The sequence below is a fragment of the Xyrauchen texanus genome, chromosome 16 (genome assembly GCF_025860055.1).
Source record: "Xyrauchen texanus isolate HMW12.3.18 chromosome 16, RBS_HiC_50CHRs, whole genome shotgun sequence".
In the NCBI taxonomy this organism is placed as follows: Eukaryota; Metazoa; Chordata; class Actinopteri; order Cypriniformes; family Catostomidae; genus Xyrauchen; species Xyrauchen texanus.
Genome location: NC_068291.1, coordinates 41782757 through 41854845, shown reverse-complemented (window position 1 = coordinate 41854845; position 72089 = coordinate 41782757). Strand labels below are relative to the sequence as shown.

Below are 72089 nucleotides of genomic sequence, written 5' to 3'. Positions count from 1 at the left end.
AAAGAGTATAATGCATTATAACACAATAAGCATCCAATTTTATTCACAGAAGTTGTATTGTAATACACAGTATTAGGTAACGTAAAAGTGCTGTCAACAAAAGCAGCATAGTGTCAACAGTCATAAGGCTTGACATGATCATATACCATTATAAGTGGTCTTGACTTTCTTTAAGTTAAGTTACAAAAGCAATGTCTTCTTATATACAGTCATAACATGAACTTGTAAGAAAAAGCTACAGGGTTAAAACGTATGTAATGTCTTTTTATATTTTAAATCCACGTAAAAATATCTTATGGATGTTACTTTAATTAAAGCATACCTATAATACTTCAGAACAAAAATGTGATGTTGGTCATGTTATGTTGCATTATATTCGAAGATAAAACAAATTATGAATAGGTAAGCAATACAATGCATTATAATTGTGGTCATAATTATTTATGAGAAGTTAAAACATGTTATATGAGACTTTACAAAAGAATTATAATTCATTTAGAATGCCTTTGCAATGCATTATACATATGGGCTTCATAGACATTGTTACCCATTTTTTGAAGATATTTGCATACATAATTTTGTACAGTCTTGCTCCAAACGTTTAGTTGTAACTACATTTTCACATTGCCTGTGCAAAACTTGCCATCACAATGCATGTTGCTAAGGTGATCTGAGTGTTTCTAGCATGTTGCCTTGCAATGGTAATAGTGATAGTGATGCTTGCCTTAGACAAACACCACTATTAATAGTAATACTATGAACTTTAATGAATAAACTCTATGATAAATGGTTTGTATGCACAAGTGTAGATTTAATGACCAAATACTCCACAGATGTAAGATGATTGATCGATTGATCACTAGGTCATTGAACAGCACCTGCCTATCTTACTAATCATGGATCACTTACATGCTCTGACATTTATAATGCATTGGCAAATCAGCATCTGCCAAGAAATGTAAACACATGCATGCTATTTTGCATGCCACATTATCATGTTTAATAGTACAACATCCTCAATGCTCAATGTTCTGCATAAATTTGCTTGAGTATGACATTTTTAATTCAGAATGGTTGAATATGCATTACATATTAAATGTGCCTGAGTGGTTGTTAGCGCATTTGCTATTTGTTTTGTGTCCCTCCTTCAATGCAAGTCTATGGGACTTTTTTCCAACCATTTCAACATCTTCTGGACAAAAATGCCAGATGGCTTATAAAAGTAATAGCACACTTCTCCTCAACAATCTCTGGACAATTTGAGGTATAATTCATCTCCTTAGCATAAACAGTGCAACGGGTAAGGGGTTTGTTCAAACTAACCATAAGTATGAGCAATAGTAATAGTGATGCTTGCTTTAGCAATCATAATAATTGTCCTGAGGCTTATTATAATCATCCAGTATATACAGATTCCTACCAAATTCACAAAGGTTTAATGGTCGCACTAAAAGTGTGCCATATGCAAATGGCCTTGATCTGGAAATGATACTGCAAATGTCATTCACCGTGCATGTGCTGCGCAGAAATACGGAATGTTCCCATGGCAACCAAGCGACAATATCTGCTGTGCTTCACACTCTTTGTCTGTCCCCAGGCGCACATAAGTGGGTATTCAAAAGGCCAATGGGAATCCTCAAGTAACCTTCCTGTGACATCACATGCTCCTTATTCACAAGAGCAGATATAAATGCTGAACAGAGCAGATGGGCATCAGCAAAATCATTTTCAGTTTGTCAGGTAAACTAAAAAGCTTCCTGTGTTATTATCTGAATTTTTATTCATCGACCATTTTATTTATTATGACTGAATCAACCTGATACATTGGGTTACACCAATCAAAGTATTTTAAGGAACAGTTCGACCCCTTCCCCCCAAAAAGGACAATTCTGACATAATTTACTCACTCTCATGTTGTTCCAAACCTGTATGGGGTTATTTCATATGTTGAAATCAAAAGGGGAAATTTTGTGACTGTCTAACAAGCTCCAAAAAATTAAAAAATTAAAACACCACAAAAGTAGTTCATACAACTCATGCGCTATATTCCAAGTCTTCTGAAGCCATACATTAGGTCAGTGTGAGGAACAGACTGAAATTTGTATTTGTATTCACTGATAATCTTCCCTTCCATGGCTGAGGCCATGGTTCTCAGCAGGAAACCGATGGAGTGCGTACTCCAGGTAGGGAAGAAGGTATTGCCCCAAGTGAAGGAGCTCAAGTACCTCGGGTCTTGTTCACGAGTGAGGGGACAATGGAGCAGAAGGTTGGCCGGAGAATCGGGGCAGCATGGGCGGTATTGCACTCGCGGTATTGCACTCGCTCTATCGCACCATTGTCACGAAAGGAGAGCTGAGCCGGAAGGCAAAGCTCTCAATCTACCGGTCAATTTTTGTTCCTACCCTCACCTGTGGTCATGAAGGCTGGGTCATGACCGAAAGAACTAGGTCGCGAGTACAAGTGGCCGAAATGGGCTTCCTCAGAAGGGTGGCGGGCTTCTCCCTTAGAGATAGGGTGAGGAGCTCAGTCATCCGTGAGGAGCTCGGAGTAGAGCCGCTGCTCCTTTGCGTCGAAAGGAGTCAGTTGAGGTGGTTTGGGCATCTGGTAAGGATGCCCCCTGGCTGCCTCCCTAGGGAGGTATTTCAGGCACGTCCAGCTGGGAGGAGGCCTCTGGGAAGGCCCAGGATTAGGTGGAGAGATTACATCTCCACACTGGCCTGGGAACGCCTCGGGGTCCCCCAGTCAGAGCTGGTTAATGTGGCTCAGGATAGGGAACTTTGGGGCCCCCTGCTGGAGTAGCTGCCCCCACGACTCGACTTCGGATAAGCGGTTGAAGATGGATGGATGGATGATAATCTTCCCCTCTGTCAAAGCTCTGCAATCTAATTTATGTTCGTGTTGTGATAAAAAAAAAAAGGCACCTCAACATGTCGCACCAGGTTAGATGTCTTTGATGCCAAAACACCATTGGTTCTCGTTATTAATTTCTGGAAAAATAATTATAAATTTTGAACTGAAGTGGAGGAGGCTTAAAATTCTGTTCCTCACACAAAGCATAATGTAAGGCATAACATTATAGCTTTGGAACGACATGGGTGTGAGTAAATAATGACAGAAGCGGAGGGCAAACTATCCCTTTAAAGGAACAACTGTTCCTTTTTTCATTTAAAGTGCATCTTTTAATTTACCCGGCTAAAAGAAAAGTTTGAAAATATACCTTGAGGTCTTTAATTATAAGCTTAATGAATGGTGTTCTATCATCACCACGGCAACACATGATGAGTTACATTCACAGTGAAACCATCCACAGTTTTCTTGAGCAACCCCTGGGCAGCGCCATGATGATTGTAATTGCCTGTTTTCTGCATCCAATCTCGAGACGCCAAGTAAAAACGGCCAAAACGAGCGATCCAGAGGAGAACAACTACCATTTAAGTGTTACTTGGAGTAAAAATGAATTTCAGGCTCAACTTGTGCAGTTATTGGCTGTCATAACCCAGAATAATTAATGATATCAACATAATTAACTTCAGACCATCGCTTCATGTCATATACACACTCAGGTGAGGCACTGTCTTCAAAGCACTGACAATTTTTACAAATGTAATACCTTAAACATTACATGCTATGAATGTATGCCAATGAGAGTGAAAACACCGGAAATTGAAAACAGTCGAATCGTGGAACACTTCCGCGTTCAGGAAAAAGGTGGATAGCCTACATAAAATGGTGACAATTAAAGTTAAAACTTGATGAGAATCAATAAGACTACAAAATGTTAATGTATCTGTGATCAATTCTATTGTTATATGGCCTTCTTGTGTACTAGAGATAGAATTAATACATGTCCAAACATGCCCATTCAGGCTCAGTCTAGCAGAAAAAGAAAAAATTGTAGTTTGTGGCCAAAGGCAATATTGAAAAATAATAACATATATATACTGTATATATATATATATATATATATATATATATATATATATATATATAGGGGGTAAATTCCAGGGGGATGTGGGTTGGTGGGGAGGTAACCTATATATATATATACTACATATACAGTATATACCACATATATATATATAACAAAATGTACATATTTTTACTCAAAATTTACTCAAAGATATTTGACAACAACAAGGTTAATTGTAGATTTTGGAACAGACTTTTGGCTTTAATTGGCTAATCAGATGCAGTAATCAGTCAAAGCAAAAATTCAATGGCCAGGCCAATATGCAGTCCATCACTAAAAAATGTAATACATAGAAAATATGTTAATAGAAACTCGCTCATATACTCAATGAAATGTGTTAATAAACTACATGAAATGAACCAAAACATCTCTTCTAAATCTCCTCAGTATCACCAGCATGAATGTGACAACCAAATTAAACAAACAAACAAACAAACAAAATAGACCAATATTTTCTATATCCAATGTCCCAGCATTAGAACATCACATTGTCATTATCTTATGTTACTCGGTTCTTATTTTAGTGCAAGTCCAATTTACAAGCTAAACATCTATCACAAGCTCTCACCTTGCCAGATCTTCCCATTCAGCTGCCTCCAGGCAGGTAAAACAAGGTGCATTTCCCATTAACACTGTGTGACTGCCAAAACTCCCATGCTATACAGAGTACTCTCTACTAGGCACAGCTACAATACTCTTACTCACAAGAAGACTGGGAAGTAAATGGAAAATGGTTATGTTTCTTGGCATACACCCGGGCAAGTTGATTGGCTGAAGGAGGCCGGCAGAGATGTCCATCACCGTGACAACGCTCTGCTGGCAGCGGCTGCTGCCGGAGAGGAATATACGGCTAGAAATAGATTTGTGCTCACTCCAAAGCAGCACAATCCCAGAACAGAAGAAGGGAGGAAAGCCAGAGGGAATGTGAGATCATGAGACATGAGAAAGCAAGGGCATTCGCTTAGAATATCACACCTGCAAGTAATGTCCATAGCAAATGGTTTGGGATGAGTTATGTGCGGAATATCCCCATGCATGAGCAATAGTAATAGGAATGGTTGCCCAAGAAAATTCCACTAATTAAAACAGGGCTTTGCTCAAATAAATAGTTTTCAGATTGGTTTAGTAATTGGCTACACCTACATTTCAATTATCATCTTTATTTGTGTCACAAACAGCGAGTCAGCTGTGATTTAATGGTTATGGTCAAAACTTTAAAAGGTCAACTCAGTCTTAAACGGCCATGAGACAAATGAACGGCCTCTTGAAGTGTCATGAAACCAGACCGACAGTTTCTGTGCATCTAAAATGGACAGAAATCAGACCAGAAATCAGGTGAACAAAACAGAAATCTTTACCCATAACTTACGCCTTAAAACCTAACTGATAGTGTTTTAAAAGCAAATTTGACATGAAAAGCACATTTAAAAAAGCACCCACATCATATCTTATCGCTTCTCTGGCATTTTCACTTCACTTTTTCTTTTGTTTCGAGCATCCTTAGTAGGGCTCGACGCTCAGTCTCCGAGTCCAAAGTCCAACACTCTACAATGTAAGCCATACTGAAGGTGGAATAAGTATAATGTAGGTGGGCCTGTAATATAAGTTTGGGGCAGACTGAAAACAAAAATTTGGCCCCAGAGAAAATGTGTCGACTGTTTGGGGTGTAGTGGCAATGTGTTTCTCCTTCTGCATATCGCGGTTCCATTTCGGGCCCCTTTCGGCATATCGTGGCACCGTTTATCGGGGGCCCACTTTGGCATATCACGGCCCCGTTTTGTGCCAGGCCCACCACCGTTTCTGCGGATGGCCAATCCACCCCTGATACAAGTTTTAAAATGAACCATTTTTCAAATGATGTGTTAGAGTAAAAGTGTTTTGATAGAATAACATAGAAAAATAAATGTTTAAAGTCATAAACAGCCACAGTACCAATTCATTGTGTAAAAGTGAATTAAGCACACAGTTGTTGTAGCGCCTGCAGTCCTAATTTCACCAGTAAACTGCAGTCTCTCTTATAGCTAAAAACACCCCATGACATCACAAAGAGGTTGATAAACCTTGTCCAATCAAATGCTTTCTAGAATGAGAATGCACCCTCCCCCTACAACTATTTAGCACATCTGGCTGTGTTCTAACTGGCGCTAATCATGCTTTCGCAGGGCACTTCAAATTGAGCACAATCCATCCTGAAGGGTCGTTCTAAAAATTATTTCCAGTCAAATAACTTAAAAATGAGTGCGATGAAAACATTCACATCAGCTTGACGTCTTATCCATTCTTCAGTAAAAGAAGAAGCTCATCGGTCACTTGACGAGAACACAAGACCCCGCCTCAGTGACTGAATGATTTTTTCAAACAGAACAGATGTGTTTTTTCAGTCTTTGAAGCCATTAACTCATCAGGGAGTCCCGACAGTCAAGTGATTAACACCTCCAGCTGAGAGACGCTAATGTGCGCTCTGTCTCCTGCCTGGCCGGTGATTATGTTAATGAAGCTAACACAAAAAAATCGTCTGAACACCAATAATCGATTAGCTAGCAAGACTGACTAGCTAGCACTAATGTCCAGTGCTAGTTTTAACGCTATTTCCCCTTGCCAGTGCTCTTTTACTCCTTCATGTTCATTGAAGGCAAATCTGAATGATGTTCCATTTTAGCTTGTTAGCTAGCGATATAGCTAACGATAGCTAGTGAACTCGCTAACTATAGACTAGCTCGCTAGCTGGCTGCTGACTAGTTTTGATTTGCTCACTGTTGACATGCATTGCATTGGCTGGCGAGAAGTATCATGGCTACCTTGATATTTTAATTACAATTAAAAAACAGTTGCCAGCAATTATTGTTTTTTGCAACCAGTAGAATCGACCATAACATCCTCATCTTATCTTACTCCATATTTCCTTGCAGGAATGCAGAAAATTCGCTCAATGCTAGATGAAGCCGTTCTATCTGACATCTGCAGCTCACGTGCATGAAATTTGGGGGTCTAGTTGATACAGGAAATCAACAGCCTAATAAAGAGGTTGACTGGCACAAAGTATTTTATGTATTTTGAAAATACCAAACTTACATGTATTTAAATACAATTTAATGTAGACGTTTTAGCTCTTTTGTAGTATTTATAGTATCTTATTTATGTTGATTTGTTGCAAATACTGTAGTTATGATCTGTGTCCCCTTCGGTCAAGTTGAAGCCTGTTAACACTATCTCGGTTCTCCTTGTGCATGCACAACTGAAGAACAGATGTCTATGCATTTCTGTGGAGAAATATGTTTATTATATGATTCACCTAGAATCAGTTTTAATCAACTTTATTTGAGCTGTGTTATTGCATGATCTAAATTTAGATCTAAAAAGAGTCAATTCAATTAAAATAATTAAGTAGAAACAACTAGATTTAAACTAAAAAACTAAAATATGAGTTTTGTCTACTTGCATATAGTTACCTTAACTTATAGTTAAGTTCATTCTATATGAACACTGAGTTTATGCAACAAACTACAAATACTTTTCCAAAACATGGCAAAACAGTGCCTTAATTTCCCCAAGTGCACATGTTGAGAACCAGTGGTGGAGCTAGGGGCCACCATGGTCCGAAGCCTGGCCACCCCATTGGCCACCCCACTCGCAATTGCTGTTTTAGTAATTTTTTGCCACAATTTAGTTCTTTAGAGGTGAAATCATCAAAAATGTTTAGACCTACCTAAACGGCCGTACCTTATTCTCGGCTCCTTGCTGCAAAAACCTGACTGACAGACGCATGCCCACTTCCCTTTATACCCATATGCCCGGGGGCAGGACATGCAAATTCTGTCTGCCAATTTATCATTGGCCTTTCCTCAAGTTCAGAGGTACATGAGGCTCTCAAGAATGACCCCTTACTTAACTGTAACACATGTTCCCTGATAAAAGCGGAACGAGATACTGCGCTGATTTAGCGCTTTGGGAGCTTCTTTAGGAGTGACACGGCAATGAATTTGACTAGAATCTATAGCCTCTGCTGGTGACATCATCAGGATGCACCTGTAGCAGGGCTATAAATAGATGCGTCACAGGTGCATCATCAGGTATTTTGTCTGAAGAGCAGTCCTGGGGCATCCTCAGTGCGGTAATGAAGCGCAGCATCTCGTTCTGCTTTTATCAGGGAACAGGGGTTATAGTTAAGTAACCCGAGACATTCCCTATCAAAAAGCTATACTTTGATGCTGCGCTGATTTAGCCCCACACACACACCACCACACACACCCCCACAGTCCGACGATATAAAATTGCTACCCGAACATTTCTGTGCCACCACAGACTGATAGCTTGCCCCTGCCTGGCCACCCCTCTGAAAAACTCCTGGCTCAAAATGCAACAAATCGATGAGAAATGGGATTTTCATCTTATAGGTGGACCATTCTGTTGCCAATTCAGAATTTTCCCCGTGCAGAGTGAGTTAAAAAGACTGCGATGTTCATAAACAGTGCAGGACTATTCTTAGCAGCGCTGCCCTGAATAACTCTGATAGGGAGTTTCTGATATGGGAGCAGCACACACGTGTGTCTCAACACAGCATGTGATGCTCTCCGATTCGAATATTTCCATATTTCAAACAGATACACACAGTTCTATTCAAATGAACATGACCCTGAATGCATTTCATATCCTTTACATTGCACACGTATACATACATTTTAACTTAAAGGTCACTTAACTAAGTTAGTTTAAGGAATGTTCTGGATTCAAAACAAGTTAAGATCAATTAGCAACATTTGTGGAATAATGTTGATTACTGCAAAGCTAATTTCAACTCACCCCCTCTTTTATAAAAAAAAAAAAGCAGTAACAGAAAGGCACTTATAATGGAAGTGAATGGGGCTAAAATACATACTGTTACAAAAGTATAGTCACAAGACGTAAACATTATACCCATTAACATGACTTTAGTGTAAAAAAACAACGTTTACTAACCAACTGTGTAAAGTTATATCCAATATGACCACTTCTTTGTCATGACAACAAAAACCTGTAATATCGGTATTGGCTGTAACTTTACACAGAGAAGGTTAGTACACGATTTTATCACATTGAATTATGTTAACACACATATTGTTTATATCTTGTGGCTATACTTTAGACAAATTATGTATCTTAGCATTTATAGACTGGCCCCATTCACTTCCATTGTAAGTGCCTTACTATATCAGCCTATTTTAATTAACGAGAAGAGGGTCAGAAGTTAGTTTTTGTGGTATTTAACATTGATGCCACAAATGCAGTTGATCGAATTTAACTTGTATTGAAGCCGGAACATTGCTTTAAGTAAGCCTATTTTTTCAGCTGAATTTACAATGCATTTGTATGACACATTTACATATTTTAGACACTCTTATCGAAAAGTGCATTAAAGGTATACATTTTATTAGCTTGTGTATTTCCTTGGATCTAACAAATAGCTCCATGCTCTGCCAGTTGAGCTACATGAACAAATTAAGGGTTACACTTGATATTACAGTGTCCTTGTTACAGTGTAATTACACACGTAAGTACTGAGTAATATTAATTAACAACATGTTCTAGTAACACTTTATTTTACATTGTCCTAGTTACACATATTTTATGTATCAACTATAGTAATAACAGTCAATTATGCTAATGCCACTGTCTGTTCTAATACTCGATTCTGATTGGCTGGAATGCGTGCGGTTCAAATCGTTGAATGCACAAGTTGTTCCGTTCAGTTTTAATAACTGTTCAATATTAATGCGCTGTTTGTAAACATAGCAACATAACATTACAGAGCAAGTGAGCTATAGCAACGGAAAACATTTCCTAACCACTTTCAACAACATAGCAAATATAATGGACTTCAGTTTGTTTTTTGAGGGTGAGAGAAGGAAATCAGGACCTATTAAATGTGTCTGTTGTCTGGCAAGGCAATGCAAGACGTTTTAAACTGTAATTTGTTGTTTATGTTATGTGCATAACACATCTGTGTTCACACATCTCTGACTCAAATGCTGAAGGAGAAGCGCTGTTTGTTTACAAAATGCAAGCAGCATTTTACGATGAAGTGCTACCTTTCATGGACAAATTGCAATTTCATTCTTAATTCAGTCAATTCAGACAAATGGATGAGCAAGCTTTGATCCGGAGACTTTCAAAGAGATATGGGCTGCTACAGACTTAGCGCTGTGTGACAGGCCATCGGGAAGTCCATGGGCAACCTGGTCATTCTGGAGCGGCATATATGTCTGACCCTCACAGAGATGAGTGACAGAGAGAAAATATCTCAAACCAAACCAAATTGCCCTCATTGTCCCATTACACGGACGTGTGGCGAGCCCTAACGGACATTTCAGAATGGGTGCAAAAAACGATCGAACGTGGTTATACGATCCAATTTGCGAGCCGGCCACCCGGTTTCAACGGCATTCTGTCTTCCACGGTTTTGTTTCGAAGACGAGCCAGTGTACACATTCCCAAAAATTCCCAAAATACACAATTTCATCTTGAAAAACGTGATAGAGCTGCCAAAATGTCAAGCACAAAAGGGGTTTCACAGCCGTTATTTTCTTGTTTCAAAGAAAGACGGGAGGCTTCAGCCAATCCTGGATCTGAGATATTTAAATCTCGCACTTATAAAGCGCCCATTCAAAATGGTTACTCAGAAATGGATCTTATCACATTTACGCCCACACGATTGTTTTATGTCGATAAATCTGAAGAATGCGTACTTTCATATCCAAATACAGTGTCTGTCTCAGTTCAAACTGGGGAGAACACTTCCTCTAAAGCTGTTTCAGAAAGCATTGGGATTTATGGCGGCAACATCAGCCAGGAACGGATGCAATGGCAGACAAATGGTCGACAAAACACAAATATTCGTTTCCCCCCGTATGCCTGATTCACTTTGTCATATGCAAAGTCCGAGAGGACAAGGAAACGGTTCTATTAGTTGCGCTGAAATGGCCTGACCAGCCATGGTTTCTGGAAATTATAGAGATGCTGTACACAGCTCACCATGGGAAATACTACTGAGGAAGGATATCCTCTAGGCACAATCTGGCATTCCCATCCCCAGCTGTGGAACCTGCATATGTGGCCCCTGAATGGGGTAAACCACGTATGCCAGAACTGATGCGTTCAGTCATAACCGTCCACGAGACGCCTCTATGCACTAAAATGGAAGGTGTTCACTGATTGATGTCTCTCACATAGCAAGAACCCAGTAAACTGCCCCATACATGAAATTCTAATATTTTTTCAAGAGTGATTAGATGCAGGACTCACCCTGTCAATACTCAAAGTGTATGTGGAAACTATATCTGCATGTCACGCACATGAAACCAGTGCCTATATAGGCAAGCATGATTTAATCATAAAGATCCTTAAAGGAGCAGGACAATTAAACCCAACTCAGCCGGCTACAGTCCCAACTTGGAACTTAACTTTAGTCCAAAAAGCTCCCCCCTTCGAGCCTTTGGACTCTGTTGATTTGCGCATGCTCTCCACTAAGACCGCACTACTGCTGGCTCTTGCCTCAGTAAAACAGGTAGGTGACCTGCATGCACTATCAGTTGACAATTCATGTCTGGAGTTTGGTCCCGGTCTTTCAAGAGCCACTGTCAAACCCAGGAAAGGCTATGTACCCAAGGTCCTGACCACGCCCTTCATGGCGCAGGTGGTTCACATTCAGGCCTTCTTCCCTCCTCCATTTAATTTGGATGAGGAACAATCAATGCATTTGTTAGACTACAAGCATACGTTGAGCGTACTTGCCAGTTCAGACTGTCTGATCAGCTCTTTATATGCTATGGAGGATGCACAAAATGAATGTCCATCTCCAAGCAAAGGCTCTCTCACTGGATTGTTGATGCAATTACACTGGTTTATGAGTTGCAGGGTCAGACTTGCCCAGTTGGTGTTAAAGCACACTCAACTAGAGACATGGCCTCCTCATGGGCATGGATGAATGGTGTGATTCATGAATGAACTTGCTATTCATTGGCCATATATATATATATATATATATATATATATATATATATATATATATATATATATACTTATGCCCTTCCCTTTGGGCTCCCCGTCATTTACACAAGGATCACTCACTGCGGCATGCTCATGTCGGACGCCGTCCCACAAGACTGCGCTGCCATGTTTCCTCTCTGGGAAGTTATGTGGTGTAGTGCGGCATGATGGAATTCCGTTCCCCATATTCGTAACTGTGCAATGTCAAGTGTACTGAGTCATAAGGGAACATCACGTTACATGCGTAACCTCGGTTCCCTGAGATGAATTGAATGAGACATTGCGTATGTAGCCGCACTACAAGAGTTCTTGAGGCACGAGCGATGCGCTCCTTGTTCTCAGTCAGAAATTCTGAGGAAATGGTGTCTGTGCACCTGTTTTTATAGCAGACAGTTTCGTGCCAAAACAGGCAAGGCTCAAACACCATAGCCAATATTAGAATTTTGCAGTTAATGTAGGGAGGTTTCAAACAAATGCACTTCAAGTGTATGAATGAGATGACGAAATGAGACATGCGTAACTACGAAATGTCTCATTTCGTCATCTCAAGGAACGGAGGTTACGTACGTGACTGAGATGTTTTTGCTGATGCTGTTTTGCACTTACCAGAACCATTCGCTGCCCTAGACAGTGTTGCCAACTTTTCAGACCTCTTTAACGACTTTTATTCAAAAAAGTGCCTAGCGACAACTCTAGTGACTTTTTGGACAAACATTAGCGACCTTCCTTAGAAGAAAGTAACCAATACTGCCCCGCGAGTGTTTGGTCTTGCTTTCCTGCCTGGACTCGGAGGCACACCTCTCTCTGCGTCTGCTCTGTTCAGTGAGACTGACAGAGAGAGTGGGTAGCAGCGAGAGAAGCAACAGTTGACGCACGGCAGCTGACATAGATGTGAATGTGCAAACGGCATTGTCAATGACATTATTGTTGACAATTATTTTATTCCTTTCATGCACTTAATCACAAGAGATTTTTAGACAGTTGTTCATTCCTGTTTCTGAACTCTCTGACACATTCAGACACAAAGAATGGAAGTTAATCCCTGAGTTCAAGGGGTGGCTGAAGCCATATGTGGGCAATGGAGTGATCTGGAATTAGATCAGAATCACAAAAAAACACAGTATTTTTTGTAAATATGCAGATAGTATTTTTTGTAAACATGCACAGTTTTTTCAAAGAATGCACATAGCTGGTTTTGTATATATATGCACATAGTATTTTTGTAAATATGCACATAGTGGTTTGTTTTGGCTGTGTGCTGTTAGAGAAAAAAAATAAGAAAGTTTCTGTCGTTTCTAACTGTCTCTCTGAGTGATTGATAGATATATAGGAAATTAATAGGGTATTACAGTATGTACGGTAAGCACAAAGAAGCAAGCACATGTAAAAGGCGGACACTATGCAAAATGCAAAAGACACGCGATGGCGTCACGAATATGCTAATTAGCGTATGACGTCATCTAGCGACTTTTCGAGCAGGCTTTATAATTAAACTATTGAAAGTAGTTGGCAACACTGGGAACAGAAAATACTGCCCAGTGAATGAATAGGCCTATGCCGACGAATTTGGCTTGGTCATACCATTCCTGTAGAGGTCTAGAATCAAGACCTGATTGAATGATTCCCATATAGGCTTGTATTGACAATGGCAGTAACAAGTAAACAGAAGGCTAAAAGACTCAACTTTTTGTCCTCATTGTGCTACTGTTTCTGTCTCCGCTCCGCACTTATTATATGAAAGTTGCTTCAAACTACATGATACTGTTATCTAAACATGCATGTGACTGGTCGTACACCCGACAAACGTCCCTGTAGTTACAAACACAGGAATTGCTGAAGCTTCCTCATTCTGACACTATTTACGGAAAACAAATCTAGCCGCTTTCAGATGTGCGAATCTACTACGGAGGAGGCTTGAGATCATGAATATTAAGTACGTAACTTGACGTTCTTCCAGTCGGCCTAAATGATGATTGGCTGAACGGCAGACGTTGGCAAATGGGTGGTCCTATTGTGAGGGTTTGGCTTATAAATATTAACTCGATTGTTCAAAATTTGTTTTCGCAAAACACGCAGAAAAAAGTTACATTTGAGAGAAATGCAATTCAATTCTTCAAAAATTTAAATAATACAAATGTTTATTTTTCTCCTTTAACAAACATAATCCTTTCCTACATTGACAAACAGTTGTGATGTTCAAATAAATAAAGAATACTAACTAGATTAGTCCTATTTTATTTTTTGCAGTGCATAAAGGGGGGGAAATGAAAGAGATACAATACTATTATTCCCACAAGGTATACATTAAAACAATAGAAATATCTATTTGTCCTCTTCATCAAAAGGTACTTTTGAGATTACATGAATTATTTATGGATCATAAATACCGACTATATTGTTCCTTTTTTAATATTTAGCAAAGCATACAAATAAAACAGTTCCTTACAAAGGAGATACAATACAATTATTGCTTTAATTAAAATAAAATCAATGTGACAGTCAAATTATTATTTTACACATATTTACACACTTACAATGGTTACATTTAAATAAAATAATACAAATAACAACCTAAAATTAGATACGCTTTAAAATATTTAAGTTATCCTTGTTCGCTACACGAAGGTTAACGGCAACAATCTTGTGACCTAATTAATATTCATGAGGTACACCTTCGCCGTAGTAGGATTCGTGGATTGAACTGCATCGTCACATCCGGTTCTGTTGTGAACGTCTGTAGATCCATGTGCAATTCGCTTATTAATATCAATCCATGCAAGGATATATCGACTGCCACTGTCATATATCTGCCGAAGATTTTGACAGTGTAAGGTGTTTAGAAGCTCTGTACATAATATTGTGAAATGATCTGAGAACGTTTCTTAACAAGTATGTTTTGCGTTTTTAGGACATTGATTATGTCATTGGGGAGTCTAAAAAGGTACTTTATTCCCTCTAAGTTCTCCATCAAACAGATATCCAGTATGTTATCATGTATGTAAAGTGTGTTATAATGTTTATTATTTCATTTCAGGCTGGGCTTGTTGCCCTCCTTGCAGTAGCAGAGCATGCTGGGGAGTTTGAGAAAATTATACAGCTCTCACAAAGGTATAGCATAGATCGTTTAGCATAGTGGATCACATATTAATTAAAGCAAATGCAACATTAATTGGCTTTAATATCTTGAAGGTTCTCTGGATTTGTCATCCCATGTCTTGGAGTTCATCCTGTCCAAGGACAAGACCCAGCACAACCCAGAGGAGCTTTACTTGAGGTCTGAAAAATGTGTAAATAATGATGAAATTCTGTTATTTTATCTACTATCTCACACTGACATTTCTATGTTTTCAACCCCAAAGGATTTAGACGCTGCCTTACCACTGATTGAAAAATACAAAGAACACATTGTGGCTGTTGGTGAGGTTAGACATATATTGTACTTATGGCTTATAAATAGACAATAGAGTTATATTGTCTGTGGCTGTTGATTATTGAAATTATTTGGGTCACTTCACCTAATTATCTGATCATTTGCAAGCAACAATAAGTACCAATGTTTCACAACTGTTAATGCAATAAACACGGTGTAACAGTTTTTGGCAATATTCAAATTGTAAACTCACATATAAGCAGTGTTGGGTGTAATCTGATTATTAGTTACTGTAATCGAATTACATTTTAAGTCAAAAGTAGAGTAACATGTTGCATTTTAAATTCTTGTAATAATTTTACTAACTTTCAGTCAATTGAATCAAGTTTTTAAATACATTTTAAAGAGAATTACTACAGATTGTACTTAATGTACATACAGTGGCAAGAAAAAGTATGTGAACCCTTTGGAATGAGCTGGTTTTCTGTAGTAATTGTTAAAAAAATGTGATCTTGACAACATTAAAGTCACAAGTGTAGACAAACACTATGTGCTTAAGCTAACAACACACGGCAAGTTTCACGCCTTTACTGAAGCAAAGTCACAGTGCTTTGGAAAAAGTAAGTGAACCCTTGGATTTATTAACTGGAAGATCCTCCTTTGGGAGCAATTACCTCAACCAAGCATTTCCTGCACAAAGTTCAGAAGGATTTCTTAACCATTCTTCCTTACAGAACTGCTTCAGATCAGCCATATTCTTAGGATGATGGTGTGAAAGGCTCTCTTGAGGTCATTTCACATCATCTTTATTGGGTTATTATCTGGGCTCTGACTGGGACACTCCAAAAGGGTGATTTTACATTTTTTTGAAGCAATTCTGTAGTGGACTTGTCCTGCTGCATCACCCAAATTCTACCGAGCTTAAGGTAGAGCACAGTCACACTGACATTATCCTGTAGGCTATCTTGATAAAATTGTCCCTCGATGATGGCAAGTGGTCCAGTCCCTGAAGCAACAAAGCAACCCCAAATCATGTTGCTCCCTCCACTGTACTTCACCGCTGGGATGATGTTTTCATGTTGGTATGTGGTACCCATTTTTACGCCATACGTAATGCTGCATGTTCTTCCCAAACAATTCAACCTTAGTTTCATCAGTCCACAAAACATTTTCCCAGTAGCATTGTGGAGTGTCAAGGTGGTCTTTGGAAAACTTCAGGTGCACAGCAATGATTTTTTGGAAATCAGTGGCTTCCTTCATGGTGTCCTGCCATGAACACCATACCTGTTTAATGTTTTCCATATTGTAGACTCATAAACAGAGATATTAAACAGTTCCAGTGATTCCTTCAAGTCTTCAGCTGTCACTCAAGGGTTCTTTTCTACCTCATTTCGCATTCTGCGGTGTGCCCTTTGAGTCATCTTGGCAGGGTGGACACTTCTAGGGAGAGTACCCACTGTCCTAAATCGTCTCCATTTATAGACAATTTGTGTAACTGTGGACAGATGAATATCTACGGTCTTCAAGATAACATTGCAACCCTTTTCAGCTTTATGAAAAGCAACAATTCTTGATCATAGGTCTTCTGAGATCTGTTTGTTTGCACGGCGTTGTCCACGTCAGCAGATGCTTCTTTTGAATAGCAAACTCAACATGTTTGAGTGCTTTTTATAAGTCAAAGTAGCTCTAACCCACACCTCCAATCTCATTTCATTGTTGGGATGCCAGGTTTGCCAACTCCTGACTCTAATTAGATTTTGACTGCGTCATTAGCCAAGGGGTCCGCATACTTTTTCCCAGCCTACTCTGTATTTGAATGATGTATTTAATATGTACACGAGCAATAATATAATGTTTGTGTTATTAGTTTAAACAGATTGTTTTTTCATTATTTGTAACGTAAATGAAGATCAAACCACATGTACAAAGACAAATGTATACATAAATTCAAGCAATTTCATATGGTTCACTAACTTTTTCTTGCCACTGTATTACTATCTTTTAATTCATTACTTTTAAGTACATTACTTCCATTATACATATTTTTCAAATAATATTATTTATGTAAAATACATTGAAAACATTGTTCAAATGTTAACCTTTGTGACCTTTGAAGAGTCACTAATTGTAAAAAGTAACTGTAATTGTAAGGGAAAAACATGGTGTTTTGTGTATTAAATGTGTGCGACAATGAACGATGAGGAAATATAGACATTATTTAAAATTAGTTGTGTAAAAAACTAACTTTTGTGAAGTGTTTTAGAAAGTAACTTAAAAGTAACAATTCTAATGTGATTACTTGTTTGGTGAAGTAATCAGTAAAGTAGTCTGATTATATTTTTAGAGAAGTAGTTAGAAATATGTAATGGATTACTTTTGTGATTAACTTACCCAAATACTGCAAATAGGTTGGCCTGGACTTCACCCCACGCGTAGTCAACAGTGACGCTGGCAAAGACAGTCAGAGAAAAGTGCTCATTCGACAGGCAGAACTCGCAAAACGGTTGAATCTCCCCCTGTAAGTCTCGTTCTTTTGCCTTTGTGTTTTAGAGTTTTCATTTTAGTTGACATAAAGAATGATGTTATGATATTTCACAATTGATCTGTCTATTAGAAATGTGCACTCAAGATCTGCTGGGAGACCAACCATCCATCTTTTGAAGGAGATCGGTATGCATGCCAAAACATGCATTTATTCAAAAATGTGTTGCTTTCATGATTATGTCATCTCACTCTCTGTCAATGTCTGTTGGTCAATCAGGTGTAGAGAATGCTCTTCTGCATGCATTTGATGGAAAACCCTCAGTTGCAATGGAGGGTGTTAAAGCTGGCTATTATTTTTCAATACCGCCATCCATTATAAGAAGCGATCAGGTAAATATACTATTTTTATACATTTAGCAACATTTGAACTGTGCGATCAGTTTTGCATTATTTTTGCATGCTTTGCTCTGCTAATTTGTGTTTATATTAAGCAATTGAGTATTCATGAGAGTTGTGTAATAACTATATCTATAACTATATAACTGTTCTCATTTGTCACGCATCACATGTACAAGAAGCAGAAGCTCGTGAAGCAGATTCCTCTGGAGAGCTTGTGCCTAGAGACGGATTCTCCCGCACTGGGACCTGAAAAGCAGGTACGGTGACATTTTGTGTTCAACTTAATTTACGTTTACTTCCTGGTTTGGTGTTGTTTGATAGTTTTTGACGTACACGTACATCTGTCTTTCACTCCAGGTGAGGAATGTACCACAGAATATCCGTATTAGTGCAGAATATATTGCCAAAGTCAAAGGAATCCACTTGGAGAGGGTCATAGAGGTCACCACACAAAATGCCATGCGCCTCTTCCCCAAATTAAAGACATTTATCAAAGCTTGACTCTGTATGAAATGCGTCTCAAGTTGTTTTGTTGTGAAAAATCATCACCTTTTTTCAAAAGATATTGCAAATTTTCCATTGTGTGGCTTAAATTTCTATATTTTGATGTAAGATTATTTTGGTTCTATAAACACTTTTTGGTTTTATGATGTACCGTTGCAAAGGTCATATTTACCAGAACAATAAAAGCAGAAGAAAAGTCTTATGAGACGTGAAAACCAAAATAAATTGATGTGGAATTAAATGAATTGGTTGTTTATCTTTGACATATCTGGTATCATTGCTGTAAAATTTTATTAAACCGAGACAGAAATTGTGATTAAGGCAGTAGGTGGAAATATATTTTCAGTAATAAACTGTTTTCAATCTGTAGAAATAAATGAACCCAATGCTGTTCTGTAACATAATAAATGCAGAATTGAATTGTACCAGTAGATGGCAGGAAATGAAAACAATTTGAGACTGGACTGCTGCTCAGAGTGGTGATTTACATAAAGTCTCAATGTTTTTTTTTATTATAATTATTAAAAATATATTCTTATTTTAAATCTTCACTTTGCTGCTAATTTGTACAATCGTTGTGTTTCCCTGTGTTATTATTCCGGTGTAAATAATTTCCCGAACACAATGACGGAGATGTCACGTGGCACCTGTTACTTTTCTCAGCGTTGGTTGAGATAGACCAATCACAGTCTTTTTTAATTACGTTTAGAGATAATGACAAATAAAACAAAAACCGTAATTTAATATGGATTTCAGAGAAAGATTTCCAGTTGTATATCATGCGCTAATCTTTGGAATAAATTATTAAAATATTTACGCTTAGTAACAATTAAAATGTCACCAAAGCAGGGATAAAAAACACTTGTGGGTCCTTTCCTCATTTATTCAGACATGCCATTTATCAGTACACGTGTCAATTATATTTATAACATCATCAATTCGGATACAATTAAACTGGAAATGCACATAGGACGATAGTAATCCTAACAGCCAGGCTGTATAAAGGTATGTGATAATTGTAACACGTTGTAATTAGGGCAGTCAATCCATTAACATTTTTAATCAAATTAATTATATGGTGTCCCAATTAATTAATCCTATATACAAATATGTTCCTGTTACATGTCTCATTTCTGGACTGCTCTGGTATTTTCGTTGTGCTGTGTATCAGTCAGTGTTGGTCATGTTTGGGTTGTCTAATTTCATGTTTATATCCACATTCTTAATTCACATATTAGGCCTACTGTATATCACCCGTAACAACCGATTGAGTAGCAAGTTCTCCCCTCTCAGGGATTCTTAAATGTATTATATTCAGCCAATAATCAAATCTTGAACTCGGTGACTAAATCTTTGATCCTGGTTTTGAAAACATTAATTACAAAGGGTCCAAAGTTGACAACATGATTAAATGGGTGCCTGAAAACCCACAATTTGCTCCACAGAAATCTTAAAAACACAGGACGGCAAAGGTTAATGTGATGAATTAATTAATTAATAACTGTAAAGTGTTTAAATGGGGTTACATAAGGCGTAAATCATATCTTGTAAATTATAAACGTGATACAATTTTGGGGGAATAATAATACACAATAATATGTAAAACATAATAAACAGGATATCAAATATATTTCACTTCGGACACTGTTTTTTTGTTGTTTTTTTTTTTTTTAAAGCCATGATAGTAAAAACGCCTATTTTACATTTTTGTGTTTGGGCCAGTGAAATGTTTGGCAGGGCAAGTAAAAATCTGAAGCACTGGCCTGACCGGGCCAGTAGAAAAAATCCTTAGTGTTGAGCCCTGAAAGGAAAGTGTTATATTTAGATTTGTTTATACATTTTATATATATATATATATAATGTATTTAATATTTGCGCAAGGCATTTAAGCTGTATAAAAGCATCTCCTATACTGATATAAGCTTGAAATTCAAGTAATGAAGGTACTGTCTGGTTACCTTTTAAGGTGCACTAAGATCATTGTCATGTCACACACAGAGCAATCAGTGCTATTGTTTACACTCTTCTAATGTTTGTGGTGCAGAACTATTTTTACTGCTTGCGTTACTTTTGACATTGACCAGTTCACTACACAGCCACACATGGACGTGTTTATTGCTGTTTAGTATGTGACAGTGTAAAAGACACAAATGTCATTCTGCAATATCATTACAACACTTCCCCTAGTTCAGTGCAGGGTTGTGTATTTTGCTGGGCTGCATTCTGTAGCTTAACACTATTAGATCCAGATAGAAAGCCGATAAGATCACGTTTAGACCCTTTTAATGTTTGCTGTATTTCTAAAGGGCAATAATATATTATATTCCATGTCTGGTGAACGACAAAGCAACGTACAGTTTGTGATATGTCATGGACCAAAATAAGCATCCAACACACCAGCTGGCCACAATAACCATGTAAAGCTTGCTAATGCCTTCCATACTGTGCATAGACATTCAAATTCTCTCATAATTTACCATCTCAGATGTGTATGAACTTTATTTCTTTTGCAGAACTCAAAAAAATATTTTTAGAAGGATATTTCAGCTCTGTAGGTCCATAATGTAAGTGAATGGTGACCAGAACTTTGAAGCTCCAAAAATAATTTAAAGGCAGCATAAAAGTAATCCATAAGACACCAGTGGTTAAAATCATATATTTAGAAGTGAATCAAGTGATATTATATGTGTGGGTGAGAAACAGATCAATATTCATGTCCTTTTTTCCTATAAATCTCCACTTTCACTTTTTGGAATGTGACTGAAAGTTGAGATATGATTTTAACCACTGGTGTCTTATGGATTACCTTTATGCTGCCTTTAAGTGATTTTTGGAGCTTGAAAGATCTGGTCACCATTCACTTGCATTGTATGGACCTACAGAGCTGAAATATTCTCCTAAAAATCCTCATTTGTGTTCTGCAGAAAAAATGCTGGCATGAGAGTGGGTAAATGATTTACATTTTTGGGCGAACTACCCCTTTAAGACAAAATAAAGCATATAAAATAGTACTGAGAAATGAAATATCAATGTGCACAGATAGCCAGGAATAATCTTGGTTTTGTTCTTTTTCATACAAGCATTTTGTTCTTAAAGGGATAGTTCACCCAAAAATACAAATTCTGTCATTTACTCACCCTCATGTTTTTTTTTTTCATCCATGGTACACAAAATGAGATGTCAGACATTATGACAGCTTCAACTGCCATTTAATTTCAATGCAGCTTTTTCCATACAATAAAATAATATAGTTGACCAAAGCTAACATGTCCTTTAATGTTCTACTCAAGAAACTTTCATATAAGTTTGGAGCAACATGAGGGTGAGCAAATGACCATTTTTATTTTTGGGTGAACAATCAACAAGAATTATTGTGCTGTTCAGACATTTGGCACACGAAACGTTCATACCAATATCACAGATTAATTTATTCATTACGGTTCACATAACATTGTTATAGTGCATGAGAGATTCAAATTAGACAAACTGAAAAGACTTAATGTGGTAGTAGCTGATGCTATTATAAAAACTGCATGTTTATAGATACAATATAGATACATGTTTCTCAGCTGGTTTTGCTTTAAGACCCACATTTTACATTGGACGTCAAATTCGAACCAAAAATGATGTAAACATACAGAAAATGCCAAATCAAACACTGAAATCAATTTGCATTGATAACTGTATTTGGCCCATAAATATGCAAAATCATTAACATGACATTGGTGCAAAAAGAAAATTGTCAATTGCCAATCTAGTACATGGAAAAAATACTGGGCTAGTTAGATGTTGTATTAGCCATATTACTAAACAACACATTTATTTGTGCCAATATACCATAAGAGTTTGATTGGATGCACGATTTTGGACGTCAACAACAAAAGATATTGGTAGCATTTCCTCCTTCCTTGTAAAAGTTGGTAAGCCTATTCATTTTGCAATCCCAACGATGCACATTTATACGGTTATTTGCATTTTATTATTTGCATTTAGCAATGCATCTTCCATACTGTTCGTGGCCATAACAGAACAGACCTGCAACCCATCAGCTGATCATTTCGTTTTTTATTCCTCATTAAGAATATTAGAAAAATAAAGTGTCTCTGCAATAACAATCCTGGAATATTTCAGCAAAAATAGGCAATTATAAAATTACGTAAACAAAAACTGCATTACCGAGATAAAATGAGCCCCACGTATTGCACAGACACTGTGTGCATGTAATACAAACCACTGAAGCACATTTCCTCAGCGATATCCTAACCGGGATAACATTTCTACAATCCTCGTGCTGAAAACAAGGAATTCAAAGGGATGTACCAGCCTTCTTAAAGGGATAGTTCACCCAAAAAAAGACAATTCTTTCATTGTTTACTCACCCTCTTGTTGTTTCAAACCAATACGACTTTCCTTCTTCCATAGGACACAAAAGGAGATGTTAGGTATTATGACAACCTCAGTCACCATTCACTTTCATTGCATCTTTTTTGATGAAAGAGAATGCTGACTGAGGTTTTCATTCTGCCTAGCAGCTCAATAATCTACCAAACATCTTATGTGTTTCACAGAAGGGTTTGGAAAAAAACATGAAGGTGAGTAAATGATGACAGAACATTTTTTAGGTGAACTGCCCCTTGAATAATTCTTCAGTCTTGTTTGTAGGTTGACTAGTCTCGTGACATCTCCGCATGTGTGTCTGAAGTTATCAGTATAACAGTGTCTCCATCTACAGGAGAACACAGATTATGAACATTTTACAGCCAATGAACAGTGAAATATACTGCAGATACATTTTTGTTGGCCAAACATACTGTATTGGTTAATAATTCCAAGTGTAGCTGATATTTACCTGAGATTCCAGTGCTATGGGCAGGAATGGGCATTCCTACGAACACAGTGTGTTCTGTTGAACGACACAAAGCAAGAGTATATATTGACAACTGAATGAAACGGACAAGAATCACTGTTAAACTGTACATCAAGAGGTGTGGCATAGCGGATATTTCACATGCTCTGACGGCTTGAGCAATGGTGCTCTTGCGAGTCATGTGGGTTTTAATCCAACTCGCAACATTCCATTATTTTTATCCCTTTTATTCCGATTTAAGATGGAAAATGATGAATGTGAAGAGTGTGAATTATTAGTTGCATGTGCAAAAAAGGAAATAAACAATCAGATAACTATTATTTTAAATACAATAGTAAAACTATGATAATAAAACCTTATTTTATATCTATCTAATATTATAATTATATATATAATGTATTAAATATATTTTAAACGTGTTCTTTTTATTTTTTAATTCTTATATTATACTTAATATATTACAAAAATAAAGTATCTCTGTAATAAAAATTCTGGAACATTCAAGAAAGCAAAAGGTTTAAATTATTTTTGTCTCTTTTAATTTGACTTAAAACAGCATATAATAACGTGAAGATGAGCAAAAAAGAAAATCAAACCACATAATATAATACAATATGAGAATATAATAAAAGCATATTTTTATTATATTTATTTATATATATTTATTTATTAGATTTAATATAATATAAATAATACATTTCTATTTCTATATGATATAATTTTCATATTATTTTAATGTAGCTTTATATTATTCTTTTTATATAGTTTAATTTATATAGCGTAATATATATTACACTATATAAATTATACTACATAAAAATATAATATGTTTACAGTATTATATATGTATATATAATATAGATAATTTCATCATTAAATTATATAAATATAATTTATATATATATTTATTCCTCTCTATTTCGTGGTAGCTGTTGCGCAAGAGTTGATCAATATAGAAACCGCAATGTCCTCCGCCATTTTAAACGGCACCTATTGTGTAATTAATCAGTCTGTTGTGTCTCTCAGCTGTGATGAGCCTTAATGCTGAAGTTATTCTTTAAAGCCATTTAAATCTATTTCCTATCTTTAGTAGTGTAGTCGTAATACGAGCGATCACGAAGAGCTGTTGTATGTAAACACTAGCCGACACGGATTCACTTCACGTCACCAACTGGCTCATATTACACACTAAAATGATCTTTTGCCACCACCTGCTGGCTAACAAATGTAATGTAAAAAAAAAAAGACAAACAGTAGCTCTGAACACATCTGCACTGCTCTTACACTTTAGTTTAGAACGGCACAAACACAAACGCAGTGATACACTCAGTGAAGCGTCCGAGTGCTGATGGTGTCAGACCATCAGTGCTCATAGAACGTCTCTCGTCCAATCAGATTTGAGGACCGGAACTAACTATTGTGTAATGTAACACACACACACACACACACACACACACACACGTTTTGGAGAAAATAGGCTACATTAGTTTACATTTTTGGAAATTAATTGAGATTGGTTAAGGTATTATTTTCACTTTTATATATTAATATTTAAATGACTTATATATATATATATACACTCACCTAAAGGATTATTAGGAACACCATACTAATACTGTGTTTGACCCCCTTTCGCCTTCAGAACTGCCTTAATTCTACGTGGCATTGATTCAACAAGGTGCTGAAAGCATTCTTTAGAAATGTTGGCCCATATTGATAGGATAGCATCTTGCAGTTGATGGAGATTTGTGGGATGCACATCCAGGGCACGAAGCTCCCGTTCCACCACATCCCAAAGATGCTCTATTGGGTTGAGATCTGGTGACTGTGGGGGCCATTTTAGTACAGTGAACTCATTGTCATGTTCAAGAAACCAATTTGAAATGATTCGAGCTTTGTGACATGGTGCATTATCCTGCTGGAAGTAGCCATCAGAGGATGGGTACATGGTGGCCATAAAGGGATGGACATGGTCAGAAACAATGCTCAGGTAGGCCGTGGCATTTAAACGATGCCCAATTGGCACTAAGGGGCCTAAAGTGTGCCAAGAAAACATCCCCCACACCATTACACCACCACCACCAGCCTGCACAGTGGTAACAAGGCATGATGGATCCATGTTCTCATTCTGTTTACGCCAAATTCTGACTCTACCATCTGAATGTCTCAACAGAAATCGAGACTCATCAGACCAGGCAACATTTTCCCAGTCTTCAACTGTCCAATTTTGGTGATCTCTTGCAAATTGTAGCCTCTTTTTCCTATTTGTAGTGGAGATGAGTGGTACCCGGTGGGGTCTTCTGCTGTTGTAGCCCATCCGCCTCAAGGTTGTGCGTGTTGTGGCTTCACAAATGCTTTGCTGCATACCTCGGTTGTAACGAGTGGTTATTTCAGGCAAAGTTGCTCTTCTATCAGCTTGAATCAGTCGGCCCATTCTCCTCTGACCTCTAGCATCAACAAGGCATTTTCGCCCACAGGACTGCCGCATACTGGATGTTTTTCCCTTTTCACACCATTCTTTGTAAACCCTAGAAATGGTTGTGCGTGAAAATCCCAGTAACTGAGCAGATTGTGAAATACTCAGACCGGCCCGTCTGGCACCAACAACCATGCCACGCTCAAAATTGCTTAAATCACCTTTCTTTCCCATTCTGACCCCTAAATGCATTGAAGCAACTGCCAGGTGATTGGTTGATTAGATAATTGCATTAATGAGAAATTGAACAGGTGTTACTAATAATCCTTTAGGTGAGTGTATATGATTTGTGGTATTAAAACTTAGTGCTGTGTTTTATTTATTTAATTTTTTGAAAATAAGAAAAGCTGTATGGTCTAAGAATCATATGTATATATTACGTAATCTGTTATTGTTATACATTGTTAGGTTATATTCCTTTTTCTTTTCTTTTTTAGATTTTTGTGATATTGTTTATTATAGGTTTTCTATAATAAATATATAAATATATATTATATAATTATTAACAGAAACAACAGCAGCAGGTCAAAAAGAGCATACCCAACAAAAAGTGTTACAAATACACAAAAATGACCAGACAAAGCTGTATATGTGAATATATTTTAACCTGAATTTCCAGGGGCTGGACAGGGAATCGGCTGTCCGGTGATAACTGTGTCATTGCCTGAAAAATAACACAAATATTTTTAGTGACAGGTCAAAGAAATGAACTGCAGTGGGCTGTTCAATACAAAACGTGTTTCTAGCACCTCCCCTGGTCAAGTTCACCTGCTTTCTGTTCCTCTGACATCTCGGCTGCGAGTTCATCCGGATCCACATACTGAAAGTTGTCTTCGTTCTCTGGACGCCACATTTTCCACAGCAGAAACAACAGCAGCAAAAGCAACAGCAGCAGGTGCAGAGCATTCCCAACACGAGCACAGTCTAAAGAGAAAGAAGTGGTTATTAATATAACATTTTTAGGAATATATATTGCTATCTGAAACTATAAAATTCAAATGAATAAAAAGCACAAGGAGCGCCTGACCTTAAACCAGCACTTGGACATGAGGAAATAATATTTAACGCTGTCCTCTCCAAACTGGTCTGCAACGTAGAGGCCCATGGATCCGTACTCGTCATAGATCTGTCGTTTGGTCTCATCGTTGAGGATGGTGTTGGCATTGTTGATCTCTTTGAACTTCTCAGACGCTTCGGGGTTATTGGGGTTCTTGTCTGGGTGATACTTCAGCGCCAGTTTCCTTTAGGGAAAGGGTTTTAAAAAGCAGCTTTTAAGAGAGAAGTATCGTTGTTTGTGTTTTAGAAATACCAATGAATATAATCATATTTGGATATTGAATGAAAATGAAGACACACCTGTACGCCTTCTTAATATCTTCAGAGGTAGCTCCTTTCTCCAGGCCTAGAGTCTTGTATAAACTATCTCCGGCTCTGGATAGCTTGCGTTGAGGTTTGTTTGAATCTGTCATTGTTGAATTCTGCTAATAACACTGAAGATTGAAGACCACAAGGAAGTCACTTTCATTGTGTTCTTCAACAAGTATCTGACGCTTAAACTATATGAATATCTTTGCATTAGGTAACATAATATCTAGGCAAAGTAGCACAAACACACTTTTCAAGCAAAACATTTAACAAAAACTAGTTAGTAAGTAGGACATGTTAATAGTTTTTGTGGTGACCAACACCTGTGGTTACAAATCAAACAATTGTAAAGATAACCAAACAAAACATCATTACAGTATGTGCTAATTGTCTGCATTGACTTTCATTTTATTATATGACTTTTTAATGTTACCTCAGTTTAGAGTTTTGAAAACATTTACTTTTACGACTCCAATCGTTCTGATTTGAGTTCAGGCCTGTCCAGAGTTCATAACTAGAGACAATTATCAATAATAATGAGTCGACTTACCGTTTATAAACAGCCGCAGAAGTTGATTATTGATAAGGTTATGCGAGTATTCATTTCCGAAATAATGTACAACTTTTAAACAGCGCAAATTTGGAGTTGAGATATTGATCATGCCCGCGAGGTTTGCACCAGGAAGTACGAAATTAACTTTCTCTTACGTAAACACAAGCTGACTGATAGTGAAACAATCTCTCTGTATAGGACAGACTGTGCTGAATGTAATGAATCGAGCACATTTAGTTGGTAAAATTGTTGTTTCGAGGTGTTCATATATTTTTGGAAACATTTACAGCAGTAAAAAAGTAAATAAAAATAAATAAATAAAATAAAAGTAAAATAATAATTATTTTATATAATTATCCAGGTTAACATCTACAATGTCATGTATTTTTAAGTCTAAAATAGTAATTCGTTCGCAATTTGACCTAAACAAAATGAGCGTGTGTGTGTGTGTGTGCTTGAGTGAGTGAGTCTGTGTGTGTGTGTGTGCTTGAGTGAGTGAGTGAGTCTGTGTGTGTGTGTGTGTGTGTGTGTGTGTGTGTGTGTGTGTATTTATCACTTTGTGGGAACCAAATATCCCCATAAGGATAGTAAAACCCGAAATGTTTGACCTTGTGGGGACAATTTGTCGGTCCCCATGAGGAAACCAGCTTATAAATCATACTAAATTATGTTTTTGAAAATGTAAAAATGCAGAATGTTTTCTGTGAGGGTTAGGTTTAGGGGTAGGGTTAGGTTTAGGGGATAGAATATAAAGTTTGTACAGTATAAAAACCATTATGTCTATGGAAAGTCCCCATAAAACATGGAAACACAACGTGTGTGTGTGTAGTCCTCGGAAATGTGCTCACACACGTTGGCTCACACACCCACACAGAACACTTTCTGCATTTTTACATTTTCAGAAAACATAATTTAGTATGATTTATAAGCTGTCTTCCTCGCACGCACACACACACACACACCCCTTTAGTGCATCGTTTTTTTCCATGTACACTCTTTGTGGTATATTTTAAGATCTACTTATCATATTATGTTGTGTTTGGGCTTGTTTGAATCGGTCATTCGGTCAAGTCATTGTCTGTGTTATATTTATGTTTCAGGAAGTAATAAGGAAAAATGTGACAATTAGACACTCCTATTTATGTATGTCAGTGGGAATTTCATACACTTTCATATTCTCACAGCAGTTTGACCTCTGAGTAAAACAAATTTGCTCATTGCATTTTACTAATTGAGACCTTTCCAACGATATATAACACACATGTCTATCTCGTCTTTTTATGGCTTTGCCAACTCTGAGTATAATTGTTATGATAACAACATTTGTGATAATTAGCAAATTATGAGAACAAAACAGTCAGCAAATTAAAAAGCATTATTCAAGAATTGGTTGGATCAGCTATATGCGTTGAGAAGTCCATATTATAAGCTTTAAAATGAAACCTATTTTGTTCAGATCAAGCAAGTGGTTATTAATTTATTAAATATTTATCATTATTATTATTTTTTGGGAGGGAGTGCACCCCACTAGCCCAGTATAAGCTCAGTTCAATGAATCCTATCAATAAAAAATATATATTTTTAAAAAATATGTTCAAAAAAGAAGTCAAAAACGTGTCATGATTACTAAGGACGTTGATTAAAAGATCTTGGGAAAATATAGACAATATGAGAGATTTATCTTAATGGTCATTTTTGACCGGGAACACAAAAGGTGTTAGCACAACACAAACACAGGGGTTAAGAGAACAGAGTAGTGTTGAAAAGACTTAAACATGCCTTTACATTGTACAGCCAAGGCCCTTTTCTTCATCAGAAGCTGTGTGCCTGGGAACTGTCATAAACCTCGAAAAGGTATTTATAAGGTTTCAACTCATTTTGTTTAATATTTAACATGGGCCTCAAAAAGGTCATAATCCGTGAGGCAATTTTTTTGTGTTACTCTAAAGTTACACATACTATCTACCTGTCTTTTTAAGTTTTATGGTGTCATAAACTTTATATCTCTTCTTTTAATTCTGTAGCAATGACAATTAATTTCTGCCAATCATAAAAACGACAGTATCTAACACTATCAGATCCGTTGACTGAAAGAGCTCAACATGCCCAGTGAAACTCCGGACGAGCTCTGCTTTACACTAGGAATAAGAACACAATCGACTTGTGTTATAATAGTACAAAGTAACATTTTGTGCATCAAACAGAGCATTATTTGACATTATTAAAGGAATAGTTCATCATGTATTCACCCTCATGTCGTTCCAAATCTGTATTGAAACTGGCATGTTGCGTTTGGTTACGACACACGCTAGAACCAATGGCGTTTTGGTGTCCGTGACATCAAATCTGGTGCAAAACGTCAATGCACCAATATATGAGTCTGAATGTACATTTACATTTATTCATTTGGCAGACGCTTTTATCCAAAGCGATTTACAAAAGAGGGAAACATAGGTGAATCATCTTAAGGAGACAGTGGTACGAAAAGTGCCATACTACAAAGTTTCACTAGCATCAGAATAGTATAAAAAACAGATTTAAGTGCAACAAGAATGATTAAATTATTATTATTTACTTATTTTTATTTTTGTAAGTGACTGGTTAAGTGCTCATGGAAAAGATGCGTTTTAAGTTTTTTGAAGACAGCAAGTGAGTCAGCTTCACGGATGGAGTTGGGAATGTCATTCCACCAACGTGGTATGATGAAGCTGAAAGTCCGGGAAAGTGTTTTGGTGCCTCTTTGTGTTGGTACAACAAGACAACGTTCCTTAGCCGAGCGTGTAGCTCTGCATAAATGATTTTAGGTATGCTGGAGCAGACCCAGTGACTGTTTTGAATGCCAGCATCAGAGCCTTGAATTTGATACGTGCATGAACCGGCAGCCAGTGGAGAGAGACAAGGAGTGGTGTAACATGTGCTCTCTTTGGTTCATTAAAGACCAGACGTGCTGCTGCATTCTGGATCATTTGCAGAGGTCTAATAGTGCATGCAGGAAGGCCTGCAATGAGAGCGTTACAGTAGTCCAGTCTAGTTATGACAAGGGACTGAACGAGCAGTTGTGTGGCATGTACAGAGAGGAAGGGTCTTATCTTCCTGATATTGCAGAGTGTAAATCTACATGATCTTGCAGTCTTTGAGATGTGGTCTGTGAAATTTTGCTTGTTATCGATGGTTACCCCTAGATTTCTGACCATTTTGGAAGGCAATACTATAGTTGAACTCAGGTGCACGGTGATGTTGTGTTCAACAGCAGGGTTGGCTGGAAAGCCAAGGAGTTCGGTCTTGGCTGGTTTGAGTTGCAGATGGTCTACTTTCATCCAGGCCGAGATGTCTGTCAAACAGGCAGCAATTCGAGCCGTCATTTTGGTGTCGTTGGGCTGAAAAGACAAGTAGAGTTGCGTATCATCAGCATAGCAGTTTAAGTTTTAGCAGTTTACGCATTTATAATGCCTTAAACATATTTTACACAAGTATGTGTGCGAAAATGCGAGCATGCTTAATTTGACAATCAATTACGTCAACTTTTATGCCATTTAAGTCAATGCAACTTAAAATCTTAAACAGTGAGTTACATCTATAATGAAGTCTCCATCAGGGTGATCAGTGTTCACTTTAATGAAAATTATTAAGTTGACTTAACTTCTAAAACTTCTAAAAGTAATTGTTACCTACACAAAACTTTAAGTTGGACCAATTACTTGGTATCTTGGTGGAGCTGACACATGATCTTATGTAGAAATGTAGATCTGCTTAGCACAGAATATCTTTCTATATCAAGAATATTGAAAATGATGGTTAGCTGTACTTAAAAATGCATGTTTATTGAACTTAGATCTACTTCAAGCTACTGGTGGCTGTGGTTCAGGTGGTAGAGCGGGTCGGCCACTAATCGCAGGGTTGGCGGTTCAATCCCGGCCACACGACTCCACGTGCCGAAGTGAACTTGGGAAAGACACTGAACCCCAAGTTGCTCCCAATGGCAGGCTAGCTCATTGCATGGCAGCTCTGGCATCATTGGTGTATGAGTGTGTGTGTGAATGGATGAATGTGACACAGTGTTAAGCTTGGTTACCCTAAGGTTAAAAAAAGCACTATATAAGTGCTGACCATTTACCATTTAGTTCATCACAGTATGTTTAAATAATGTTTGACAGCCACAAGAATGTAATGCATTTTAATTATCTGAATATGTTTTTATTATATATATATATTTTAGGGCTGTCGATTTAACACGTTAATAAAGTGCAATTCATTTTACAAAAAATAACGTGTTAAAAAAATTAACGCAATTAATCGCAATGCTTTCCTGAGAAATTCCTGAGAAATGCAAGCTTGTAGTACCACCTGTTTACTCCAGAGGGCAGTAAGTGAAATTTCAGCTGTATGAGCAACACACAGTTTATTACAGTGAACAAAACATTAACAACTCTTCAGCGGACACACAACACAAACACGCATTACATTCTTGCGTTCAAAACACTTGAAGGACGCAAATGCGAACCATATTTGAAACTATATTTGACTTGACACAGTGACTTAAACATTGAAGTCACTGTGTCAACACACCCGAGATGCAACACACCCGAGATGTGACACAAGCATGTCTGACGCTGGTCGTACAGACTTTACCTCATAAATATTGAATCACCAATAAGATTAAGGAGGTGTCCTTTAAACTGTTACACCATTTTTACCCAGTCAATCTTTATTTAAGAAACATGCACCCTGAAATAGATCCACTTTGCTCCTTCTGTAATGCTGTAGATAAATCTGCCCCTTTTTGGGAATGTCTCCACGCAGTAGTATTTTGGAGAATACTTTGTTTGTTTGTACGTACCTCTATTTTAACTAGTTTTTCTTTGCTTTATAAAGATGTTTTATTTGGTTTTCACAGTTTTGATAACTTAAGTTAATATTTTCTGATTAATCTGTTTATTTTTCTTCTTAGTTGACATCTTAGTTGGAGGCACAGCAGTCCTCTACAAGTGATCCAAAAGACAGACACAAGGGAAGCGAGCTGGTGCGCTTGTGAAGATTCATCAATGCGGCATTAGGATGCTGCTGCCGAGAATTCATCTGGCGCATTACATCTGCCAGGCTTCCAGCTGTTCAGAGTGGATTGCATTGAGGAATCATCTGGGAAAACGAGAGGCGGTGGAACATGCTTTTACGTCAACAAAAGTTGGTATACAGATGTAACAGCATTGAAGAAATGTGCTGCCCAAATTTGGAAGCGCTCTTTATCAACTGTAATCCTTTCTACTCACCACGGGAGGTTTCCTCATTTATTCAGGTGAGTGTTTATATCCCGCCACAAGCGTGCATGAACGCAGAGTTGCATCAGCTGGCTGATCACATCACAGACACAGAGCAACAACACACGGACTCTCTTATCATTATTCTGGGACATATTACAAAAGCTAACTTCAACCGTGAACTGCCAAAATAAAAACAACACATCACATGCCCCACCAGAGACAGAAATATACTGGAACACTGCTACACCACTGTAAAGGATGCATATACCTGTATCTGTAATACATTCCATTTATTTGTTTAAAGGCAACATCTCAATGACAAAACATTCAAACATTAAGAGACCCGAGTCTTTCTTTCATGCAAACGCATCGTGATCAAGCGCACGAGATGGATAAGATGGAGGAGTCTCTCGCGCCACGATTGCTTCTGCTATGGAGAAACAGCAGCAGTTTATTGAAGCGCAGTTTAAAACTAGATAATATTCAGTCGGAGCTTTCCAGCTGCTCTAATGGGGTGAGAGAACTGCGTGATCGATACGACAAAAGTGGAGAAAAATTATGACAATTCTGCCGCCAGATTGATGACCTTGGAGGAAAAGATGGCCGATTTGGAAGACCAGAGCCGCAGGGATAATGTTCGTATTATGAATCTTCTGGAAGGCGTGGAAGCCACGAATCTCACGGCATACATCTCAGGATCTTTACCTGTATGGTTCCATTCGTTGGCTGATGCTAAACCGGAGATCATGAGAGTTCATCGCATCGGCCCTCCCAACAACTCTGGCAGGCCTTGCACGGTCATTATGAAGATGCTACGTTATACAGATCGTGATTCAATTCTCCGAGCTTCCAGAAAATCTCCAATCAAGGTTGATGGGAAAGATATAAGATTTGCTGCAGACTATAGTGCTTTCACTATCAACCGGCGGCATTCGTTAATGGAGGTAACTAACAAGTCTCCGAAAATGGGCTTTCAGACCTTTTTGATGTACCCCACACAGCTGAAGTTAACGTGAGGTTCAGCTCAGCACATTTTCAAGTCCCCTTTGGAGGTTGAAGACGTTCTGAATGGTTTGGCCACACAGGAGAATGAGTAAGAGTAAAGTGACATTACTTAAACTGCCCTAGAGGTTTTTCTCCCTTTCTTTCTTCATTTTTTTATTCTTATAGATTGATTGTCTAGGGTAAACGAAATGTCACAATATGCCTTTTAGTGTAAGCTTCTCTGTTAATTTTGTTCATTGCTAATTTTGGTCTTTAGCATGTTAATAATGAGTGGGGAGTGGAAACATTGTGTCTGCCGCCCTTCTCGGGGTCACGTTTTCCATAAGGTGGTTAATGGTTCACCCAATTGTTTTTCTTTTTCATCTGTTACATTTAGATGCTCGGTTAGAGATGTTTTTTTCTTGTGGGTAATTGGGTTGTGGCAACCAAGGTGGGTGGGTATTTCTCCCTTTGTAGAGTGTATATTTCTGTTGTGCATTCTGTTTATTGTTTTATGCCCAGTTAATTGTTTTACTGGTCTCTTTATGTTATTCTATAGCAAATTTATGGCTACAGGAATGCTTCACATAGTTAGCTGGAATGCAAATGGGCTGAATGGTCCCATTAAACGTACTACCTGTCTGGATTACTTACATAGGTAGCAGGTTGATTTGGCATTTATCCAAGAATCACATTTAAGAAAGTCAGATGTTCAAAGGTTTTCTAACAAGTTTTATTATGTAGCCGCCTCATTCTCATTGGATAGAAAATCAAGGGGTACTTTGGTCGTGTTAAAACTAAAGCTTTCGATTAACATTATAGAAAGATATAGTTGTGAGGAAGGCATAGTATCATACATTAAAACAGGTAATTTGGCATTTATTTCAATTTATGCCCCTCCTCATTTTGATCCAGATTTTCTTCCTGCCCTCACTACAACTTTATTGCGCATACAAGATAGTTTTCTTATCATCGGTGCAGATATGCACGTGGTAGTTGATGTTTCTCTTGATTGTTTGTGCATGCAGAATTATCCAACGTGATCTTTATTATCTATTGAATTACGTAAATGTATGTCTAATCTTAGTCTGATTGATGTATATCGCATTTTTCACCCTACAAAGAGACAGTACACCTGTAGATTATTACTCTGTTACCTAAGCCTGATAAGCCTGACTTGACTCAGTGTGGGAATTATAGACCATTGTCTCTATTAAACAGTGATGTGAAACTGTTCCCCAAAGTTTTGGCCTCCTGTTTAATTGCATTCATGACTAAATTGGTGCATAACGATCAGACTGGTTTCATTAAATGTCATCTTGTGGCCGATAATGTTTGCCGGCTATTACATATTATACACGTAACCATGGAATGGACATACCATGTGCAACTGTGTGTTTAGATGCTGAGAAAGCCTTTGACTGGCTTGAATTGCATTAACATTGGTCTGTATTGGAGGACCTTGGTTTAGGCAGAGATTATATTAATATGGTTAAAGTATTATACACCAATCCATCCGCTGTGGTTATGACAGCGAGCATCACCTCTTTAAAATTGTCTATATTACGTAGGACTCGTCAGGGATGCCCTCGGTCGCCACTCTTGTTTGCACTCTCTCTAGAGAATTTCATTATATGCAGATGACATTCTTTTATATGTTAAGTCTATTCATAATTTTTGTCAGTATTTAACTGTTTTAGCCAATTCTCTGGGTATAAGATTAATTGGAACAAATCTTCATTAATGCACTTAAGTACTTCATCCTCTAAATCGGTTTTGCCATCTTTTATACCGAATGTAAACAGCTTTAGATATTTGGGTGTGGATATATTTCCGTCTCTGCACACAATAGCTCAGAAAAATTTCCAGGGTATATATATAATCGTGTAGAGACACTAACTTTATCTTTACAAGCTTGGATTTCTGTCATCAAAAGGGATATTATTTCTGGTCTAATCTGCAAAGATTAGTTTCCAAGTTCATATGGAACATCAAGTCCCCCCCGTATAAAGTTTTCAACATTACAGGATGCTGGTGGACTTGCACTTCTGGACTTTACACTTTATCAATGGGCTTTTACATTATGACCTCTTACGGTATGGTTAAATCCTGGCTCTGCTGTTTTTTGGCAACCGATTAAATTTAATCTGGTTTTACCTTATAGATTACAGGATATGATTTATTGCAACACTCTGTTGAAGAGTGCGAAACAGCATTTTGGCCCAATAATAACATATCTTCTTTCTACCAGGCGGGCGGCTTCAAAGTATCCCCATGATGACCATAAATGGCATTCTCATTCTCCATTATTCCGTAATCATAATCCTCTTTTGGATAATAAACCTTTTGTTTTCTCAGACTGGAGTGAAAGAGGGATTACTGTTTTGGCTGATGTTTGGGGGGACAAAGGTTTAAGAATGTTTTATTATCTACGTGTAGAATATAATTTACCAGGCACTTTCTGCGCCTGAGATCTTCCATGCGTGCATATGGTGTTCCTTGGGGCTCTAGTATTCCCTGTCTTACTTTGCAAGTTGCTTACTTCACGTGGAAGTACAAGGGGTATAGTTTCATCACTGTACCTGTTGTTTCTGGAGGCTTCTTGTAAAAAGTTACCAGTTGTAGACGTTAGGTACAGAGATATTTATGGGATTGGCTCAGAAGACAGGAATTACATATGTTGGGACTCAATATGGGCTAATATCAAACATGTCTCTAAAAGTCCTAATCATCAATTGGTCCATTTCAAGATGATTCATAGGATGTATCTCACTCCCAGGAAGTGTCATTTAATTAAGCTTTCCACGTCTCCTAAATGTAACTTTTGCTCAAGTGGGTGCATAGGTACATACATGCATAAGTTTTGGGATTGCCCTGAAGTCAACGAGTTTTGGAGACAGGTTTCCACGAAGCTGAAGGACATTTTGGAGTTTGAGGTATCGTGCTGTCCAAGACTTTATCTTCTAAGTGATGATTCAAAAAGTTGTTCTGTGGACTTACTGCTGCTAAGAAAATACTTCCCTTATGCTGGAAACCTCCACACTCTCTAGTTTGGACTCACTGGATGCAATCTTTCTTGGACATTGCGAACATGGAGCTCTCTGTGGCAAGGTTACATGGTGCCACTCCGAGGACTATCTTAGCATGGCTAGATGCAATGTCAAAAATAAGGAGCGGTTGTAATATCTATGTCTCATATTCCTACATTTATATCTTTATTAAACTATTTATGTATGCTCTGTATGTACTTCTGTGAGATGGGGATGGGGGGTATGGTCACCTTGGGGTTGTGGGTGGGTAATCTAGGGAAGAAAAGTGTTCAGAATTATGTTTATTTCTTTCTTTTGATCTCTGTACATTAACATTCTGTAACTCAATAAAATGTTATCACACAAACCAAAAAAAAGAGTTTGTGAACCGCATGCAACAATAAACAACACAATGAGGGTAATGTCAGGGGTCAGGATGGCAAACAATGCTCACAAGCAATGCTTTTCAAAGCATTTTTCACGGTTTTCAAAGTCTGTGACAACTTTCAAAGCCCCGTCTTCAGCTAAAACATTCGAAGATGATATAGAACAGATGTTTGCTAAATCAGCAACATTGTTTGGCAAGCAAGATGACTCTTTTCTATCTACAGAGAAATTTAAAGCTTCCAGAAATGATCAGCTTTCCATTCTGCAATTGAAAGATCTGGCCCTGATTGAAAAGAGCTCATGTATCAGGAAGCATATCACCGCTGGTATAAATAAAGACTCAAGCAACTCCAGAGAGAGAAACTACAACAGAAAATACAGAGTTTTCTTGAGACTATAGAACATATTTGACAACATGTTCTTAAATTGTGGTTGTAAATTGAACATTTATGTGGCAGATCATGCTAAATTTGTTTCCTTAATACAGTACTTGCTAATCTACTGTGAATGGTATTGAAACGTGAATGTAACAGAATATAGCTCATTTTGACCTCTCTCATGATATTATTTCTATATTATTTTCTTTAAATGTGGCGGCTGTGGCTCAGGTGGTAGAGCGGGTTGGCCACTAATCGCAGGGTTGGCGGTTCGATTCCTGGCCCACATGCCGAAGTGAACTTGGGCAAGACACTGAACCCCAAGTTGCTCCCAATGCCAGGCTAGTGCCTTGCAGATTCTGAGTAATTTCAATTGACCAACATAATATCCTGTAATAACTCTCTAACACTGCAAAAAAATCCAACTTCAATTTTCTCCGATAAAATTCAAGTTTAAAAGTTGATTGAACTATCTAATGTACAAAAAGTTGATATTTCTTAAAACAATCAATAAATTCCACTTTTATGCCATTTAAATCAAACTTAAAATCTTAAACAGTGAGTTACATCTATAATGAAGTCTCCATCAGTGTTCACTTTAATGAAAATTATTAAGTTGACGTAACTCTAAAAGTAATTGTTACCTACACAAAACTTCAAGTTGGACCAATTACTTGGTATCTCGGTGGAGCTGACACATGATCTTATGAAAAAAGGTAAATCTGCTTAGCACAGAATATATTTCTATATCAAGAATATTGAAAATGTTGGATAGCTGTACTTAAAAATGCATGTTTATTGAACTTAGATCTACTTGTAAAAATCATTAATATTTTTACGTTTGCTGAACTTATTGTATTGAGTTAATGGTACTTACAACCCAACTTAAATTGTAAAGTTATGTTAACTAATTTGTCTTAAGTTGTAAATTCAAAAATGCTTTGTAGTTAGTTGCTTTTCTTTATTTTTTGTTTTACAGTGAACAATGTAAAAGCAACTCAGGCATTTAAACATAGAAATGGAATGTGTCAAAATATTTTTAACTAACAAACTTCTATTTTTGTGTAAAAAGTGTGCTTGTGCTATTTACTTTGCAATAAATTGCTCTTGGTTTGATATTTAATTCAGTGATCTACATTTTTAATAGTGCAGTCAATCAATCACAATTTGTAATTAAATTCATAACATGATATGTTGATGATTAAGCTAATTTATTGCAATTAATAGCATCTCAATATTTAAAAGCCCCACAATAAAGCTAGTAAAATGCTCCTTTTTGATGTCTGTAATTTCACTAGTGGAATTATGATACAAGTTAAGCTCAATCAACAGCATTTGTGGTGTAATGTTGATTACCACAAAATAAACTGAGTCATTCCTCCTTTTCTTTAAATAAAGTAAAAATCTGGGTTCCAGTGAGACACTTACAATGGAAGTGAATGTGGTCAATCCGTAAACATTAAAATACTCACTGTTTCAAAATTATAGCCGCAAGATGTAAACAATATGCATGTTAACATGATTTTAGTGTGATAAAATCACGTACTAACCTTTTCTGTGTAAAATGACATCCAATTTTACCACTTCATTGCCATGACAACATAACGCCATTAAGCATGTAATCCTGGTAAACGACGAGCTAGACATCTTTACAGCTCAAATAATACACTAGTTCTAACAGAAGTATTAATGGAAGTGCTTTTATAAAACTATCAGCTTCACATTTCTGACTTTAAACCTTCCAAAAATTTGCCCCATTCACTTCCTCTAGTCTATTAAGATATCTATAATTACTCTCACAATTATTGATACCTGAAATCTATTTCCAAAGATCTGAAATAAAACAAATAAAACATGTTAAAATAAATTTACAGATATCAAATATTTTCATTTGAACTAGTTGTAACACAATTGTTGATATCATGAATGCATATTTTTTACTAGTAACCACGTAATTATTTATATATATTTTTATGATAAGAAGCACATTGCTAATTTGTGTATTCGTAATTTTAACTTGTAAGAAACGAATAAGAGATATCTGTAATTGCGTGAACAACAAATGAAAATTCTACCTGTGAAAATGCATCAATAATTAGGATTTTTACTACTTGAAATTCCATTTTTGATCTCAAGAATGGGTATTTCCTTGAGTAATTTTGTTTTATATAAAAAAAATGAACGTTTTACTAGTGCAAACCTAATTACTGATATTTAAAATGAGCATTTTCACTAGTAGTAATTAAATCGCTGATATCAAGAATTATAATTTTAGTATAAAAAAAAAAACTGAATTGTAGATATTTATTATTCATATCCTGCATGTGTTTAAATGTCAAAAGGGCTTGCGATAGGAGATTTCACTTCAACTTTGAATTCTGTTGGTAGGAAAATGTCTTACTATAGTGCCGTTCTTAATTGCATTAATTTTTTTAATGTGTTATTTTAAGTATTTATAATTAATCGCACTGAAATAAAGTGTTAAATTGACATTTTAAATTTTAAATATGACTGAAATGTCCTATGAAATGACATTTTGCAGCCACTGTAAAGTTTCACCAGTTCCTTGAATAAGCCATACCTTCACTTTCAATGCAAACATGTGTAGCCAGACAGAGTGTGAGATCTTTATATTCCAGTGTGCACAGAGCAGCCACAGGTGTCTCGACTTGAGCTTTACACATCAACACTAGAATATTACACAACTGATTGCTCTCCATCACCTCTACTGCACCAATGAGCTCCTGTTGCAGAGAGAAAGCAGCTACACAACAAAGGAAGTATTCATGGAGCATGAAACATCTGAAGCATTAAACAGAATAAAAATAGGGGTTGTACCCTGATGAGCGTGATCTGCTGTCTGTGACCAGCTAAAGTGTTGAAGTTCTGGCTGACGGTATGCAGGAAACCTTTAAGCAAATACCTTCATTCTGCAAGTTCTGTTTGGCAAAACTCTCGAGTGGGAAGGACGGTTGAATGTTACGAATGGAGATCTGCACGGTGCGTCATGTCAAAATACACACCCTCAAAGGCTGTGTGAAATGATACGCACACACTTCTCGTTTCTTTACAGTCCACCAAATCATAGCTACCTATGAAAAATAGCACAATTGATCAGGCCTAACATATGACACTGCTGAGACAAAAACACTTAAGAAATCTGATATATATATATATATATATATATATATATATATATATATATATATATATATGTTACGATGTAACAGTACATTCATCGAGGGTCAAATTATATGTTAGCGGCTTGTTTTTAGAGGTTTTTGGTCCAATAATTAGTACCTCTGTTTTGTAAGAATCGAGTAGAAGGAAATTTCTGGCTATTCAATCTTTTATTTCACTGATACACTCTGCTAATTTAGAGAATTGTGAAATCTCATCAGGTTTTGAAGAAATATAAAGTTGGGTATCGTCTGTGTTCACACTTGAGTCTGACTAAATAAATAAATAAATAAAACAGTGAAACAGAAGTGGTGGGCAGGGGCGGAGCTAGGGGGTGGCCATGGACCGAAGCCTGGCTACCCCATTGGCCACCCCACTCGCAATTGCTATTTTGGTCATTTTTTGTCTTGGGCACAATTTAGTTTTTTAGAGGTTTACAACCGCAACACACAGGACACTTGACATGTGCGCACACCAAGGTCACCGCACCTCTCCATCCCGGGTGTCATTGTATCCACTCCTCTCCGTTTTTGTATCCAGGCGCCTCCGCTTTCTACACCAACAACCATCATTGATGTTGAGTTAACAACTCATGCTCTCATCTGCCTTGCTGTCAAATAAACCAGCTTTCATGGGTTATTTTAAATGCATATAGTAAACTGTAGCGGACAAACGTAGAGGTATGTGAAATTACACAAATATGCAATTAAAGTAAATCTGGTACGCTTTAAATAATGTGCTCAGATCACGAAAGCACCCCAAACTGAACCACTTCTATTATAAATGAATGGGAGAAATTGGAACACTCAACCAAGGAGCTCTGAGCACCCAACAGGCAATGGATGTAGAAAGGAAGTCCCGCCTTACAGTTAAAAGAGCCAATCACCTTTTAGATACAGACATCACCTGTCAATCAACTCTAGAATGCACATTAGCTATACAAGCTGGAAAAATTTAGTTTTTTACAATTGTTTCACAATTCCACCTGTGAGCGACTGCTGTAAATCCTCATCTTGAAAATAAGAAGTTTTCTTCTTCGTGTTTAATTGCCTGAACCCACCAAGTTTGTAGAAAGTTCAGCATCTTTTGGAAATTCATGGAAACACAAACCAGATGTTTTCTTTTAGAATTTGTGCAAACAGGAACACTGTAGATGCACTGATTATTATTACTTTTCTTTACGGTCGCCGCCATAGTTTAACCAACTATGACGACTTCCATGTCACGAATGCAGAGGTGTGAAAAGGGTCCATTATAATTATTATTTAAGACATTAACTTAAAAGTAAAATAATAAATAATGTTATTACATTTCTGCCGAAGTAATTTGATTACAATTTTAAAGAAGTAATTAGTTATTTGTAGCAGATTACTTTATGAGTAGCTTAGCCAGTACTGCTCCTGACCCTAGTTTTGAGCAATAATAATGGCAACGTTCCAACACCTTTTGACCTTTTTAAATTTCCGAGATTGTTTAAATGACTTTTGTTAAAAAAAACTTTATTATTTAAAAGATTTTTTCAAATCGCTTGATAATATTTACAGTAATTGCACACATGAAGAGCAATATTTTGCCAGTGAAATATAAACATTCACTTTCATTTTTAAATTGAAAATGGAGATTTAAAAGTTAAAAAGGACTTAAATACTAACCTGTTTCTCACCCACACCTAAAACGTCACTTTTTAAAGCTTCAAAGTTGTTATCGCCATTCACTTGCATTGTATGGACCAACAGAGCTGAGATATTTTATAAAAATCTATATTTGTGTTCTGCAAAAGAAAGAAAATCTTACACATCTGGGATGGCATGAAGGTGAGTAAATTAAAAGTATTTTCAATTATCCCTTTAATATTTTCAGGTTATCCATGACCTTGGGAACCCTGTAATAGTGATGTTTGTGTTAGAAAACACTAATAAAAAAAACATGCTATGTTTAGAGGCTAAATGTAACAAAGACAATGTAGTTGAAGCCATGGCTCTTGTCACCTTGATGGTTTGTGTCTGTTGTTTGCGTTGATCTCTTTTGGCGCCGAGGGTAGCAGCTTGGACTTTAAGCATTTGTAAACTCTCAGACCGATGCTGATCCTGTTGTATCATGCCACCCCTTACTAACGCCAGCAAATTAGTCAGGACACCATATAGGATAAATAAAAACAAAAAAATTCAGGGTATAATATAATTCAAAGATATGTAATATTTTTCACATTTAATCATATTTAAGTCATCAAAAAAATTTTTTTTTAATGAAAGTATTGCAATTACGTAGTATTTGCAATATATATAATAACACATATATATATATATATATATATATATATATATATATATATATATATATATATATATATATATATATATATATATATATATATATATATATATATATATATATATATATATATATATATATATATATATATATATATATATATATATAATAAAAAATCAAATTAAAAAGTTACTTCGTTTCTTCCTAAATTAAAATGCTTCAAAAACTGGAGCTCTGTTTCGTCATACAAGGAAGCTCAAAACCAAAACAAACCGCTCTTGCGCATCAACACTGCGCACTGTTTGAGCAGCCGGATACTCTGCGGTACTGAGTACGTACTATTTTTTACCACGTGGTTGTAAATCTTTATATGTGTGTATAATATGTGCATTTTATGATTTCGACATAAATACAAATTTCAGCCGACCTCAAAATCAGGTGGAGAGAAAGATGGAGGAAAAACATGGTGCATACGCTTAAACTGTATATAATCATTAATGCATGCTTGTGCACATTGCGTTTGACTGTGATAAAGTGTCTCGGCAACCTTCAGGCGTGATGGCAACAGTAAAATCTGGAGTGCTACACTGACATTCATTCCCAGCCCTCCAATGACTCACATGAAATGGCTCCAGCTGGGAATATCTGAGCGGCTCTTTTAGGTAAGAGAACCTGCATGTCAAACATACATTAAACACACATTGCATGTGCATTTGTTGTGCTTTCCTTGTTGTTCATTAACAGGGATACATTGTAGCACAACGTGTGTCTACTGTAAACGTATAACAAGGAAGTAAAATCTCACACAGACTACTCTGAATGCAATCACTTGCTAGATTATGTTAATGTAAATAGTATTTACATGTGGCTCAAACAATAGATTTGGGATAAAGTTCAAAATGCAAAACTAGTGTCGCAAGTCGTTATGCAAACTAGTTGCAAACAACTGCCAGAACTGGAAACTCTTGGAAGGGCAGTACCACCCCTAAATGAACCCTTTGGACTTACTGACTAGCTGTGGTGGTAGGGCCAATGACTTGACGCTTATTATTTTATTTTTTTATCTGGGTCTATTTTGTTATTCAAAAGAAGAAGAAAAAATGAAAAATGCAATTCACATAAAGCAATCACTTAAAAACACCTCTTCTATTATGAACTTTTTTCAATTACGGAGTTCAAAATAAGCAGTAAAACTCTTTTTTTCTTTTTTAAATATTATAAATATTTGGGAAAACTTCTGTTTATCAAATCAAAGTTATGTGATGTGACCAAAAAAAAAAAAACATTAAACTAAAAGGACCACTATTACGAAGTAGTTTGCATTCCCTCGCAATAGTTTTGCATTCCCTCGCAATACGTTTTACGTGCCCTCGCAATAGTTTGCGTGTCCTCGCAATAGTTTACGTTCCCTCGCAATAGTTTTTTTGTTGCGTCGCAATAGTTTTTTGTTGCGTCGCAATAGTTTTTTGTTCCGTCACAATAGTTTGGCATTCCGTCGCAATAGTTTGCATGCCCTCGCAATAGTTTTTTGTTCCGTCGCAATAGTTTTTTGTTCCGTCGCAATAGTTTGGCATTCCGTCGCAATAGTTTGGCATTCCGTCGCAATAGTTTGGCATTCCGTCGCAATAGTTTTTTGTTGCGTCGCAATAGTTTTTTGTTGCGTCGCAATAGTTTTTTGTTGCGTCGCAATAGTTTTTTGTTCCGTCACAATAGTTTGGCATTCCGTCGCAATAGTTTGCATGCCCTCGCAATAGTTTTTTGTTCCGTCGCAATAGTTTGGCGTTCCGTCGCAATAGTTTGGCGTTCCGTCGCAATAGTGTGGCATTCCGTCGCAATAGTTTGGCGTTCCGTCACAATAGTTTGCGTTCCCTCACTGTAAGTTTTGCATTCCTTCACAATAAGTTTTGTGTGCTCTCGCATTCGCAATTAAATGTGCATTCCTTCAATAAATTCTGCACGCCCTCGCAATACTGTGAGAATATTGGAACGCAAATCTATTGCTGGGGAACGCAAAACTATTGCTGGGGAACGCAAAACTATTGCTGGGGAACGCAAAACTATTGCGAGGGAACGCAAAACTATTACGGGGGAATGCAAAACTATTATGGGTGAACGCAAAACTATTGCTGGGGAACGCAAAACTATTGCTGGGGAACCAAAACTATTGCTGGGGATCACAAAACTATTTCGAGGGAACGCAAAACAGGGCTCCAGACTGCGACCAAATGGTCGCATTTTGCGACCAAAATTTGAGTGTGTGCGACTGAATTTTACATCCAGTCGCACATGTGCGACCAGTAAATTTGTGCATATTTTTTTTTTACAAGTTAAACGTGGAAGTTGCGCGTTAATGAATCCGGAATGTGATGAGTGTGAGAAGAATAGGGAATGGCCACTGTAACTGGCTAATGCGTGGAGGGGGAGGGTCTATAATCGACCGCGCGTAAACATCTGTGGGAGACAGACAAAATATCACAACCTTCTATGCGCATCTGAGCAATGAAGCGAACTATTGACTCGTTCTTCCGACCTGCGGCTAGTGTGCCAGTGCCACAGTCTGATGATGTGTCCGAGGTTTGTGTTGCGAAAAAGTCCCGAACCCACCATTTTCGGGAAGCGTGGGTTCGAGATTTCAGCTGGCTGAAGTACTGTAAGGAGACGAACTCCATGAACTGCGAGTACTGCAGTCGCTACCCCAAAAATGCGGGAAACACGAAGTTTGCCGACAGTGCAGGCACTTCGCAGTTTAAACGCAATGCTTTAGTTAAACATAGTCTCAGCCTTAAGCACAGAGTATGCCGTGATATGTTCATAAATCAAAAAGCAACGCCACTGCCGGTTGCTTTTAGAAGACGAGGCTGTAAATCAGAGCGAAGATGAGGCAGAGATGATGTTGAAATTTAACACGGCCTACTTCGTTGCTAAGGAGGAACTACCCTTCACCAAATTCAAAAGCCAGCTCGACCTTCAAAGGAAGAATGGCTTAAAAATTAACGAAACATACAACAACGATACAGCATGCGCACAATTTGTTGGAGTAATTGCAGATACTCTGAAGGGGAAGACTTACACAATGATCAAAGATGCTCCGTAACTTGTTACTAAGCACTTTTTCTGAATGTATCTATGGTATATTTTTTATATATATATTTGTACTGCCATGACAGCAATGGTGCTGTCGGTTTACCTTGTTGTTAGCGTCTATAAAAGTGCACAATAAAATGTGAATTTGAAACAGCACATTGTCATTTCTGCATCTAATATCAAAGTATCTATTAATAGTACAGTGGAAATTAGTAGAAATGTGAATATTTGGTTAGCATGTTGATTTACGGTGTGTGCCCCTAAATTTTCTGGTTGTGCCCCTAAAATTTTCAGTTGGGGGCCACTGTGCTCCTAGTGAAAAAGTTAGTCTGGAGCCCTGCAAAACTATTGCTGGGGAACCAAAACTATTGCTGGGGAACACAAAACTATTATGGGGGAACGCAAAACTATTGCTGGGGGACACAAAACTATTGCTGGGGAACGCAAAACTATTGCTGGGGAACGCAAAACTATTGCTGGGGAACACAAAACTATTGCTGGGGAACACAAAACTATTGCTGGGGAACCAAAACTATTGCTGGGGAACCAAAACTATTAGGGGGGAACACAAAACTATTGCTGGGGAACACAAAACTATTGCTGGGGAACGCAAAACTATTGCTGGGGAACCAAAACTATTGCTGGGGAACACAAAACTATTACGGGGGAATGCAAAACTATTGCTGGGGAACCAAAACTATTGCTGGGGAACACAAAACTATTGCTGGGGAACCAAAACTATTACAGGGGAACCAAAACTATTGCTGGGGAACCAAAACTATTGCTGGGGGAACGCAAAACTATTGCTGGGGAACGCAAAACTATTGCTGGGGAACCAAAACTATTGCTGGGGAACACAAAACTATTGCTGGGGAACACAAAACTATTGCTGGGGAACACAAAACTATTGCTGGGGAACCAAAACTATTGCTGGGGAACACAAAACTATTGCTGGGGAACGCAAAACTATTGCTGGGGAACGCAAAACTATTGCTGGGGAACCAAAACTATTGCTGGGGAACCAAAACTATTGCTGGGGAACGCAAAACTATTGCTGGGGAACGCAAAACTATTGCTGGGGAACGCAAAACTATTACGGGCGAACGCAAAACTATTATTTTTACATTTTGTTCAGGTCAAATGGGGTAAGCCTGAGAAAACATCTTGATATTTTTGACTACAGAATTCATGATGTTTGTAAAAAATATGTTTGACCTTTTAAAAAATATGTAAACAAAATAAATAAATAAATATATAAGTTAATAATGATTCAGTTGTGTTCTTACCTTTTGGTTACACCACATGACATTTATGTCATTAAATCAGTTTTTTGTTAAAAATGCTGTAAAAGTTCATCTATATTTTTCAAACGAAACAAAATGGACAGAAAGTTTATATTTCTATGAATTTGACGTGTTTGTTTTTTAGCACGGTTTCTCATTTTTATCACCTCGGACAACCTTATTTGTCAGTGACTTGGTTACTTATTAAGTTAATGGTATCAGATTATATTATAAAATGTATCATGGTACTGAATGATTACAATATATACAATACCATGGTATTTGAATGTACTACAAGGTAGCTTAAAGAATACATGGTATTACCACAGACACAGTACATGAAGCCATGATATAAACCATGATCGTTCCATGTCCAAAAATCATAATACTGCCATGGTACAATGTCAAAAAATAAAAACCCGGGAGTACAATGGTGCTTTTTTGTTAGTGATAGCTTCACATGTGAACAGTATGTGAATGTCCTAAATATACTATGTAAGGGATAATGTACAGTCAATATTATGGCAAAAGATTTGACCCCGCAAACGTTTATTTTGAGTTAATGACTTGCTGTACAGTCTTACATTTCTTACATGGCAACATGCCAAACAAGTAGATAAATGGACATGAAATATTGATTTTCAGTTGTGATTTGTGAGACAAGAGAGACCACAGATTGATAAAAGAGACATGAAACTATCACAGCTATGGGAAAAGTTGGTCATTTATACCATTTAGCATTCATTATACAAACTTATAAGGTCAAGTGTTCCTCATAGTCATGCAATAATAACCTATAGGACTGAAAAAAGTTCACATAATGTTAATTCTAACGATCTATGAAACGTTCCAGGTTGTCATCAAGAGTCCATGCGGATGGCCATGACCTTTGCTGTAAAAAACTGGAGACTCTAATATTAGTGTAAACTATGGATCTCTCAAGCCACAAGTACTTCACTACATTAGATTATGTGATATTTGCATTGCTGTTGATGGCGTCATTGTCCATCGGGCTGTACTATGCGTTCACCGGAGGACGCCAGAGCACCACGCGAGAGTTCCTGTTCGCTGACAGGAGTATGAAGTGCCTGCCTCTCTCTCTGTCTCTCATGGCCACCTTCCAGTCGGCCGTGGCCATCATCGGCACACCAGCTGAGGTCTACGCAAATGGGACACAGTACTGGTTCATTGGCTGTGCTTATATTCTGGGTCTCCTGATTCCAGCACACATCTTCATTCCTCTGTTCTACAGACTGCACCTCAATAGTGTTTACCAGGTTAACACCCTTCCTAGTGCCTGTTAAAATAAGTGATTATTCGCAATAACAAACAAAGCACGTGTGTCATATTTTTCTTTTACAGTATTTGGAACTGCGTTTCAGTAAAGCTGTCCGCATATGTGGCACTGTAACATTTATTTTTCAGATGGTACGTTCCTCTCCACATGTAAACAATAGTAACATTTCCATGTTAGATATTTTTTACATTAACCGTTACATTAATATGGCTCTATTGGAAGAGTTACAGAACTTTGTGGCTCTACTTGCAGGTCATTTATATGGGTGTTGGTATCTATACACCAGCTCTTGCACTACATTCAGGTAGTGTTTCAGTAACTTTCAAATATAACATATTATATAAAATAAAGACTAATAAGATTTGACTGTTTGTTCTTATCCTGTATTACATATCTGTCTGTAGTTACTGGGTTTCATTTGTGGGGGACCATACTGGCAACTGGATTGGTGTGCACTCTTTACACGGCACTGGTAAGACCACAGACATGTTCAGTATATACAGTATGTTTTAAAGTCAACATGAAATCAACATTCATTCTATTTACTTCCTATTTATTTATTTCCTATTTACTTGTAATCTTTAAGTAAAACGTAATAACTTTCTCCGCCACTGAAACTTTATTCCGGTATGAAATGGCCTCTTCAATTCGTTCAAATCAATTCCCAATGGATAAAATTAATTGTAAAAAAAAATGTCTGGCTAAATATCCTATTTAATTGAGAAATGTCACATTGCAGAAGTTGAATTTGTTGTTTCATGTTGACTTAATGCCTTTTTAATCTCTTGAATTTTTTATATTTTGCTATTATGCTGACTTGACAAAGTGAACTTACAGTTATTCTACCGACATGGGTTACAACTTAGCCTAGTTGTGGCGTAAATGGGCACTAAGTCACAATTTACGCAAATATTTAAGCGTTGCGCCATTAAATTTAGGTAGAATGTAACTCTACGTATAAACTAAATATTTATATATATTTTTACAGAAGCCTCCGACCAGGAGTAACGGGTGGAGACTCATTTAATGACATGAATGAGCTCATGTTTTGTGTGACAGGCTTCAATCCTTTCAACATATATGATGATGTTGGCATTCACACTCGTTTACATTTACAAGAAATAAAGAAAATGTACTTTTAATGTAATGATGCCGTTTTCAGGATGTGTCGACCGGTGTCAAGTTTCAACATATACAAAATATATAAGATATTAAGCCTGCTGTATTAGTACATATTTATCACCTATTATTTATTTTAGATACAGTTCCTATTTATTGTTATTTACACACAGCAAATATACTATTTATCAAATGTAGCTATTTTTATTACATATTGGATTTTAATGGGGATTTAATTTATTACATCTTTTTATTACAACAATTTATCAAAGCAACCAAGGTTTGAACATCAACCGTAACGAGATAAAACTGAAATGCACGGCTTTTTAATACTTCTGTGAACAAATTTGATGGATGCTTATTGGATCTATACAGGTAAATGTCATATTATGCGACTACGCATTACTGTACGGAGAGCTTACGACCTACTAGTTAAGTCTTGCCTTAAGAACAGGTGGTGCAACCAAATTAAGCATTGACTTAGTTACAAACTAACTAGTAGTTACTAAGCCCTTAATGTGAACTTAACATCCTATCTTACGTGAGAACTTACGCACAGCTGGTGCAACCCTACCATGTAGTGCGCCCCATACCGCACACTTCTGCACTATTTTATGCCAATTTGTAGTGCGAGTAGTATATTAACACTGAAAATGCAATAAAATAAGTTTACTACGAGTCTCCGGATGATGCACTTCTTTAACCATCAAAACTTTGGGCACTTTGTGCACTCCGCGCTCGCTGCTTGCCGTACGTAGCGGAATAGGCGGAGTTACCTGGCTGGCTGGGTTGCTGTTCTGAAAAAACAATTGTAAATAATGGAGAATGTATCAACTAGCAAAACTTTAGTGAAGACAGCACCTTACAAATGTGAGTTTAATCCTTTACTATCACCCCACTCTGTGAATATGTATGTTGTTTGAGATATAAGTGTTGAACTGAGGTTGGCTAACGCGCTAAAGCTAGCGAAAACACATTGCACGCATTTGAAACGTCACCTCCGTCAGCTGTTGCTTCGATGCTACACTTTGAAAAGGTATACACTACAATGCAGAGTGCATAGTGTCTGTTGTAAGTGAATACTGTATAGCAGTGTTAACCTCGTTAACGATAACAAATATAGGCTATTATTTACGTAGTCCGAGTAATACTGAATAAATGAATGAATATGACATGATAAATTATTAACTAATTTTAAAGACTAAAACTATGACCAAAACAAACAACTGTGTAAAAATTAACAGGTGTATATTGCGTCATTTGGGACACAGCAGTGGTTTAGGGTTTTTCCAAAATCCCTAAATAGGATCAGAATTATCAATTGTAACTCCTCCGTCTTTCAAGCTACATCCATCAATCTTGGCACAGACCTTCAGACTGTTCTAACTTAGTTTGCTCTGTTTTTTCTAACTTATTGGACTTACGGTTTTCCCGTAGCAGGCGATCCCGTAGTATCTGGCTGTTTGTCTAACTGTCTGTGTAACCACCGAACTTTTAAATCTATCTTAAACTTTCAGACAAGTCTTTGTCAAGCCAACTTCTTTACTTATCTAGTTATATTATCTGTTATTATTTTGCATTAGTATTTTATTCCTCCTGGTAGGGTGGACTGAAAGCAGTAATCTGGACAGATGTTTTTCAAACAGTGGTGATGTTCACCGGTCAGCTGGCCGTCATCATTGTGGGCGTACAACAGGCTGGTGGTCTGTCTGAGGTCTGGATTAAAGTCAGAGATGGTGGCCGCATCTCTGGGATTGAGTATGTTCACTTTAAAGTCAACATGAAGTCAAAATTGAACCGGAGGACCCTTTTCACAGCCTGTGGTTTATTATTTCGCAGCATAAATCTAGTAAACGTTTAGATATTTAAAAAATATATATTTAGTATAAATAGTTTTTGCTATATTACCTGAAATTAATTTCGAAAAACTAGTCAGCACTGCTGTGATGGGGTTCTATATTTGTCGAGTGAGTGACAGTCAATTTGCTATCTCTCTTCTGACTGTCTTAATTGGTCTCTCTCTATTTTTTCCTCTCTTTGAAAGTCGTGGAAATATTAAAGTGGATTTTTTGTTTTATCTGTTGGAGTACATGGGAACACAAACTTAATATTTGCCATGGTCTCGCATTCATTGTAACAGAAGTTTTCCCTGTTTTACTACCGAAACCCATTGGAAGTGCGAAAAGGGTCTGACCTTTCCCACATTGGTGCATTTTATTTCCAAAGAACATAAAGTTTTTAATAAATAAATAATCAAGGAGACTACATTTTGGCTGACATCACCAAGCCCTCTTATTTTGAAACCTGTCCCAACTCGATTCTGTCATTTAACGCTTATTCAAAATTGGTAAAACATCAGATTGCAGAATTGAAATGGGATTGCAAAAATATTCACCATTACCATAATCAAACCATTGTTGGTTTTAAAAACATTGTAGGTTTTTACATTTCTATTAAGACTCAAATACATTCCTACACTTTGAAACTCTCTCTACATTGAATGTTTGTTCAGCCTCAATCCAGACCCAACGGTGAGGCACACATTCTGGACATTAGGGGTTGGAGGAGTATTTCTCATGTTGTCTCTATATGGGGTGAACCAGGCACAGGTTCAGAGGTACCTCAGTTCACGTACGGAGAGAGAAGCTGTCTTGTAAGTGTTCGTTCAGTCAGAAATACAGACCCTAAAGGGCCTCAGATGACCAATCTGTGATTATACATCACTTGTTGGTGTCACAAAATATAGTGTGCTTTCTTTCAGGTCCTGTTATATGGTGTTTCCCTGTCTTCAGGTTGCTTTAATGCTCAGCTGTGTAATGGGCCTGGTCATGTACGCTTGCTATGGTGACCGCAGCCCTTTAGATCAGCAGTACATCACGTCCAAAGACCAGGTTAGTAGTAATGAATTGGCACTGCCCCATTACTGACTACTTAAGTTTTCATAGCAAAGGTTGTAAAATACAGCACAGTTCACAATGTAGCACAACCATAAGTGCCTATTTTTGTTTCTGGATGCTGATTGGTCAAACACGGCTGTGCTAAAATACATTATATAGTATGAGCAATGAACTAAAGCCTGGACTATTTTCTTCGAGTGGAAGGATGACACAAAATAATAAAATCACATTTTAACGTTTCGATTTGTGTCCTCAGCCTCATGCGACCCCACGTCCACATGCATGGATGTTGTATTTTAGCTTTGCTATACGCAACCCATAACTTAATTTACACCAGACTTAATATTGTTCAAAAGAATCTAGACTGTCATTTAAGGGTTAAACTTCTGGAGCACCAGTTTCCTTGAAGTGTGATGTCCGATTTCATAGCTGAACCAAACCAGACAGTTATTGAAGTGCAGAAGACCGACTCAGTGACTGCTGAGTAGAACTGGATTAGCAGCGCCTGTGGCAGGTTGAAGTTCCTCAACTGGCGAAGGAAGTACGGCCTCAATTTGGGTGTCCCACTTCAGGTCCTGTGAGATTGTAGAGCCCAGGAACATGAATGACTCCACTGCTTCCACAGTGTTGTTTAGGGTGGTAAGCAGGGTCAATGTTGGGGTGTTCCTCCTAAAGTCCACAATCATATCCACTGTTTTGAGCATGTTGAACTCCAGGATGTTATTACTGCACCAGACAGCCAGCCACTCAACCTCCCTTCTGTATGCAGACTCATCATCATCTTGGATGAGGCTGATGACTGTAGTGTCATCTGCAAACTTCAGGAGATTGACAGAGGGGTTCTTGACGGTGCAGTCATTGGTATACCAGGATAAGTGTAGTGGGGAGAGCCCACATCCTTGGGGGGGCACCAGTGCTGATCTTACATGTGCTGGAAGTGAATTACCCCTGTCTCACATGCTGCTGCCTGTCCGTCAGATAGCTGGTGATCCACTGGCAGATAGATGTGTGAAAAGAGAGCTGGGTTAATTTATTCCACAGGAGAACTTGAATGAAGTGTTGAAAGCCGAAATGAAGTCCACGAAAAGGATCCTTGCATATGTCCCTGGCCTGTCCAGATGTTGCAGGATATGATGCAATTCCATGTTGACTGCATCATCCACAGACCTGTTTGCTATTTAAGAAAATTGAAGGGGATCTAGAAAGGTTCCAGTGATGTCCTTCAGGTGGGCCAACACCAGTCTCTGACATAAGAGCGATGAGTCTGTAGTCATTAAGTCCTTTTGATCTTGTGTTTCTTTGGGACAGGGATGATAGTGGAGCATTTGAAGCAGCAGGGAACTTCACACTGTTCCAGTGATCTGTTGAAGATCTGTATGAAGATGGGGGACAGCTGGTCAGCACAGGATTTTAGACAAGTGGGTAAAACACCATTTGTGCCCTGTGCTTTCCTTGAGGGTGGGGGGGTTTCAGGAGGTGTTTGTGTGAAGTGAAGGTGATCCTGGGTGTGTGTGAGTGGGCTTTTCAAATCTACAGTAAAACACATTCAAGTCGTCAGCCAGTTGTTGGTTCCCTACAGTGTTGGTGGATGGTGTCTTGAAGTTAGGAATGTCTTTCAGACCTCTCCACACTGATGCAGAGCCATTAGCTGAAAACTTGTTTTTCAGCTTCTCTGAGTAGCTACTTTTTGCTTTGGTAAGTTACATCTATGTTTTTTCATTGATACCTTTTTTGGGTGTAAAAAGAATAGCGTCTCTATTTTCATTTGATATGCTGCTTTAAAAAAAGGTATACATTTTTCATGCATCAGAATTGGGTTTTAGAACATTATTCCCTCAAAAATAGGAAAACCATGTTAGTAATTTTGAATAACTTTCAACATTAAAACCTCTGTGGGTCATTTCAATACATTTGGTTATCACTGTACAGCACAATTCTATTCATTAACATTAGTAAATGTATTCCTACAGTATATTTACTATGCATTTCCACATTGAGAATAAATGTATTCATCCAAAAGCTGAAGCATTTTGCTTTCAGATGCTTTATATAAAGTTAGAATGAAAATAAGTTGCTTTGTGAATGGTTCAGAGACCAGTGCAGACAGACAGCACACTGGAGGTTAAGTCATTCATTAAATAGGGAGCAAGGGAGCATCTTATATCTCTCTATGCAGCAAAGTGCATTCACTCCTAAAATCCAACCAAAAGTTCAGTTTAAGGCTGCAGATGATGTTTGGATCACTCAACATGTTTGGCAGACATGTGACCATGATGATCAGTACATAGATTCACATTTTAACATGGTTGGCAGTGATTGGAGGATGTTGGCCATTACTTTAAATCAGAATGAATTATGCTAATTTCTGATGTAATATGTGTAACGTGAATAAGCAACACTCCTGGAAACATAATAAACAATTTGATGAAAAAATTTGTACTTTCTTTAGCTTGGTATTATTTAAAATTTCACAACATATGTGGACATCAATTGTTAGGAAAACTATTTGCTCTAGAATTGTTTTTGTTTTTTTGCTTGTTTCTTAGGTGGTACTAGTTACAAATCAAAAAGGGAAATTGAAAATGCACACTTTAGTCACGCTCTGGTGTCCGGAGGTTAAAATTGTTATAGTGCAGTTAATATATTATTATAGCAATAATGCACTTGTGGCCTTGCTCTGTTTAGACCAATCAGCATCCAGTATTGAAACTATCCATTTTATAAGACTCTTAGATCCGTTTTATTTTATTATTTGTTTTATAACATTTATTTTTTAGATTGCTGATGTACACAATGCAGTTATTGTATGTGCTGTTTTTTTTACTGTACAGATGGTCCTATACTTTGTTATGGACATGTTGCAAGACTTACCTGGTCTGCCTGGATTGTTTGTGGCATGTTTATTTAGTGCATCTCTAAGGTAACAACCTCCTGTTTGTTACCAGAATCCCATGCAGATTTGCTTGTTTCACACTCGTGATCATAAATTGTTTTATTATAAAAAAAAATTCTCTTCTGTCCTCTTACAGTAATGCAAGTAAAGTTTTTGCCCCGAAGAGAATTAAATGTTTTATTTTTATATTTTTGCTGTTGTGCCTTTTAGAACGAGAATATTGAAAGAAAATATAAAATACATTTCTTGCTCGAAATATACAGTCATTGTGTCTTCATTAAATGTTGTTCACAGCACAATATCTTCAGCTTTTAATTCATTGGCTACGGTGACTATGGTGGATCTAATCAAACCCCATTGCTCAATGACCGACGCTAGAGCCACTCTAATATCAAAGATGTTAGGTAAGAAATGATATGCTATGTCTTATGATCATACACTCTGAAGATCTGTTTTAAGTCTCCCATCTGATGCACTATGATTTAAGAACTTGAATCTGATTGTCCCAGTAGATTACAACATATTTAAATGAAGCTTTCCAGTAAGCATGTTTGATGATGCCTGATTATGTTCTTGATCTAGCTTTATCATATGGGATTATATGTCTTGCTATGGCATATGTTGTCCATTTGATGAACAGTTCAGTACTTCAGGTAAGTGTACTAGCTTTTAGTTTGCAAGCATTTATGAATACCTATAATAACTTGTATAAAAATAAATACTTATTGCATTCACTGGAGTGTTAAATAAATCTCTAGTTGTATATTTAATTTTAAAGGCAGCTCTCAGTATCTTTGGGATGGTGGGCGGGCCACTGCTGGGTCTTTTCTGTCTGGGAATATTTTTCCCATGTGCCAATAGCATTGTAAGTAACCTCTATTCATCTATTGCATGTATATGACTCTGTTTACACCTGATATTAACATGCATTTCAGTGATCCAATCACAAACGGTCAGGCAATACTGTTTAATGTTTACACCTGACCTGGTTGTAACATGGGTCTCCTTTGACTATTTAGACTTAAAGAATGAAAATGTCTTAGTCTTTCTTGACTATGAAGGGGACAGACATTCAAAATTAATAAATTAATAAAATCCCCAAAAAGTGTAATGTGCAACCAAAATCACAATAATAGCTAGAAAAATTTAGAAATGAACCCTTTGGAATGACTTGCATTTGTGTGTACATTTGTTTAAAACATGGTTTGAAATGTATCTAAGTTGCAATGATGAACAAACACATTCTGTTTTAACTAATTACACACAAACTATTGTGTTGCTCTTTTACACATTGAAAACATCATTTAAATATTCACAGTTCAGGTTGGAAAAAGTATGTCAACCCCTAGGCTAATGACGTCAATCGAGGAGTTTGCAAACCTGGCATCCAATTAATGAAATGAGATTGGAGGTGTGAGTTAGAGCTACTTTGACTTATAAAAAGTACTCAAACATTTTGAGTTTGCTATTCACATGCATCTGACACTTGTCTTACAAAAAAGATCTCTAAGAAGACCTACGATCAAGAATTGTTGCTTTGCATAAAGCTGGAAAGGGTTACAGTTATCTCAGAGAGGTTATATATTCATCTGTCCACATTTAGACAAATTGTCTATGAATGGAGATGATATAGTATTATGGATACTCCCTCTAGAAGTGACCGTCCAGCCAAGATGACTTGAAGGGTATGCCGCAGAATGAGCAATGAGGTAAAAAAATAACCTGTGAGTGACAGCTGAAGACTTCAGAATCACAGGAACTGTTCAAGAACTGGCATCTCCAGGTTTCCGTCTAACCATTAGATGACCAGGTGTTTGGCAAAGCTGAAAAACTCATAAGAGATGATGACCTAACTCCAGTCCTATATGCTTCATTCCTTATGGTCCTTTGCAAACCTCAGCCTGGCTGTTCTTTGCTTCTCATTAATGAAGGGCTTTTTTCTAGCTTTGCACAGCTTCAGGCCTGGCCTTAGGAGCCTGTTTTGAACAGTTCTAACTGTGCACTTCACCCCAGCTGCCATTTTTCATTCTTTTTGTAGGTCATTTGATGTCATCCTACAGTTGTTGAGTGAATGAGTTGGCAGTCATTCTGGTCAGTGGAGAGTTGTTTTCGCCCTCTGCTGGGCTGTAGCTTGTCTGCTGCTTGACCTGGTTCTTATGAACCACCGTGTCTGAAATGTTAAGGATGGAAGCACTCTGATGCTCACTGTATCACTTTGCCAGTAAAGCCAAAATTGAACCCTTCTTTTCCTCACTTTAAACTTTTCTTTTCAACTCTTTTGGCACGGTCAATAGTTTCATTGATTTCAATGGCTTTTGAGGTACTTCTAGCAGTGTTTTTGCCATCCAGCTGGTCATATTGCAAGAGGATAGTGATGAACACAGCAGTGGCTTTTATACTTTTCCTCATTAAAAAATATTTGGTTCAGGTGATCAACTAATCAGTACCTCATTAAGTAGAAAGAGGCATGCTTGTGTTGGATACATGTTGATATGCTGATTTAAGAACAAGTTGAAGTGGTCTCTTAATTTGTCATGATGCACAAATTTCATGAAACGATATGATACATAGCCTCACGCTATGATACGAGCACCCACAAATGTTTCGCTCAAACTTACTGGAGGATTCAACATAAATGTCTTTTAAATCATAAATGGCACAAAAGTGTCTGACATTGGCTACAAAAAGCAGAGCTCGAAGTAACTTAAACAACAGCACTGCATTTATTTTGTTTACTCAAAATTTATGAGCATCTTCCTGTGCCTGTTAAGCTCCGTGTCGTCTGGAAGAGGTCGTCTGCTGTTTCTGCATCATAAATCCAACGATTTTCATGGTGATGTTGGCATAAATAAAACGACATGTTTGATGTACTGTAGTGCCAGGACATGACACTGTTGTTTGGCAGATTTGACAATCTGTACCGGTGCAGTACAGTCTAATTGCCGTTTACCATCGATCTTCTTGCCTGTGTACTGTAGTTGTGTTGCTCTGTTGTCCTGTGAGCGCTCGGCGCCACCTCTCCGGGGAGGGGACGGTTTCGCAGCTCTCAATATTGCATTGCTTGGTTTTAATTAGACTATAATGCGTTTTGTTTTTGTATCGTACGATACAAATAGTATTGTATAGTGAGGGGCGGCTGTGGCTCAGATGGTAGAGCGGGTCGGCTACCAATCGCAGGATTGGTGGTTCGAATCCTAGCCCACACGGCTCCACATGCCGAAGTGTCCTTGGGCAAGACACTGAACCCCGAGTTGCTCCCAATGGCAGGCTAGCGCCACACATTGGTGTGTGAATGTGAGTGTGAATGGGTGATTGAGACACAGTGTAAAGCGCTTTGGTAACCTCTAAGGTTAATAAAAAAGCGTTATATAAGTGCAGACCATTTACCATACATACTAGGGTTGTAAAAAAAATCGTATTGTATCGTATGATGCATATATAAATGTATATGCCAGGTTCAACCTCAAAGGAGGAGGTTTATTGATGAGGAATAAAACAAAAAAAAACTATTCTCAACTATCTGTGTCGAATTTTGCAGATAACCGATTGTTCCAAATAGCAGATAATGGCATTGATATATCGGTCTGTCTCTATTACATATGCATATCTGACTGCCTCTAGATGTGGTTTGATTGGATCCCTAAAAATTTTCAACCTCGTTTTACACCTGAATTTAGAGCTGTCCACTTGTGATCATCAAATAAATAAGGATCTTCTCACTTGTAACACTTAGGGAGCTGTAACAGGACTCGCTGCTGGTCTGATCATGGCATTCTGGGTTGGCATTGGTGGCTTTTTGGATCGGATGTCAAGTTCTGTCAAAGTTCCTCCACTTAACTCCACCAACACAACAACAGCTGTCTCTGACAACATCACTATGACAGCTGCGACGGCCATTTTTGAAGCTGCCAATGAGAAAACCAGGTGAGCAGGACATCATGTGTCGTGATGCTGGAAGTGTTGAGGGGGGAAAGAATAACATTTATTTGTTTTTTGTTTTCAAGCAGAGCTTTAGGGCTGCATGGGCTTTATTCTCTGTCATACATGTGGTACAGTGCACTCAACTCCTTCACTGTAGTACTTATCGGACTCATCATTAGCTTAATGACAGGTGAGATCCTGACCGGACACTATTGTGTGTGTGTGTGTGTGTGTGTGTGTGTGTGTGTGTGTGTGTGTGTATATATACTGTATTTATAGAATATAGAAAACTGTCTTTTTTAACCGCAAGGCCCAACGAAGGGAAATGGCGTGGCCTCTGGCACAGTTTATCCTGTGGTGGGCAAAGCACAATCCCTTTTGCAAAAGCTTCAGAAGCCGAGCTCTTGCTGCAGATCCCCTCATGAGAACAAGGTAAGAGGGTACTGAGGCTTTACAATAAAATGTATTGTTGTTTTGTGTGATTTTACGGTAGTAAAACTGCTTCTAACAGATTGATGGTGGTAAAGAAATGAACGTCAACGTAAAAGAGGATACTGGGACACCGGAAGATAGAGAAACTTTTCTTCCATTAAATCCAGTGTCTTATTTGGAGCAGGAAACGTCAGTGTAAAAACAAATGCAATGGAAACAAAAATGCCATAACAGTGTTCAGGGATAACCTGCAAACTAGCACTACTGTATATATTTAGTAAATGACAGTATCAGCACTGCTAATTACAGAGATGTAGATTTCAGTCCAAATGTAATTATTTTTGTTTACGTTTGTGCCTTGATGTAAATTTGATCAATATACTGTCTATTTCTGTCATGTTTGTATTCTTTTGCATTTGAAGTTTTATATATATATATATATATATATATATATATATATATATATATATATATATATAAACCAATGAACATTTTTTACAACACACACTTAAGTGTAATGCTTGTAATCCAAAAGAGAATATTATTGAAATACAAGTATGCTTTTCACTTTTGAATAAAGCATCCTTTAAGGTGTGCATTATTAGCTATTGACTATATTTATTTATTTATTTAATGTAATTTGTTGAAACGATCTATCAAGGCTGTATCATACTGGCTGAGGCCAAAAGAGACAAAAAATGCCCCTAAAATGAATTTCTTTGGGGTTTGATGAGCCTATTTACTGTGCTATCCTTACAATGCATTATTATATTATTACTTGAATTTTATTATGCATTTATCTTTTGTTTATTTATCTGCTGTCTGACGCCAGGTGAGTGCCTGTTGTTAAAATCGTTAGAATAATGGTGTTCGTTGTAGCAGATTGGGTTCGATGATTTTAGGTAAAGTTTAGGACTCAAGGTTTCAAAGTGTATTGAGTATATGCTCAGTTTATATGCAAGTATAATACTTTGCATGGCCAGATATTTTGATTAGCATGTTCTCTATGTGCTGAGGTTACTGGGGATTACTGTTTATTCATATTCACTGCAGGAAACCAGACCATTTGAATTTTCCCTTCCTATTTAGTTTGGATCTGCACCTTGAGCATTCTTCAGGTTATAATAATTTTTTGTAAATGCAGCTTCATACGGTAAATAGGCAAATATCATATCAACATTTCAGTCTGTAATTTCTTTGCTAAATGTCATCTGTACATATCTGACTGAAGTAGGTAAATGTGCTAACAGTGAGCCATAAGGTTACAGTAAATCGCCCATGTAATGACATCACAGAGTTGCCAACTTCATAATAATTTAATCTTTCAGCTGAACTTTCAGGCCTACACCAGCAAGAGCCAAAGATAGGAATGGACGACCTTCTGAAAATTATTACGTTTTGCTGTTACATTTATTAGTAACGTTTGTTAAGGCAAGTCTACTTCCATTGCTTATACTTCGGGTTAGGGGTATGTTCAACTTTGGTGCATAACCCATCCCACAATGTTCGTGCTGCAGATTAACTCTTAAATGCATGGTAAATACATATCTGGGTCTTTGGAGACCCGGAGGGCATATATATCACAAACGGACCTACAAAATGCCCAGATAGTGTCAAATTTTCCAAATATTTACAAGGCAATTGGAAAATAATAGAATTAAATATATTTTATGTTTTATTTTTCGTTTATCAAAGAGAAAATGCAGCAAATCAGGGCAAATCTAGAACATGATTCATTACTTTCACACTCAAATTTCATGAGATGCATCTGGCTGTCAATAACAGATTGAGCGACACATTACACATCATTTATAATCTATAAGTACTTTCATAATTTCAGTTGCACACTCAAATGACAAGTCATATCATACTGTTAAACTTGCTATAGTTTACTTCCATGTTGTTTCTTCATCAAATAGCAATGTCAAATGTAAATCAAGTCAATCACTGAAACAACAGCGCCACCTTGAGTAAGAAATAACGGGGTGGAATGAGGTCCCGGGTCACTAAAGATGCATGTAAGTGTTTAAGGGTTAACGTGTGAATCAAAATAATGGATTTAATATGATTTGCAGTGTGTTTCAATGGAAACAAAGGAGTCAACATGTTTACAGTGTCACAAATTAGCTTTTTTTGAGATTAGCGGCCTTGGAATTATCTAGAAGCTTAAATGTTTTTTGTTTATTTTATGTTATAATGTTTCTTTGGTTTACATTTTTCAAAATGTGATACTTTGCTTGTTTCCAGGTTTTAATTAGATTTTGAATCCTTCATTTTCCTACATAATTCCTACATTAGACTTTTGGACGCCACTTTGTATGTACAGTACTAGCCAGACACAAAACAATGTGCCCTTCAGTCGTATGATCTTAAACTTCATGACTCTTGATAGATTTGCCTTTTAAAGTAAATTTATGTAAATTGTATGACATAGTTTTGCATAAATGACCTTCCGGCGAAATACAAGGCAAGAATTTTTGAGTGTACCAAAAACCATCATCATATTCAGTTTTTATACAGACAGTCCCACATGAAAAAAACATGAGTGCACAATTCGATATGTTTACAGTTAGTTGAGACCCCTCGGACATTACCAACTAATTGAATCATTTAGGCCTTAAGGCTACAATATAATCACTCATGCAGCTTTGAATCTGAACACAGTCACTTAGCCGTTACTTATATAAGGGTAAATGGAGAAGTTGACATAATGTAGACATATTCAAAATTTTAGGTTCAAATGTATATGAATGGTCACCATTATTAATCACCTTTTGGTCTTTACTAGTTAATTTTGTAATGGCCATGTGATTTGACAAATGCATTTTTAAAACTCACAATCTCTCAATTAATATGATATCACAGAGCTGCTTGCAATAACTCTAAAATAATTAGCAAAATGCTGTTTAAAAGAGTTTTGCTGTAGATTGAGTATCAAATCACTTTTTTCACTATTGTTAATCACATTTTTACCTTCACTGGCACATTTTAAATGACCTGTGGTATGACAGATCCATTTGTAAAAGTACAGGGGGCTGCTATGTTGCGAAAAATGTTTATGCAAAACAAAAATGTATCTGTTTGGCCATAATGGCCATCGTTATGTTTGGAGGTAAAAGGGTGAAACTTGCATGCCAAAGAACACCATCCCAACTGTGAAGCATGGGGGTGGCAGCATCATGTTGTGGGGGTGCTTTGCTGCAGGAGGGACTTGTGCACTTCACAAAATAGATGAGGATCATGAGGAAGGAAAATGATGTGGATATATTGAAGCAACATCTCGAGACATCAGCCAGGAAGTTAAAGCTCAGTTGCAAATGGGTCTTCCAAATGGACAATGACCCCAAGCATACCTCCAAAGTTGTGGCAAAATGGCTTAAGGACAACAAAGTCAAGGTATTGGAGTGACCATCACAAAGCCCTGACCTCAATCCAATAGACTTACAAACTTGACTCCAGTTCTGTCTGGAGGAATGGGCCAAAATTCCAGCAACTTATTGTGAGAAGCTTGTGGAAGGCTACCCAAAAAGTTCGACCCAAGTTAAATAATTTAAATGCAATGCAACCAAATACTACCAAAGTGTATGTAAACTTCTGACCCACTGGGAATGTGATGAAATAAATAATTCTCTCTACTATTATTCTGGCATTCCATATTTTTAAAATAACGTAGTGATCCTAACTGACCTAAGACGGAATGTTTTCTACGATTAAATGTCAGGAATTGTGAAAAAACTGAGGCTAAGGTGCATGTAAACTTCTGAATTCAACTGTAAGTTAGGCATATGAGGTATCGTTTAAAAGCTTAGAATCTGAAATCTTTAAAAATAACCATCACTGCTGCATTAATATTAAATAAATAACAAAATAAAGCCTGAAATCATCTGCAACACAAATAAGCACCACCTAAAATTAATGTGGTAGAAATGTTAATATGAATATCTTTCAAATAGCACTTAAATAGACAACTCATATATCAAATGAAAGCGCTCATTCTCAGGAATGCGACTGTACCGTTTATTTTGTTGCCCTAATACCACAGTTTAATAGAGTTTCAAAAGAATCACAATGCGAAATATGATATCTATAAGACATCAAATACAAATGTCTTTTTTATGCGCTGATCTCTGCTGCTGTAAGCACCAAATATGTCTGCTTTTACATTAGGCGGTGTTCTACAAAATGAGCCTTGCTTGTGTCAATAATCTATATCTTAGATGTCCAGAATAAAATAAGCAGTGCTTCAGGAAATGCATGCTTAACAAATAATCGGAAATATATGTTATCGACTTTTGATCACAAAGGGGATCTCAGCTTTCTAATGACACCTAGATTGAGCTTCTAGTCCACTCAGAGGCCGAGATATTCGATGAAATAATGGGGTGGTGCATGAACTGACAATTACACTGAATGTCTATGGACGAGCACATCTGTCCGCGCTAAAATGCATAAGAGCACCACATACATTTCAGATCTGCATTTTGTGGCGGAAGTTAATAGAGGAAAAAAATCTTTTTTCTAGTGCTCGCTGCCATCCAGTGGGATAAAATAAGACTTTTTGGAGGGAGATGGCATAGACAGAACCAGAAATACATGCTTACAAATTTAAGACCACAACATTTTAGCCAATTTTTAGCAATTAGTCTACAGTATGTGTAGATTTTAGCTTTTAAATAAAAAAATGCAGACGGCAGCCAAATGCACCAGAGTTGAAGAGGTTAATATGAGGTCTTAAAAGCTCTATGCATAATAATTACAATATCTTTAAAAATGCTGTTTAAATGAAATATTGCATTTCACACATCAACTACACAAATAGAAAAAAATAAGGGTCAGTCTCAGGTGGTTAGGTGTTTTGTCTCACCCATCGTGCCATCAAAAAAATTAACGCTAGTTACATTTTATGTTTAAACAATGTTTTTTACATTTATGCATTTAGCAGACGCTTTTATCCAAAGCGACTTACAGAGCCCTTCTTACAGGGACAATCCCCCCGGAGCAACCTGGAGTTAAGTGCCTTGCTTAAAGACACAATGGTGGTGGCGGCTGTGGGGATTGAACCAGCAAGAATCTGATTACCAGTTTACCAGTACTGTGGTTTAGACCACTACACCACCACCACTCCATATGTTATCACATAGAATGATCATAAAGAGTCACTAGCCTAGTTTCCATCCACATTTCGCGCTATTTTGTTATCGACAAAGTAAAAATGCGTAAAACTAATTTTGTGAAATTTGCCATCTGCCCGTTTCCATTCAAATGGCCTTTTATCGATAAAAACAGTGTGCGTGATGACGTCATGCCTAAAATAAAACACTTTGTGGCATAAGTTTTGATTTATCACAAAATAAATCTGCCCTGAAGCCGTTTCCATTCAGAAATGTGTGTTTATTGCTAATTCGCCTCCCAGATGTCCCTATTTTTTTCCTCTGATTTGGGTAAAATGAGAAAATCCTTTGAAATTAGCCATTTTACTGTCATTTTAATTTCACAAATAAAAGCAATCAGAAGAGGAGGAATTGCAATCAAAAAGGAGCAGTTGCCCTTCTGATAGGACTGTAATATTGGTCCTGATGTTGCACCTATCGCAGGTTGGCACCGGTTCCGACCCGAAAGCAAATCATCATGGCCCTGTTCAAGCTGGCAACCTGCACCAAGTACTGGCGGAAACACACATCCTTCCATGTGTATATGCTGTGCGCACAGATATTAAAGAAAAATGTATGTGTTTAATATCAGGGTTTACACGTGATACATTCCTGATATTCAATAGGTTATTTGGAACAATCATCTAAAGCATCGCCATCACAACTGCATTATGTCCCGCATATTTCTCCAGCAACTTTTAACAACCAACTGAACTTGATTGTCATCTAAAATTCATTTTAGTGTCACAATGCAATTTACATTTTCTGAAGAAGCAGTAAATGCAATCCGAGGTAAAGAGGTTTAGATTTAAAATATTTAAACGTTTTAAAATGTTCAAAAGCTGCTTTTCTGAAAATGAACTCCGCATTGGACAAATAGTTCTGATAGTTTATAGTCTTGAAAAAGTGCAGAACATTCGGAGAACGTCATTCAGCCCACTTTATTCATCTACAGAACAGGGTAAGGCTTATTTATGTTTGTGTAAAGAAAAGGCATATATAGGTTTAAAAATATATTTATTTTTTATTTTGGTAATTTATTTTTTTAATTTATTGCTTTTTCATTTGGTAATGTATTTTTTTTCATACAAGGAATTTTGCCAGCATTTTTTCAAAAGTATAAAAGTGTTCCAAAAAAGCACACTGATGCTTTTCTCTTCGTATTGTGTATTTATTTTTTAATTTAAAACATCTTTGTGCACAGAAATGAAATGTTTTTTTGTATTGTGGGCTAATTCTGTGACTGTCGTCTATTATTTTGAATGGTGTGGAAAAGAAACTTTAATAAATAAACGGATGGCAATTACATTAATCACAAACAGTGGTCATTCATTTGTCCTCCTTGTACTTGACGATGACCGGTGCATGATACGAGATATTTGTGTTGGCACTCCTGGAAGTGTCATGTTTGCAGCATCAGATCTATTTGCCGTTAAGATCAATCCATAATCACATATAATAAAGTGGCTTTCATGGATGTATACCATGGTCATGATTAACATGGTTTAACGACTGGGGTAAATTTTGTCATGTGACACTACATTTTTGCATTGATGCAAATTTACGTGAGTTTTTCATGACATTTGATGGATCAACATAGAGTTTATGTGCTAGAGTTAAACTGAAAAATATTATGTCTACACATTTTGACACAATTTTTGCGATCATTTGCATTTCCATCAGATTTATTTTGATGCGCTAAAACTTTTTCCGCCAAAAATCCTTGGATGGAAACGTAGTTACTGAAAAGCACAAGGCAGTTATATATGGTTCATTTAAAAAAGCAACATGCAAATTCAGTTTTGAGGATTCCTTTTATTTAACACTGACTGTATCCTTGTTCTTTGTGCAAATAAATGGATGTACCTGCTTTTCCCAGAGTAAGTTTCCTTGTATACTGTTTCCCAAAAAGCTGGTTGCATCTGACGGAAGGTTACTCTGGAACATTCTTAATCATATTGCAGTGAATATAATGTTTGTTTTAGACTGTGAAAGAGAGTTTTATTTGGAAAAGATAAGGTTTAAAACAGAGCACAGTAACATGGCCATCTGGAGCAAATACTGCTTGTAAATAAAATGCAAATTATAAAGTTTTTACTAGAGACACAGTTTAAGATAAGCAATGTGGGTGAAAAAGGTGTCTATCACTGTATGTCTAGACACAAATTTACATTCTGGATGACTAGTAAATAGCTACACAATGAACGTGTTTATATGCACCGAACGTGAAATATACATTAATGATAAGGAAAGGTTATAATGTTACTACTGAAAGTATTTCTAGGAGTGGTGGTGGCGTAGTGGGCTAAAGCACATAACTGGTAATCAGAAGGTTGCTGGTTTGATCCCCATAGCCAGCACCATTGTGTCCTTGAGCAAGGCACTTAACTCCAGGTTGCTCCGGGGAGATTGTCCCTGTAATAAGTGCACTGTAAGTCGCTTTGGATAAAAGTGTCTGCCAAATGCATAAAAATGTAAATGTAAAAATTCTAGAGAAAATCTAGCCTTTTTATATATAGTCTTCCTTTGCCCCACTGTTGATAGGTCAGCTTTCCATAATTCTATTCTTTTGGAAGAATAAGCTATAAAAGAGATGTAATACATAAACATTTTGGGAAACTGATGTGTTGTACAGTTTATTCCTCTATACATGGGAGCCATTTTGCTACGGTGGAAGCTTTTATTTGTAATGAAATTCTAATTAACGTCAGAATGAGTAGATGGAGTTAATAACCATGTGACCTGTTTAATGCAAATTAGAAAAGTTATCGGGAAAAGTCTTTGAGTAGGATATCATTCTGGACAAATCAACTGTCTGTGCAGCCTCTCCATATTTTGACAGTCCACTTGTAACTTTAGGAGTGATCACTCAAATAAAACCAAACGTCTTGAATACTTTGATGCAATACAATGATGCTTTGAGGAATTGTAAAGCGTAGAGGTAAGTTTGCACTTCTAAAGAGCTCTAAAGTCCTTGCAAATCTGTGTTCTTTGTATGTTGAGAGTGAACATGTCAACAAGCATTAGGGTGTTAACCCAGTAAGCTGTGCACATAAATTCAGTTTGTTTTGGCCTATTTGTTATTGTCTAGTTCTTGTAACTACAAAGATGGTATATGTGCATAATATTTCACATGAATAACTACGCTCTATTCCATGCACAGAAATTAATGGCACAAAATGAAGACGTCTAAAGGCATTATTCTACTTTTTCTGGGATTGTTTGTTAAGGTCGGTTACTATATCTGTAATTACAGAAATGGTTGTTCAGTTATACTGTATATAGTGGCCACGAACAGTATTTAGACACTTTTGGACACTCTCAGAAGATCTTAAGTTCAAACAACATATCCATTGTTTTATCATTTGAAAACGTGCAAACTGATTTTTGGTGAAATATTTTGCTTAAAAATTGTGCTATACAGTATATCATTAAAACAAATGCTTTTGGAATGATATTTTGTTATATGACACAATGATATTCAGACTGTATATTTTTGTTTGTGTCCAAATACTTTTTGGGGCTACTAAGTAATTACATACATGCACAAGATCTGTATAAATTAAAGTACTGGACACCTAACAGTGACTGCATGACTTTGCATTCTTTTGACAGGTTTCTGTGGCAGGTAGTGTATATTTCTTGTTCAACATCTACAATAATCTTTTGAATGAATAACAGTAATAATAATGATATATATATATATATATATATATATATATATATATATATATATATATATATATATATATATATATATATATATATATATATATATATATATATATATATAATGTGTGTTTGTGTGTGTTTCCAGAGAACTCAACACAGGTTTTCATGTTTGAGCTTGAAATAGAAGCATCAATATATAACAAAATAACAAGCCATCTTCTAAACTTCATTACAAATGTGGGTAACGCGACTGTATCCAACTTTAACTTTACCACAGGTATACAATCATTTTTATAATGCAAATTAAGTAACGCTGTGTGTCTAAGGAAAACATCTAACACACCATCCAAATATAAAAATATAATGTAAAGTTATAAATCATGTCTTTATTCATCTTATGGTCAATCACTGCATTAATTTGCATGGTTAATAATTAATCATTTTCACCAGGCCGTGGGCTTTTTGCATGAGAATAGAGTTTTATAAAAGATAAAAACTCAAATGTACTTTTTGTAGAGTGCACATTGAAGGCAAATGAAAAGAACTGCTCTTGCAACCCAGGATACACATGGACTTCAGACATATGCCAAAAGTACAAGTGCTGCAGCAACGATAACTGCACTCTTAATATTAACGAACCTGCTGTGTGTCTGTCTGACAAAAGAGGTAGTGTATACTTTGCTATTGGGTGTAATGCAAATAGTTACTTTAGTCTAATAACTTTTTTATTTGAAAAGTAGAGTAACAGATTTTAAAGTTTTGTATTTAGATTACATTTGCTGATTTTCAATTACATTTGGGTTGCCCAAAGTACTAAAAAAAAAATGTTATCTACGCTGAATCCTTTTAAACATGTATTAAACTCATACAGACAATGCATCTATTTGCGTTCTGTAACAGAGCATGCATGGACGAGGAGGAAATATACACTGTTGCCAGCTATATTAGTTACTGTAAAGCCTGATAACAGTAAGCTACTGCAGTTCTTGTGTACAGTAATTTACTGTACCTAATGTTCAAGCCAAATCTACACCCTTGCATCCTAAAGTCTCCTTTAAACTGTGTGGCTGTTCACATAAGATGCCTTCTTGTTCCCAAAACAGCAAGATGGAGCGCAATGCAATGGGAGCACACGTGCTCGAAACATTGAACCGCTTTAAATGTGATGTGATCTTAAAAACCCCCTCCAAGTTTTTAACCTTATTTACATGTCCATATGGTGTTTTTTTTTATATGCTAGAAGACATAACATGAGTGAAATCAGCAGTCAACGCCATGGCTGAGCGTTTTTGCCTTGGAGCTGTAGTTTACCAAAGACAGTCTCAAAAACACCTATTCAGACAGCCACGGGTTTCATACGTCAAAAACCTAAGCAGGGCTGGACTGGTAATCTGGCATACCGGACATTTTCCCGGTGGACCGACGCACTTTGGGGCCGATCAGGGGCAACCAGACGGGCTGGTGGGTAGGCTGCTAAAGGGCCGAATGGGCCGCGATGAGCTAAAATGAGCCGCCGCATTATGCAGAAAAGGACAGCGAACACCCCCAACAATTTTGGGCCAGTTGTTATGTAAAATCCCAGGCAGATTTCTCTTCCCAGTCCAGCACTGAACCTAAGGAACCAATCCCATCAACATGCGGGGTGGGGCGTTCCATATTAATAGCATAGGCACCGGCAAAGTAAGGTGTAGCTGCATATTGGTTATCGGATGCAAAGTTGTGAAAGGACAAATGGTGAGCCATCATGTAGTATCAAAGGATCTGAAAATCTGAGATAAATGGGTGCAGTTTATTTAGAAAAACAATGGTAATATCCATCCTAAGTTCACAGTCCTTTTCTGCATATCGCCGCGCCATTTTGTGGTCCGTACAGCATAACGTGGCAGCTCATTGTTGCTTATCGCGGCCCATTCGGCACGATTCGCTTGGTTCTCCCAATGGCCAATCTACCCCTGATCGGCCCAAAAGTGTGTTGGCCCACCGGGAAAATGCCCGGTATGCCAGATTACCAGTCCAGCCCTGTCTATGACTGAACACTTAAAAATAATGCAGAGCAGACGGAAAGCAAGAACGCGTCTTCAGTGAACAGCCCCTTTAATAACCTTTAATTCATGCTTCAATAACATTAAAGTTTTTCTAATTTCTCTATAAACATTTGACTTTAATAGTCGTCTTATTACAGCTTGTACTTACTAAATTTGATGTTTTCCATCAACTGTATTTAGGTACAGTTTGTTACTGTAATCATTAGATGAAAAGTAATTTAGTGTAATTCGAGGGCGTAGATTTGGCTTGAACATTGAACACAGAATCTACGGCCCTTATGTAATTAATAAGTGTTGTCAGTGCAATGCTGTATTATAGTCATATTTATGATACATTTTCTGTTATTTATTGTATAAACTACAGTAAGCATAAGCGTTTATGTGAAAAGTGTCTTTAGGGGATTTAGAAAGTAACTTTAAAGTAATTAGTAATGTGATTACCGTCCCTGAGAAGTATCAGTAATGTAATCTAAAAAATATTTAAGATATGTAATTATTGGTTGATCACTGTTGTTTGGTTTGTATCACATGACTGTCCCCTCAAACCCCACACCTTGTTTTCTCCAGTAAGCATCAGTGGAACAACCACTATGAATGAATATAAATACAATGATTTATTTGATGTAAACAAAACCCCAAAAGACCAGTTCTTCAATAAAACCACGGAAATAATGAATAAGGTATGTATTAATGAAAATCAACCAAATCGATTTGTCGGCAAATGCACTTTTAGGGGGGTTACTATCCCCTTTCTTACCACTGTTTCCCATGGCTTGCTCACTGGGAGGTTTTTAAAGCAC

The 72089-nt window shown here is 37.1% G+C and overlaps 3 protein-coding genes and 2 pseudogenes across 6 annotated transcripts in view; 3 read left to right on the top strand and 2 right to left on the bottom strand.

Annotated features, from left to right (window-relative positions):
• Positions 1-14690: 14690 nt before the first annotated feature.
• Positions 14691-19207, top strand: LOC127657114 (putative deoxyribonuclease TATDN3). Of its 3 annotated transcripts, none has more exons than XM_052145769.1 (10): positions 14691-14819; positions 14901-14933; positions 15027-15100; positions 15182-15266; positions 15352-15414; positions 17771-17880; positions 17977-18032; positions 18124-18236; positions 18428-18502; positions 18603-19207. In XM_052145769.1, the coding sequence occupies exons 1-10, from the start codon at positions 14766-14768 to the stop codon at positions 18744-18746; spliced, it is 807 nt and encodes a 268-aa protein (XP_052001729.1). In that variant the 5' UTR covers positions 14691-14765; the 3' UTR covers positions 18747-19207. The 3 variants fall into 3 exon arrangements, with proteins under 3 accessions (XP_052001729.1, XP_052001728.1, XP_052001727.1); XM_052145768.1 differs by having other exon boundaries at positions 18425-18502; XM_052145767.1 differs by having other exon boundaries at positions 18422-18502.
• Positions 19208-21640: 2433 nt separating this feature from the next.
• LOC127656890 (dnaJ homolog subfamily C member 5-like) lies at positions 21641-28186 on the bottom strand (annotated as a pseudogene).
• Positions 28187-40600: 12414 nt separating this feature from the next.
• Positions 40601-42419, bottom strand: LOC127656786 (centromere protein O-like; annotated as a pseudogene).
• A 1400-nt stretch (positions 42420-43819) lies between these two features.
• On the top strand, positions 43820-60838 carry slc5a6b (solute carrier family 5 member 6). Of its 2 annotated transcripts, none has more exons than XM_052145592.1 (16): positions 43820-44158; positions 48717-49140; positions 49226-49291; positions 49413-49464; positions 49565-49632; positions 51883-52037; positions 52792-52932; positions 53041-53170; positions 56008-56096; positions 56364-56473; positions 56652-56722; positions 56848-56934; positions 59803-59993; positions 60077-60180; positions 60301-60422; positions 60502-60838. In XM_052145592.1, exons 2-16 carry the CDS (start codon positions 48793-48795, stop codon positions 60619-60621), a joined length of 1854 nt encoding a protein of 617 aa, XP_052001552.1. In that variant the 5' UTR covers positions 43820-44158; positions 48717-48792; the 3' UTR covers positions 60622-60838. The 2 variants fall into 2 exon arrangements, with proteins under 2 accessions (XP_052001552.1, XP_052001551.1); XM_052145591.1 differs by having other exon boundaries at positions 60074-60180.
• An 8554-nt stretch (positions 60839-69392) lies between these two features.
• LOC127657233 (adhesion G-protein coupled receptor F1-like) overlaps positions 69393-72089 on the top strand; it is an 11525-nt gene continuing 8828 nt past the window's right edge. Inside the window, exons 1-3 of the mRNA XM_052145932.1 lie at positions 69393-69521; positions 69761-69910; positions 71857-71969. Of these exons, the coding sequence (XP_052001892.1) occupies positions 69410-69521; positions 69761-69910; positions 71857-71969 (375 nt within the window). The 5' untranslated portion in view covers positions 69393-69409. The remainder of the gene's footprint in view (positions 69522-69760; positions 69911-71856; positions 71970-72089) is intronic.

What these genes read in the sequence shown, in the direction of transcription:
- slc5a6b (XM_052145591.1), top strand. Translation starts at nt 48,793, where the DNA reads ATGGATCTCTCAAGCCACAAGTACTTCACTACATTAGATTATGTGATA. An exon ending in TCCCATGTGCCAATAGCATT is followed by an intron (nt 56,935 to 59,802) that starts GTAAGTAACCTC and finishes TGTAACACTTAG; the next exon opens with GGAGCTGTAACAGGACTCGC. An exon ending in CATCATTAGCTTAATGACAG is followed by an intron (nt 60,181 to 60,300) that starts GTGAGATCCTGA and finishes TTTAACCGCAAG; the next exon opens with GCCCAACGAAGGGAAATGGC.
- LOC127657114 (XM_052145767.1), top strand. Translation starts at nt 14,766, where the DNA reads ATGCAAGGATATATCGACTGCCACTGTCATATATCTGCCGAAGATTTT. An exon ending in ATTATACAGCTCTCACAAAG is followed by an intron (nt 15,101 to 15,181) that starts GTATAGCATAGA and finishes AATATCTTGAAG; the next exon opens with GTTCTCTGGATTTGTCATCC. An exon ending in AAACGGTTGAATCTCCCCCT is followed by an intron (nt 17,881 to 17,976) that starts GTAAGTCTCGTT and finishes TCTGTCTATTAG; the next exon opens with AAATGTGCACTCAAGATCTG.